General features: G+C 43.6%; 5 protein-coding genes across 7 annotated transcripts; 2 read left to right on the top strand and 3 right to left on the bottom strand.

The window, feature by feature from the left end:
• Positions 1-2,151: 2,151 nt before the first annotated feature.
• On the bottom strand, positions 2,152-19,487 carry LOC121577630 (uncharacterized protein C16orf52 homolog B). 2 transcript variants are annotated; one of them, XM_041891379.2, is made up of 3 exons: positions 18,667-19,487; positions 4,818-5,030; positions 2,152-3,771 (listed from the first exon to the last, which is right to left on the bottom strand). In XM_041891379.2, the coding sequence occupies exons 1-3, from the start codon at positions 18,779-18,781 to the stop codon at positions 3,587-3,589; spliced, it is 513 nt and encodes a 170-aa protein (XP_041747313.1). In that variant the 5' UTR covers positions 18,782-19,487; the 3' UTR covers positions 2,152-3,586. The 2 variants fall into 2 exon arrangements, with proteins under 2 accessions (XP_041747313.1, XP_041747323.1); XM_041891389.2 differs by having other exon boundaries at positions 18,676-19,487.
• Positions 19,488-28,061: 8,574 nt separating this feature from the next.
• On the top strand, positions 28,062-30,342 carry LOC121562859. Its single transcript, XM_041875023.2, has 3 exons — positions 28,062-28,580; positions 28,764-29,893; positions 30,026-30,342. Exons 1-3 carry the CDS (start codon positions 28,072-28,074, stop codon positions 30,340-30,342), a joined length of 1,956 nt encoding a protein of 651 aa, XP_041730957.2. The 5' UTR covers positions 28,062-28,071.
• Positions 30,343-35,756: 5,414 nt separating this feature from the next.
• On the bottom strand, positions 35,757-44,446 carry LOC121577491 (cytochrome b-c1 complex subunit 2, mitochondrial). 2 transcript variants are annotated; one of them, XM_041891221.2, is made up of 14 exons: positions 44,338-44,446; positions 43,553-43,633; positions 42,415-42,564; positions 42,214-42,278; positions 41,988-42,044; positions 40,136-40,260; positions 39,910-40,007; positions 39,688-39,745; positions 39,471-39,566; positions 38,944-39,143; positions 38,707-38,787; positions 38,121-38,194; positions 36,342-36,495; positions 35,757-36,115 (listed from the first exon to the last, which is right to left on the bottom strand). In XM_041891221.2, the coding sequence occupies exons 1-14, from the start codon at positions 44,368-44,370 to the stop codon at positions 36,032-36,034; spliced, it is 1,356 nt and encodes a 451-aa protein (XP_041747155.2). In that variant the 5' UTR covers positions 44,371-44,446; the 3' UTR covers positions 35,757-36,031. The 2 variants fall into 2 exon arrangements, with proteins under 2 accessions (XP_041747155.2, XP_041747153.2); XM_041891219.2 differs by lacking the exon at positions 43,553-43,633 and adding an exon at positions 43,415-43,516 and having other exon boundaries at positions 44,338-44,435.
• Positions 44,447-44,739: 293 nt separating this feature from the next.
• LOC121577647 (NHP2-like protein 1) lies at positions 44,740-47,663 on the top strand. Its single transcript, XM_041891413.2, has 3 exons — positions 44,740-44,987; positions 45,128-45,248; positions 47,184-47,663. Exons 1-3 carry the CDS (start codon positions 44,985-44,987, stop codon positions 47,444-47,446), a joined length of 387 nt encoding a protein of 128 aa, XP_041747347.1. The 5' UTR covers positions 44,740-44,984; the 3' UTR covers positions 47,447-47,663.
• Positions 47,664-51,546: 3,883 nt separating this feature from the next.
• Positions 51,547-56,881, bottom strand: LOC121577599 (ras-related C3 botulinum toxin substrate 1). The gene is made up of 6 exons (XM_041891335.2): positions 56,579-56,881; positions 55,553-55,624; positions 55,100-55,217; positions 54,297-54,359; positions 53,969-54,128; positions 51,547-53,581 (listed from the first exon to the last, which is right to left on the bottom strand). Exons 1-6 carry the CDS (start codon positions 56,611-56,613, stop codon positions 53,451-53,453), a joined length of 579 nt encoding a protein of 192 aa, XP_041747269.1. The 5' UTR covers positions 56,614-56,881; the 3' UTR covers positions 51,547-53,450.
• Positions 56,882-61,671: the final 4,790 nt, after the last annotated feature.

Genomic DNA, 61,671 nt, shown 5'->3' with positions numbered 1-61,671 from the left:
GGTAGCCAGGTGGAAAGCATGGCCAGCCGTAGCAAAATGCTTATTGAAATTCTCGATTATCGTATATTTATCGGTGGTGACAGTGTTTCCTAGCCTCAGTGCAGTGGGTAGCTGGGAGGAGGTGCTCTTATTCTCCATGGACATTTCAGTGTCCCAAAACTTTTTGGAGTTAGTGCTACAGGATGTACATTTCTGTTTGAGAAAGCTAGCCTTTGCTTTCCGAACTGATTGTGTAATAATAATTACTTTTATTTTGCAAAGTGGTTTCTTGGATCATACAATACAATGCAATTTACAGTCACCTATTTGACCCATGGTGTTACAGACCAAGTAAAAAATCATTAATTAATGTCCATGTAAAAACGTTATTAAAAGTCTCATGCAATGTAGGCCTGCAATGTAGGCTTGCAGGCTACTGTACGCTATAGCAAACAAATCAAAAGCTATTTCCATGTGAAAATGTTATGGGATTTTCTCCATTGGTTTTGTTGGTAGGCCTACATTATGCTCAAATAGCCACAATAGCCTATTGGCTACTGTCTAAAACTGTAAGGGTACTGTCGTAGTAAATATTAAAATGTTATAGCTTGGTCTGACTAAAATCTTGTGCATGACCCATTTTAATGTTAGGAGCTTGTTTTCAATCAATGCTGTTCCTATGCAAGAACAATGGACAGAGCCAATATCTTCTCAAGGACAACTCCCACGCCACAGGCCACAATCTGGTTGCTCCCCACGAGACTTTCCTTTGAGAACATACACACATTCACACACACATCTCCATGCATACGCACACTCATCCTCATGCCTCACGAGTTACGCACACACACACACTGCACTTTTTTCTACTGGTCGGGTGCCTAGGGCAGAGGACTCTGCCGTGCACAAAATGGGGCTTCTACTCTGGACAGAGCAGACCCGCCTCCTACGCCTCCGGAACCAATCAAGGGACTAGAAGAAGGACCCCTTCCTTTGTGTTGCATTGTATAAAGTAATGCTGAAAACTCTTGTTTTTGGTCCCTTCTCAACTGTCTCCATAAGAGGCAACTGAAATGGGTCCATGCATTGGGCCCATGCATGTAGCTTGAGCAGTACCAGCTATCTCTGTGTTTAATAAACTGCCTTTTGCTTAAACATATTCCTCTCCGTCTAGCGTCGTTGGTTCTGTACTTCCTCTCCTGTATGGTTTCACCAACAGTACAGCCTCAGTGTTCACTGTAAACGCGTGCCCGAAGTTGCACACAATTTCCCCTCACAAGACCTACAATTTGCTCATTGCCCCCAAATAATTAGAAGGAACATTTGTCGTAACCGACTTCAGTGGGCAAACGCTCACCTTCGACGCCACTGGGACTTAGGAGAAGTGTGCTCTTCACAGATGAATCCCATATTCATCTGTACCGGGCAGGTGGCAGACAGCGTCGTGTGGGCAAGCGGTTTGCTACTGTCAACGTTGTGAACAGAGTGCCCCATGGTGGCGGTGGGGTTATGATATGGGCAGGCATAAGCTACGGACAACGACCACAATTGCATTTTATCGATGGCAATTTGAATGCACAGAGATAACATGACGAGATCCTGAGGCCCATTGTCGTGCCATTCATCTGCTGCCATCACCTCATGTTTCAGCATGGTAATGCACGGTCCCATGTCGCAAGGATCTGTACACAATTCCTGGAAGCTGAAAATGTCCCAGTTGTTCCATGGCCTGCATACTCAACAGACGTCACCCATTCAGCATACCGACGTGTACGACAGGATGTTCCAGTTCCGCCAATATCCAGTAACTTCACACAGCCATTGAAGAGTGGGCCAACATTCAACAGGCCACAATCAACAGCCTGATCAACTCTATGCAAAGGAGATGTGACGCACTGCATGAGGCAAATTGTGGTCAAACCAGATACTGACTGGTTTTCTGATCCACGCCCCTACCTTTTAAAAAAAGGTATCTGTAACCAACAGATGCATATCTGTATTCCCAGTCGTGAAATCCATAGATTAGGGCCTAATCAATTGACTGATTTCCTTACATGAACTGTAACATCTTTGAAATGTTTGCATGTTTTGCATTTATATTTTTGTTCAGTGTGCATTGCTTATATGATATAATGTTCTCCCCATTCTTCAGTATACAACAAATAGATTAGATAATTTGTCATGTTGTGTAACTTTTAATGAGATGATGTATATCACAGTGCTTCCTCAATCAACGACAGCCATTGTCTATGTAGCCTACATGAGCAAGTCAGCCAGTCATCCGAACAAATTGACAGATGTAAAAAACTAAGAAAACAGACATGTAGGAATTCCATGATACAGTGCATTGACCATTAAAAAAAAGGACTATAAATGCTCCATCTTGGGAAGATAATGCATTCTCATGAAAACAAATGAATCATTTTACTCTTCCACAAATTACTTTTAAATTGTATAGAATGAGTTCTAATTGCTTTCCATCATCATGTGATCCAACAGATTCCCTGCTTTTGATAGTTTCACCATGAATCTAGATTCACTCATAGAACCCAAGACAACAGCTCTGAGGTCTAACTCAACTTCCAACTATACACGCATCATCTACACAATTATGGCTTAATCTTTCCTATTTCCAGCTCCAGCCTTTCTACCACTGTGCTTCTTATGGTGCGGAGTGACTTGACATCCTGTTGTCATGGCCATGTGTGAGTCTTCCCTGTCCTGATGATGTCGGTTTCAGGCTCTAGCCACTCCCCCTCCTGGGTCGATCCATGAAGCCTTTTATGTCCTGGTATCATTGTGTGCACATTTTGATAAAACACTCAATTTAACAATTGGATCAAATAAATCTACACTCTAACTAAACATTAAAAAAATCCAATAGTAGTGTGTTTTACATTAAAATCAAGGTTGTTTTCTCAGAACATCCCAATTTTGGCATGTCCCACGTCATGTTTATCCGACTTGAAGATTTTAACCCACTTAACTGTCAAATTTCCCCAAGTTTTCACCATCATTGTAATATAATTTGTTGCTTTGACAAAGTCATTTCTTAAGATTATTATTTATCTCATGTGATTAGTGATTCATTTACATTTGTCCCTCAGGTCAACCCCTTTTACGTGAACTGAACTCTCATTTTAATATGGTAAAACTATTCCTTTTTAAATATGTTTTTTCCACAAGGAGATGGAGATGGGAAAACATGTTTGTTATGAAGTTGAACATGTGCTCTTTGACAGAATGTTCAAATTTGGTGAAATAAAAAAGTTACACTACCCCGAAAAGGCACTCCATTTGTGGAAGGAAACTCCTGTGTTCACTGATCTGTGAGGGGCTGGATAGGTGTCCATTCCTCCCAGATCTATGAACACAGACAGGCTAGTGCCTACTACCTGTCCTATAGACCAGGGCTAGGGGCCGTAGAGTCCTGTCATCCAAAGGTACATCAGAGAGTTCTTCCACAAACGCACGGAAAGAGTGTTTCTCACAGTTCCTCTTCTTTCCTTCCAGGTGACCATTTTCAAATGTCAGGCCTAGCAAATGCCTCTCCGAAGGCATTTCTCTAAGCACAAAAATGTTTACAAAAAACAAAGTGCCTGATAGGTCACCCAGGCAAGCAGACCTTCCCTGCAAACAGTAGTCCCACTATAGTGAAAAATATAGATAGAACAAAGAGTACATATGAGGACCCCACCACTGTGTTGTTTGGTAGTTTATAAGGCTGTCCCCCGACCTCATCGATGTAAAATCCTATAGGAAATATAAGAGCTGCCATACAGAGCAGGATCACTGTGGAGGAGAGAGGAAACAACGTTTAGAAACACACTCTTCTTAAAAACACTATTCACAGTACATCAGTTTTAGGGAGCAATATCTCTTACAACTTTTAAAGAGTAGGCAGCAACATGATCTCAGGCTAAATTCTATATTGCGTTTTCATTGTCGTGGAAACCTGACCTAAGTGACAGAGCTGAAAAAAATCAATTTACATTGTCATATTAACATTTAAGTCATTTAGCAGACGCTCTTATCCAGAGCGACTTACAAATTACATTGTCATTACTTGGTTATTATTATACCTCAAGAGGTAATTTTAGCCCAATAATGATTTGTCTAAAATAACCTCTTGAAGTATAATAATAATAATAATAATAACAAAGGAATGTTATTCCGTCATATCCCTTGGACCACTAAAAATCCCTCCTACTGGTTTTAGCGCCGCTCATAGCAACCCCATTTACTGTAGCGTGTTCAAGGAGCCACTCAGCTCAGTTCCATTTTAACATTTAGGCCATTTAGCAGACACTCTTATCCAGAGCGACTTACAGGAGCAATTAGGGTTAAGTGCCTTGCTCAAGGGCACGTCAACAGATTTTTCACCTATTCGGCTTGGGGATTCGAAACGAGCGACCTTTCGGTTACTGGCCCAATGCTCTTAACCGCTAAGCTACCTGCTGCCCACACAGTTACCACACAAAAGCTTTTACTAAAATTAAACCCAAGTGACATTAATCTCGGCTTACTCAAATCAATTTGCTAACATCCATTAGTGACATAACAAGAATCTCAAGGTGTTTCAAAGCTGTAACTAATGGCTTTGCCTCAAATGACACCCTATTCCCTGGTCTAGTGTGCTACTTTAACCAGAGCCCACATAGGGAATTATGGGGATTCTGTCTGGCCCCACTCATGACTTAAATGGTGACAGTGTTGGCCATGTTTCTGTATTTATTGTATTGTGGTCTTGGTCTCTTGGCCGTCACTGTAAACGAGAACTGGTTCCCCATTGACCTGTCTGGTTAAATAACCATTTAATAAGTCAAAATAAAACATACTCCCAGTGAAGGCGATCCAGCGGGCGTAACGGGTGGCCTCACGGTGCCAGTGTGACGCCACCAGCAGGCCGCAGGTCACCGTGAGGGAGATGATGCCCAGGATGATGAAGAAGAGGGTGGTGACCCACTCTGGGGGCAGCCGCGGGGGGATACAGGTCCGTTCACGACCGTGGATGGTCTGGCACTGCCGCACCAGGCCTACCGTCAGGGAACCTAGAGACAGAGAGACAGAGACAGGGAGAGAGAGACAGAGACAGAGACAGAGAGAGACAGAGAGACAGAAAGAGAGAGAGACAGAGAGACAGAGACAGACAGAGGGAGAGAGAGGGAGAGAGAGACAGAGACAGACACAGAGAGAGACAGAGAGGGAGACAGAGGGAGAGAGAGACAGAGCGAGAGGGAGAGAGAGACAGAGACGGAGAGAGACAGAGACAGAGAGAGAGAGACAGAAAGAGAGAGAGACAGAGAGAGACAGAGAGACAGAGACAGACAGAGGGAGAGAGAGGGAGAGAGAGACAGAGACAGACACAGAGAGAGACAGAGAGGGAGACAGAGGGAGAGAGAGACAGAGCGAGAGGGAGAGAGAGACAGAGAGACAGAGACAGAGACGGAGAGAGAGACAGAGACAGAGAGAGAGAGACAGAGAGATCAGTCAGGGTTAGATCCCACACAGCAGCAGTCCCACTGTCAGAGCACCTACCAAACATAAGAGGTTGGTGGCACCTTAATTGGGGAGGACGGGCTCGTGGTAATGGTTGGAGCGGAATAGGTGGAATGGTATCAAATACATCAAACACATGGTTTGATGCCATTCCATTCACTCCATTCTAGCCATTATTATGAGCCGTCCTACCCTCAGCAGCCTCCACTGCTACAGAGAGTGCTTGATTACATACACCCACGGAGGGAGAATATCTTTCATCACACACATAGCATACTCTCGCTGTTTAGGTCAACTGTGCTCTCACCCACCACAACAACAACATTTGTTACATTTCAGCAGAAGCTTTTAACTTTCTGTACACATTGTTTTATTAGAAGAAGCATAACCCATAGCAGTAGATTGCATCAGTTCTAAAATATCCCTCAACTTGTGATGGTGTCCCCATTAGATAAGCTAAGATCTGTATGAGGCATGACTGCATTACATCACGTCTGGACTAATGACCTCCCTGGTGACACCGGATTCCACTTCCACTTCCAGTGCCCTGTCACCACACAAAGTATAGCTCAAGGAAGGTTGGTATGGTAACAAGGCCGAAGAGTGGGACTCTTAGGCCCTGGACCAATGGCAGGGGTCCCTGAGGAATCAATCAATGCCGTAAGACTCGGATGGCTCAGGACCAGAGGCCGTGACACCAGAGAGAGGAAGAGAGCTAGAGGGAAGGAAGGATAAAGAAAGCAGAGGGGGACTCAGAGCCCCTGAAACCACAGAGGAGAGAGATTAGATAAAGGGAGGAGAGAGGAGAGAAGGCTTCACATCAGAAAAGAGAGACAGAGGAGAGAAGGCTTCACATCAGAAAAGAGAGACAGAGGAGAGAAGGCTTCCCATCAGAAAAGAGAGAGAGAGGAGAGAAGGTTTCCCATCAGAAAAGAGAGAGAGAGGAGAGAAGGTTTCCCATCAGAAAAGAGAGAGGGGGGAGAGAAGGCGTCACATCAGAAAGTAACTCACTGCCAAAGAGCCTCTCCTCTCCTGCCCCAAAGCCTGCTGGGTTCAATTATGTCAGCAAGCTAGGCCTGCTGAACACATAACTCTTCCAACAACAATAACAGCATATATGAACCCCACCCTCCCTAACCCAACACAGAACGTGTCAACTCAGCAACACTCAACCCCCTCGTCCATCCAGCTACAAAAGGACAATTCATCAGTATAGATTTGAATGAGAGAAATGTGAAATTAAATCCTCCGACCCCTTTCTCCCCCGTCTCTTGCTTAGTCTCTCAGGAGACAAGGAGTTATCCCTGAGCCAGCACTTTGTGTCTTCCAGAGGCTGGAGACAGAAAGGAGAGATGAACAGTGGGCAAGGATTGTGAGATATACCATTTATACCGTATACCGGGTATTTCAAAATACCGACGGTATGATTTTCAATACTGTTTTAATTTTGGGGGGTTGGGGGCACCCTCGCCTTGCGGGGGATGCGTGCGACGCCACTGCTTATATCTATAAGTTAAGTATAAGAAATGTAAGATGTGTCAAATAAATTATATCCAGCTCAGGGCTCCAGCTATGCATTTGGTTTGTGGCTACATGTCAAGATCAAGCTTCTTGGTTGCTGCAGAGACATTCAACCCCCTCCTGGATCCAGATCCCTGTTGCATTAAGTGTTTTGTGCATCCGCAGTAGTACCCTTTGTGTGCACATTCGGTAATACCGTATACCCCGGTATAGCACAGAAACGGTATGACGGTATGAAAATCTGGATACCACCCAACCCTAGGCAAGGCACAACCATATTTAGTCTATTGGATTAGAGAGATGGACGGAGACTTACAAATGCCCCATTATGGTTCTGAGACAAGAACATACATCACTGAGGGGGAGGGAAGGAGTATGGACCAATATGATGAGCCTCCCTGCTCCCTCAAAAGTTGAAGAACGTATAGTATACTGCCCATGTAAAAATTCCCAGCATGAAATAGTTCCCAATCGTTCTGATTATGATGTGATCATGTTGTAAAATTTCTCACAGCGTGAAAATATTCCCAGTTCAATAATTGTGCTTCTCTTTATGTGGATGGCTGAGCTCATGCAGATGTTTCTCTCACACCCTCCCTCGCCCTTGATTTAGCTAGCTAGCTAACTAACTAACAAATATATGCACTGTCAATCAAAAAAGTAGCGCCTAAGTCTTTGCAATTGCAAAAAATCTCTTCTCACATCAACCCTCAGCACTTTGATGCGCGAGTCCAGGTATTTATATGCTGACCTCACGCCTCAACAAGCTTCTGATTGGTCAGTGTCAATACTCCTTGCCACCATTGATTGGCAGATGTGTGAAGCATATGCGCGTACCCACAGAATAGTTTTTCGAGGTCGAGGGGGGTTGTGAGAGGGAGGCATCCACATGAGCTCAGCCATCCACATAAAGAGATGTGTGTGCAATTATTGAACTGGGAACATTTTCACGCTGGGAGAAATTTTACAGCATGACGTCACAATCAGAACGATTGGGAACTATTTCACGCTGGGAAGATTTTTACATGGCACCCTTGATGTGAGTATACTGGCAAAGATGGGGACTTTGTTCTTAGGCTTGGTACTAGCAATTGAGTGATTTGCCATTCGGTGTTCAGTATGTGAACCACAGGGGGCTGCTGAGGGGAGGACAGCTCATAATAACGTCTGGAACGGAGTGAATGGAATGGTGTCAACCACATGGAAACCATAAGTTTGATATTTTCAATAGCATTCCATTAATTCCGTTCCAGCCATTACTATGAGCCCGTCCTCCCCAACTAAGGTGCCACCAGCCGCCTTTGATGTGAAGACACATGCAGGCCTACTGTATGTGGATCTAATGCTGACCACAGCTGTTATATCATGGCTATTGACATGGCACCCTAATGTAATTACTCATTACTAAACCAAACTGCTGTGTCCTGTTTCCTAGATATACAGTAGAATAGATGTGTCAACTATGAGGTAGCATATCTATAAATGGTTGTATGAGCCTGCAACGAGAGAGCATACTACTATATGCATACTATGCTGATTACATGATCTCTCAGCCCCTCCATTTTCTACACAGGATATCCTGTTCCTTCCCTATACATTCTTTCATCTAAGGGAAGGGCACAACAGAAATAAACATCCCAACCACTTCATTTCCTTAGTGAAAAGGTATTGCCTCATAGAAGCATAGTGTCACATATTCCACTGTCAAAGAATCAAAGATACTGATTAAATGTTACAAAAGTCACATACTATATCCTATCATGACACAATATTTCCCTCTCTTAAGCAAGCTTACACACCCATTCCATAGCTTGTCATTGGTGTAAATTGTACTTTTTCTTCTAAGGGATTCTTGGAAGACATTTCTAATTCTCGGGACTGTTCAGCAGCTGTTTTAAGTGTGTAACACATCAGACATCAAGCTTGTCTGATAGCCAGGGCGTTGAGACAGAGGGAGGTGTGTGTCTGTACATGCGTGCGTGTGATTGTGGGCCAATGTCTGTTGTTAGTAAACACTTCCCCATGCAGCCCCAGTCAGTCCCCTGCTGCTTCAGACTTCACTACAGAATACCTGCGTAACAAGCAGGAAGCACGCTAGTCTCACACACACACACACACACCTCTATAAACTTGTATAAACCTTCACATCCTGGATAACTACATGGAGAGGACAGAGGTTTGCTGTAAACAAATAAACCATAATGATTCATTTCCAGGCTAAACTACAGGTGGTGAGAGAGACATTTGTGTTTATAACAACATCTGCCAATCTGATGGATTCATTGTCAACATCTGTTTATCTGTGTGCAATAAGCATCATCTGGAAAGAGCATGAGTTAGACCAGGAAGTTAACTTAATTGGCAAGAACAACTACACTCTTAGCACCTTTTTTTCTATCTAGAACCTAAAATGGTTCTTCAGTTATCCCCATAGGACAACCCTTTGAAGAACCCCTTTTGGTTCCAGGTAGAACCCTTTTGAGTTCTATGTAGAACCCTTTACATAAAGGGTCCTACCTGGAACCAAAAAGGTTATCCTATGGGGACAGCCGAATAACCCTTTTGGAAACCTTTTTTTCTAAGAGTGTAGGTCTAAGCATTTATCTATTTCACCTGGACAAAACAATATGTTTGGACCTCAGATACACAAACAGGGCCTTCCAGTCAAGGCAATTTCCTTAATTAATAATTAAGCTGCGAGTGCTTCAACTGAAAGAATTCTCCCGCCCAGCAGACCACACATTACCATTTACAAACAATACTTCTCTCCACCTGGTAATTACTATTAGGCAAATTAGGCTGGAACAAAAGGCTTTTAACCCTGCTTGATTTCATACCTTCTCTGTGTGGGATGAGAGGGGAAGTCTCACAAGGGAAGTCTGGCTAGTAATGACTGAAAACACAATATGGGTGGACCTCAAGCCTGTTTCTGTTCCTTCTTTGTATGGTATGTTCTACCTGAATACTCCTGGACTGTGCTGTAACAGTGTTATGGAGGTATGTTCTACCTGAATGCTCCTGGTCTGTGCTGTAACAGTGTTATGGAGGTATGTTCTACCTGAATGTTCCTGGACTGTGCTGTAACAGTGTTATGGAGGTATGTTCTACCTGAATACTCCTGGACTGTGCTATAACAGTGTAATGGAGGTATGTTCTACCTGAATGCTCCTGGTCTGTGCTGTAACAGTGTTATGGAGGTATGTTCTACCTGAATGCTCCTGGTCTGTGCTGTAACAGTGTTATGGAGGTATGTTCTACCTGAATGCTCCTGGACTGTGCTATAACAGTGTAATGGAGGTATGTTCTACCTGAATGCTCCTGGTCTGTGCTGTAACAGTGTTATGGAGGTATGTTCTACCTGAATGCTCCTGGACTGTGCTATAACAGTGTAATGGAGGTATGTTCTACCTGAATGCTCCTGGTCTGTGCTGTAACAGTGTAATGGAGGTATGTTCTACCTGAATACTCCTGGACTGTGCTGTAACAGTGTTATGGAGGTATGTTCTACCTGAATGCTCCTGGACTGTGCTGTAACAGTGTTATGGAGGTATGTTCTACCTGAATACTCCTGGTCTGTGCTGTAAAAGTGTAATGGAGGCTATACATTTCAGGTTCCCATAAATGCTCAAAGTGCTGATGATCCAAGATGGCGTAGCAGTGCGGTCGTGTTCTCTTTTGTGTGTCCGTGTAAATAGCCTGTTTTTTTGTATTTGACGTATATATTTCCCTATCACACTTTATCCTTCTACTAAATATACTTTACTGCAACCCGCCTCACTCAATGTGGAACGGATACTATTATTTACTCACCTTTATCTAGAATCTCCAGTTGAAACTAGCTAGCCAGCTAACTAGCTACTTGCTATTAGCCACCGTTAGTGGTTTTCACCCAGAACATCGGATTTTCTGCCGGAATAACTGAATCACTGGACATTAACACCGGATCGCAACTAGCTAGCCGCAACCGAATGGATGTTGCTGTAGGCTAATCACCACTGCCCCCAAAGCAAGCACCAGCTTGCCTCGAGCCAGGCCCATATCCCGGCTATCTACCTCTCTGTCTACCGGACGGGAGTAGCCAGCTAACTAGCTACTTGCTATTAGCCACCGTTAGCGTTTTTTCACCATTGTCCGTGGCCTGCACTACCTACCAGCCAGCTCTAACCTGGACTATTATCGGCCAGTCTGCACAGCGCGTTATCGACCCAGAACATATCGGATTTTCTGCCGGAATCACTGGATCTTTAACACCGGATCATCGCATCTAGCTAGCTGCAACCAAATGGATGTTGTTGTTGGCTAATCAGCCTTGAGCTAGCTTCGAGTCAGGCACATCTCCCGGCTATCTACCTCTCTGTCAACCGGATGGGACCTCCTAGAGTCGACATGGAGCCCCGCCGATCCATCACGACTGGTCTGCCGACGTAATCGTCTGTGGTTTCAACAGGCTTCCCGTTGCGACGACCACGAAGATCCATCTGCTAGCCCCGGCCCGCTAGCACACGCAAACAACAGCCGTGCTACCTGCTCGCTGTGCTGTAGCGCCAATTCGAACTGCTCTCGGACTCACATATTGCTGTTCACTGGACCTTATGATCACTCAGCTGCACAGCTGATGCCTGCTGGACTGTTCCTTTACACGGTACCCTGTCCTGTTTATCTGTTTAGCCTCAGCCCAAACTTTCATCGCCATTACCAGTTGTTGTCTTAGCTCTCTCTAATAACACCTGTGATTGCTTTATGCCTCTCTCCCATGTCAATATGCCTTGCCTATTGCGGTTCCAGTTAGTTCTTATTATACAACTTCACTGTAGAGCCCCAAGTCCCTCTCAAACTGCCTCAAATAGTTCCTTTGTTCCACCCCCCATACACGCGGAGACCGGCTCAATCGGTGCCTCCAGTGATGCGATCTCTTTCATTGTTACCCAACGCTTAGGTTTACCTCCACTGTACCCATATCCTTGTCTGTACATAATGCCCTGAATCTATTCTACAACGCCCGGAAATCTGCCCCCTTTATTCTCTGTACCCAACGCACTAGAAGACCAGTTCTTAAAGCCTTTAGCTGTATCCTTATCCTAGTCCTCCTCTGTTCCTCTGGTGATGTAGAGGCTAACCCAGGCCCTGCAGCCCCCAGTATCACTCCTATTCCCAGGAGCTATCATTTGTTGACTTCTGTAACCGTAAAAGCCTTGGTTTTCTGCACGTTAACATCAGAAGCCTCCTTCCTAAGTTTGAGTTATTCACTGCGTTAGCACACTCCGCCAACCCTGATGTTCTAGCAGTGTCTGAATCCTGGCTTAGGAAGGCCACCAAAAATGCAGAAATGTCCATCCCCAACTACAACATTTTCCGTCTAGATAGAACTGCCAAAGGGGGTGGAGTTGCAATCTACTGTAGAGAGCCTGCAGAGCTCTATCATACTATCCAGGTCTGTGCCTAAACTGTTTGAGCTCCTACTTCAAAAAAATCCAACTTTCCAGAAATAAGTCTCTCACTGTTGCCGCTTGCTACAGCCCCCCCTCAGCCCCCAGCTGTGCCCTGGACACCATATGTGAATTGATTGCCCCCCATCTATCCTCAGAGTTCGTACTGCTTGGTGACCTAAACTGGGATATGCTTAACACCCCGGCCATCCCACAATCCAAACTAGATGCCCTCAATCTCACACAAATTATCAAAGAACCTACCAGGTACAACCCTAAATCCGTAAACATGGGCACCCTCATAGATATCATCCTGACTAACGTACCCTCTAAATACACCTCCGCTGTCTTCAACCAGGATCTCAGCGATCACTGCCTTATTGCCTGCGTCCGTAACGGGTCCGCGGTCAAACGCTCCCTAAAACACTTTAGCGAGCAGGCCTTCCGAATTGACCTGGCCCAGGTATCCTGGATGGATATCAATCTCATTCCGTCAGTAGAGGATGCCTGGTTGTTCTTTAAAAGTGCTTTCCTCTCCATCTTTAATAAGCATGCCCCATTCAAAAAATTCAGAACTAAGAACAGATATAGCCCCTGGTTCTCCTCAGACTTGACTGCCCTTGACCAGCACAAAAACATCCTGTGGCGTACTGCATTAGCATCGAATAGCCCCCGCGATATGCAACTCTACAGGGAAGTTAGGAACCAATATACACAAGCAGTTAGGAAAGCAAAGGCTAGCTTTTTCAAACAGAAATTTGCATCCTGTAGCACTAACTCCAAAAAGTTGTGGGACACTGTAAAGTCCATGGAGAATAAGAGCACCTCCTCCCAGCTGCCCACTGCACTGAGGCTAGGAAACACTATCACCACCGATAAATCTACAATAATAGAGAATTTCAACAAGCATTTTGCTACGGCTGGCCATGCTTTCCACCTGGCTACCACTACACCGGCCACCAGCTCTGCGCCCGCCGCTGCAACTTGCAACCGCTTCTCCTTCACACAAATTCAGACAGCTGATGTTCTGAAAGAGCTGCAAAATCTGGACCCCTACAAATCATCTGGGCTAGACAATCTGGACCCTTTCATTCTAAAATTAGCCGCCGAAATTGTCGCAACCCCTATTACTAGCCTGTTCAACCTCTCTTTCGTAACATCTGAGATCCCCAGAGATTGGAAAGCTGCCGCGATTATCCCCCTCTTCAAAGGGGGTGACACTCTAGATCCAAATTGTTACAGACCTATATCCATCCTGCCCTGCCTTTCGAAAGTTTTTGAAAGCCAAGTTAAACAGATCACCGACCATTTCGAATGACACCGTACCTTCTCCGCTATGCAATCCGGTTTCCGAGCTGGTCATGGGTGCACCTCAGCCACGCTCAAGGTCCTAAACGATATTATAACCGCGATCGATAATAGACAGTACTGTGCAGCCGTCTTCATTGACCTGGCCAAGGCTTTCGACTCTGTCAACCATCGCATTCTTATTGGCAGACTAAATAGCCTTGGTTTCTCAAATGACTGCCTCGCCTGGTTCACCAACTACTTCTCAGATAGAGTTCAATGTGTCAAATCGGAGGGCCTGTTGTCTGGACCTATGGCAGTCTCTATGGGGGTGCCACAGGGTTCAATTCTTGGGCCGACTCTTTTCTCTGTGTATATCAATAATGTCGTTCTTGCTGCTGGTGACTCTCAGATCCACCTCCACACACAAAACCACATTTTGTATACATCTGGCCCTTCCCTTTGGACACTGTGTTAACAAACCTCCAAACGAGCTTCAATGCCATACGACACTCCTTCCGTAGCCTCCAACTGCTCTTAAACACTAGTAAAACTAAATGCATGCTCTTCAATCGAACACTGCTGGCACCCGCCCACCCGACTAGAATCACTACTCTCGGCATGTCTGACCTAGAGTATGTGGACAACTACAAATACCTAGGTGTCTGGTTAGACCGTAAACTCTCCTTCCAGACTCACATTAAGCATCTCCAATCCAAAGTTAAATCTAGAATCGGCTTCCTATTTCGCAACAAAGCCTTCTTCACTCATGCTGCCAAACATGCCCTTGTAAAACTGACTATCCTACCGATCCTTGACTTCGGCGATGTCATTTACAAAATAGCCTCCAACACTCTACTCAGCAAATTGGATGTAGTCTATCACAGTGCCATCCGTTTTGTCACCAAAGCCCCATATACTACCCACCACTGTGACCTGTACGCTCTTGTTGGCTGGTCCTCACTACATATTCGTCGCCAAACCCACTGGCTCCAGGCCATCTATAAATCACTGCTAGGCAAATCCCTGTCTTATCTTAGCTCATTGGTCAACATAGCAATACCCACCCGTAGTATGCGCTCCAGCAGGTATTTCTCACTGGTCATCCCCAAAGCCAACACTGAGCTGGTCACCTCCTTTGGCCGCCATTCATTCCAGTTCTCTGCTGCCAATGACTGGAACGAACTGCAAAAATCTCTGAAGCTGGAGACTTATTACATTTACATTTACGTTATTTAGCAGACGCTCTTATCCAGAGCGACTTACAGTTAGTGAATACATATATATATATTTTTTTTTTTCATATTGGCCCCCCGTGGGAATCAAACCTTCTATCAACTGAGCTACATCCCTGCCGGCCATTCCCTCCCCTACCCTGGACGACGCTGGGCCAATTGTGCACCGCCCATGAGTCTCCCGGTCGCGGCCGGCTGCGACAGAGCCTGGATTCGAACCAGGATCTCTAGTGGCACAGCTAGCACTGCGATGCAGTGCCTTAGACCACTGCGCCACTCAGGAGACATTATCTTATCTCCCTCACTAACTTTAAGCATCAGTTGTTAGAGCACCTTACCGATTACTGCACCTGTACACAGCCCATCTGAAATTAGCCCGCCCAACTACCTTATCCCCATATTGTTATTTATTTTGCTAATTTGCACCCCAGTATCTCTATTTGCACATATATCATTCCAGTGTTAATACGAATTGTAATTATTTTGCACTATTTATTGCCTTATCTCCATAACTTGCTACATTTGCACACACTGTATATCTATTTTCTGTTGTATTTTTGACTTTATGTTTTGTTTTACCCCATATGTAACTCTGTGTTGTTGTTTTTAATCGCACTGCTTTGCTTTATCTTGGCCAGGTCGCAGTTGTAAATGAGAACTTGTTCTCAACTGGCTTACCTGGTTAAATAAAGGTGAAATATATATATTTTTTTTGAAGGTCACCTTAGATGTATTATGTGATGTTGGTGGCCAGGGGTTATTGTGTGATGTTGGGGGCCAGGGGTTAGTGTGTGATGTTGGTGGCCAGGGGTTAGTGTGTAATGTTGGTGGCCAGGGGTTAGTGTGTGATGTTGGTGGCCAGGGGTTAGTGTGTGCTGTTGGTGGCCAGGGGTTAGCCTGTGATGTTGGTGGCCAGGGGTTAGTGTGTGATGTTGGTGGCCAGGGGTTAGTGTGTGATGTTGGTGGCCAGGGGTTAGTGTGTAATGTTGGTGGCCAGGGGTTAGTGTGTGATGTTGGTGGCCAGGGGTTAGTGTGTGCTGTTGGTGGCCAGGGGTTAGCCTGTGATGTTGGTGGCCAGGGGTTAGTGTGTGATGTTGGTGGCCAGGGGTTAGTGTGTGCTGTTGGTGGCAAGGGGTTAGCCTGTGATGTTGGTGGCAAGGGGTTAGTCGGAAAGTATTCAGACCCCTTCACTTCTTCCACATTGTTACATTACAGCCTTATTCTAAAATGGATTAAATAAATATGTTTCCTCCCCAATCTACACACAATACCCCATAATGACTAAGCAAAAACAGGTTTAGACATTTTTGCAAATGTATAAAAAAAAATAAAAAAATAAAAAATACCATATTTACATAAGTATTCAGACCCTTTGCTATGAGACTTGAAATTGAGCTCAGGTACATCCCGTTTCCATTGATCATCCTTGAGATGTTTCTACAACTTGATTGGAGTCCACCTGTGGTAAATTCAATTGATTGGACTTGATTTGGAAAGGCCCACACCTGTATATATAAGGTCCCACAGTTGACAGTGCATGTCAGAGCAAAAACCAAGCCATGAGGTCGAAGGAATTGTCCGTAGAGTTCCGAGACATCATTGTGTCGAGGCACAGATGTGGGGAAGGACACCTAAACATTTCTGCAGCATTGAAGGTCCCCAAGAAAACAGTGGCCTCTGTCATTCTTAAATGGAAGACATTTGGAACCACCAAGACTCTTCCTAAAGCTGGCCGACCGGCCAAACTGAGCAATCGGGGGAGAAGGGCCCGATGGTCACTCTGATTGAGCTCCAGAGTTCCTCTGTGGAGATGGGAGAACCTTCCAGAAGGACAACCTTCTGTGCAGCACTCCACCAATCAGGCCTTTATGCTAGAGTGGCCTGACGGAAGCCACTCCTCAGTAAAAGGCACATGACAGCCCACTTGGAGTTTGCCAAAAGCACCTAAAGACTCTCAGACCATGAGAAACAAGATTCTCTGGTCTGATGAAACCAAGATTGAACTCTTTGGCCTGAATGCCAAGCGTCACGTCAACCATCCCTACGGTGAAGCATGGAGGTGGCAGCATCATGCGGTGGGGATGTTTTTCAGCGGCAGGGACTGGGAGACTAGTCAGGATTGAGGGAAAGATGAACGGAGCAAAGTACAGAGAGATCCATGATGAAAACCTGCTCCACAGCACTCAGGACCTCAGACTGGGGCGAAGGTTCACCTTCCAACAGGACAACGACCATAAGCACACAGCCAAGACAACGCAGGAGTGGCTTCGGGACAAGTCTCAATGTCCTTGAGTGGCCCAGCCAGAGCCCGGACTTGAACCCGATCTAACATCTCTGGAGAGACCTGAAAATAGCTGTGCAGCGATCCTCCCATCCAACCTGACAGAGCTTGAGAGGATCTGCAGAGAAGAATGAGAGAAACTCCCCAAATACAGGTGTGCCAAGCTTGTAGCGTCATACCCAAGAAGACTCGAGGCTGTCATCACTGCCAAAGGTGCTTCAACAAAGTACTGAGTAAAAGGTCTGAATACTTATGTAAATGTGTATTTCAGATTTGTTTTTGCTTTGTCATTATGGGGTATTCTGTGTAGATTGATGAGGGAAAAAACAATTTAATCCATTTTAGAATGAGGCTGTAACGTAACAAAATGTGGAAAAAGTCAGGGGGTCTGAATATTTTCCGAATGCACTAAATAACATACAAAGTGAGTGGAGAGCTGAACAGACCTCCATGGGCATAGCTGGATAAGTAGCACTCACTTCACAACTCTGACACACTATTTGTCAACTGTCACCCTGCTCTGGGAGGTGAGTTGGTAGCTGGTACAGGGTAGCTTATATGCCTTGAAGGAAAATTAGGTATCAGGGAGGTGAGTTGGTAGCTGGTACAGGGTAGCTTATATGCCTTGAAGGGACATGGGGTATCAGGAAGGTGAGTTGGTAGCTGGTACAGGGTAGCTTATATGCCTTGAAGGGACATGGGGTATCAGGGAGGTGAGGTGGTAGCTGGTACAGGGTAGCTTATTTGCCTTGAAGGGACAAGGGGTATCAGGGAGGTGAGTTGGTAGCTGGTACAGGGTAGCTTATATGCCTTGAAGGGACATGGGGTATCAGGGCATGTTGGGGTGAAACAATAGAAGGTACTTAATTTATCAGCAGCTGTGGAGGATGATGATTGGTGGTTTGAGGACAAGCCCTGAGAGGACAAGAGCGAGAGAGAGAAAGAAAAAGCATAATGCCAAAGTATTTTGGAGAGGGATGGGGTGTATGTGGTGAGAAAGAGGTCAGGACTGCTTGTATAAGTGTAACAGAAAATGTAGAAGGTATTAGATGATGCCACATTATTACATTCTGAAGCTCAAGAGAAAGGTCACCAGAATGCCAAAGTGTTATATTTGGAAGAGGGTGGTGGTGTAGCGTGGCTGATGCAGTAGAGTGGAAAGAGAATGATTCAAAAAGTTTGGGTTACATGCAGTGAATTCCTATAAGAATAGTGTGTCAAAGGGGTTAATGCACATTATTGATAATTGTCAACAAAGCCCCCTTAGGGGCCACACAGGGTGACAGATACAGCCCGATGGTAGATACAGCCAGCTGTAGCAGCCTACAGCCCGATGGTAGATACAGCCAGCTGTAGCAACCTACAGCCCGATGGTAGATACTAGAAAGATAATGTGTGCCTGGGCTGTCAAGGAAATATATGAATGAAGTTAATTCACCTAACTTACCAGTTGCATCTCCTGTGTTGATCCAGTCTGGATTGGCAATACTGGCGATGGCAAAGATATCTGCCGCTAGAAAGAGGCATCCTGATATGACGGTGAGTTTATCCATTTCTCAGACGTGGATGCACTCTTCTCCTTTACATTGAGTCAAGAAGGAAAGGCTCCTTTATCTCGCCCTCCAAAGGCAAATAGGATGGAAGAGACTCAGGCATGGATTTCAACGTCCCATATCAATGTTTTGGTCTTGCCCAGTGGAAGCGTTGTCGTGGTCCTCTTGGGGGAGAAGGGCAAAGCCTCTCATCTTTATGGCGCATACGCAGCAACCCTGGTGTAGGAGTTATGCAAAGCCGTTTCCGTTATGTGAAAAGTTGCCTTTGCAAACTGCCTTCCCATTGACTTATAAATATCGACCATGGCCCTGGCTATGAACGCCCGCTGTTTCACCCATTCGGCCAGTATTGCCACCTGGTAGCTTATGGTGTCTGGGAAAAAATATTTTTGAAAGATGAAGGGAAGGAAAATTCAAACGTTGTGCGACCATTTCGCCGTTATTAGGACATTAAAGAGATGGTTGTGAGCGTGCACACTATATCGCTTATTTCCTGTGTTTCTTTCTCTTCTCCATCCGAGATTTTTTCGTTGCAAACAAATTCCATAAAATACATATCTTGAGCGCAATGGTCTGATTTCATATAATCTGCCAATATTCCCTTCAATAGAAATACCGTTATTTGTCCGTCTTGAAATGCCCGTCAGATGTCTGCATTCGAGGTAGGAATCAGCCGTTAAAAAAATAATATCGTTGTTCTCTCAAGTATTTTTAGCGGACGTCAGCTCTCGCGAGATTCTGTCCAACTCTGTCACGCAGAGAGCCAAATGATTGGGCGCGTTTGAGTAGTAAGGCTAAAGCAACTGACCGTAGACGAAAGTCGAGGAGTGAAGACGGGGGAGGTGCATCTGCGACAGCAGAAAGTCGTACTCTACTGTGGTTTTCCAACAGCAAGGCTCATATCAACATGGCAGTGTTGCCATTGTTTATTAAAGGTTTTCTTTATAATGTTGAGAAAAAAAACATGTCTCCAACACCTACTCACGAACTGAAATTATATCTGTGTACAACAGTGGATGCTGCTGAGGGGAGAACGGCTCATAATAGTGGCCAGAACGGAGCAAATGGAATGGCATCGAACACCTGGAAACCATGTGTTTGATGTATTTGATACCATTCCACTGATTCCAGTCATTACCACGAGCCCGTTCTCCCCAATTAAGGTGCCACCAACCTCCTGTGGTGTACAATCTACAATCAATTAGTGAGAGAGAGCCTCAATCACATTTATTTATTCACTGTAGGCTACACATGAGTTGTGGTAAAGTTGATTCCTGTTTCAGTCATGTCTTTGGGCCAAACAAAAACACCCTAATGATTGGTTTACAATAGAGCCTCCCACAATGCAGGTGATGGCTGCAGGATAAAGTTGTTAAAGAGCAATTGCAGAAACTTGCAGTCGGAAATGTTTATTTAATGCAATTTGACAAAAGTGATCTGCTCCAACGCACCCTATGTCTCTGCCTCATATTTCTGCAATACTAACCAGGTTTCCTTCCAACCTTTTTATGCAAGGAAAGTAGCCTACATGTCGGATAGAACATGTCATGACAGGCCTGATGGAAATAGAACATCTTTCGGTAAACTTTCCAAATGTCTACTAAACAAAATACGCTAGACAAGGTGGGATCTTTTTGTGTCGGTAAAATGAATTATGCGAGAAATGTCGGTGCACGTTTATGCGCACATATTGATATAATAACCATCATATACAGGTACATTTGGAGTCACCCGATGACATGTTATGTAGTCAGCCCCTACAACTCATCGGGAAAGCATGCAGTTTATTAGGCTACAGATGAAATAAATTATGATGAGCTTCACAGTGTGGTGAAAGTGCAAGGTGATGAGCTTGATGCTCCTTTCCAATAAATATCGAGGGTCTTATTCTGGTGGCTGCCCTTTGACAAATAAAAATAATCTCGCTCTTTTGTCCATAATAATGTCATCATGTAGGCTGGCCTACCCGCACTGTATTAGCGAGCTGTTTGCTAGAGCACACGTGCCAATACCAGAGTAGTGTTGATGATCACAAGTTTACTGGAGAACGGAGACCAAGTAGAGACTTTCGGACAAGGTGGATAATTGTATAATATAAGGCAGTTTATTCAGAGGTAAAGATATCTGTAAATAGCGTGCACGGACCCGTTCGTCAATCTCGTAGGGAGATATCTGAGCGAGAGCCCCTAAACATTGTGTGCTGACATTTTATACAATAAAATAAAGTAGGTTGATTCTAGTAGTTCTGATCTTCTGATTGGTCCTGATGAGTTGGGCGAGGTCACCTCCAGGCTAGTGTCACTGTTGCATTGGCTCTGAGTCGGGTTCTCTGTCTTCAGATGTTCAGCCTAAGAGAAGGGGGTTTTTGTGTGTGTGTGTGTTTGTGTGTGTTTAACAGTGGTGTGTGTGTGTGTGTGTGTGTTTTTCAGTGGTGTGTGTGTGTGTGTGTGTGTGTGTGTGTGTGTGTGTGTGTGTGTGTGTGTGTGTGTGTGTGTGTTTATCAGTGATGATGTGTGTGTGTGTGTGTGTGTGGGTGTGTGTGTGTGTGTCCTCAGAGCAAGAACTCGTGAGTTGGAAGAACTGAGAGACCTATGGCGTGGGTGTTGTCCATAGCCACCTGCTGATAAGGCTGACAAGATAGAAGTCTCTTGTGCATTGTATTAAATACAAAGGCCCAACACAAGATGGGTCATGCACAAGATTTTAGTCAGACCAAGCTATAACATTATATATTTACTACGACAGTAGGCACATTCGCTATGTAAAGCAATATTGTTTTTGTGCGCAAACCATCAGTAGAGTTGAAAATGTGATGGAAACCCATTTAACTTGTATTTTTTATTCGGTCCATGGGTATTTAACCACAAAATGTATTTTATGTAAACTGTCATCGCACAGTCTTTCATCTGCTACAATTCAATTTGATAGAAACATCTCTGGTGGGAAAATGCGCATATTGTTTTAATGAGGCTTTTTTAATATTCGCATGAAAACCTGTCACCAATTGGATGGAAACCTAGCTACTGACAACAAAGGACATGTCGACAATGTATTTTTGTAAAACATGTCATTAGCTGCATGTAGCCTACTCCCAGTGGCGGCTCCTGAAAAAATTCTCAGGGGGGGCAATTTTTCTGATGATTTAGGTGACCTACACACATTTTAAAAAAGATATGTCCAGCAACAACATGAAGACAGGGGCAGCATATAAGTCAATGCCAGAAGCATTTATTGACTGATCTCAAAAGTGTTGGCTTACAAAAGCAAAATAAGTTATCACAGTAAAAATAATCAAGGGTGTTCTTTCACATTCCTCAACACTGCATACACAATATGCATTTCCATAAACAAATGAAATATCAGCTGAAAATACAGCATCTTGGTATTTGTTCAGATTGCAGGATCAACAAGAGCTTTTACCACATTTTTTGCCTCATGGTTGAATTGGAAATATGTGCACCTGAGCATAATTCACAACAAGCAAGCAGGAGCTTTTGATAGAGGCTACTGAAAACATTGATGCAAGTTATTGGTAATAAGAAATTTTTATAGACTTCCATATTCTGCCCTCTTGTATAGATTTGTGAAAATGAACAGTGATAGACATTTTGCCTGAAAACAGAATTTGAAAATAATTTCTAGAAAAGGTAAACACAGCTATCTGTATGGCTTTGTAAAAATGAACAACCATATTCTGGCCAATTGTATAGATTTGTAAATATGAACAACCATATTCTGGCCAATTGTATAGATTTGTAAAAATGAACATGAACAGATTATTATTTTTTTTTACTTTTTTTAAATGAAAAATAACTATTTTAAACAACATCAACTGTGAACTGATTTGGGCGTGTGTGTGTTAAAGAGACAGACAGGGAGGGACAAAGAGAGAGAGAGGCTACATTACTTGTACTGAAACTGTTCTCTTCTCTCTTTCAATGCAGCAAAGCGGTCAATTACTTTCTCATTGAAATCAGGCATGCTGAGGACTAGTTCACTCTCCATGGAAAGCATGGCCAGTGCATTCAGACGTTCCTGGCCCATTGAATTTCGTGAGAATGTCTTAACTCGTGTCAAAGTTGAGAAACATCTCTCAGCTTCAGCTGTTGTCATGGGAGTAGTTATGAGGATGTTCAACAGAGTCACAGTCTCAGAGAACGTCTCCTGGAGGTTGTAGCTCATGAGAACCTGGTACAGTGCCAGTGCACCACAGTTTGACTTTCTCGTCGTCGGCAAAAAGACCGTTCAGTCTCTCCAAAAGCACACTGGTGATTGAGACTGAGGTTGATTCCGAGATGGGAAGGAACTCAAAAAAGCGCTCCTGCACTTTGTGGTTGCTATCTATGTACCTCAGCACAAGCACCAGCTGTATCTGTGTAGAAACGTCCGTGGTCTCGTCAGCTTGGATAGCTACGAAGTTCGCCGACTTCACCTCCTCCACAATATGTTCCCTCATGACCGCTAGCATACACTCCAGTTACAGTAGCTCGTTTTGAATGGTCTTTGATGTGAACTTCTTTCAAAGAGACAATCGAGTTGCACTGAAGGCTAGCCATCTTGATAGTAGTACGTTAATTGATTGACGCTGCTACCCGCTCTTTTCTTAGTTACGTTCATGGTTATGTTACATATGACGAAAGCGCGTAAGTGCAAGCCCTCAGAAACCCATAGAGATTGTATTGAAAGCTCTGATATTTGAAAAAAAAAGATTTTACATGACAGGCTATGAGAGACTTCTGGGCGATTTTCAACCTGACTGAAATCGCCCCAAAGGGGGCGGGGCCATTTGAAGCACGACTTTAGCCTGATTGGACATTTAGTGGCAGATCAGACGTCTAGATTAGAACACTGATAACTACTGTTGCTGTGATATAATTGATTAGAAAAAAAATCCCTTCCTTTTCCCGTTTGGCAGTGTGTCGCCCATATCGCCCTAATGAACACACCGCCCCTGGTGAGGGAGATAAGTGTCTCCAGCTTCAGAGATTTTTGACTTTCATCCAGTCATTTGCAGCAGAGAACTGGAAGGAATGGCGGCCAAAGGAGGTGTTGACATGTTGAAAGCACCGAGCTGTCTGTTTAAACGACTAGCACACAGCTCAGACACCCATGCATACCCCACAAGACATACCCCACCAGTGTCTCTTCACAGTCCCCATGTCCAGAAAAGACTATGGGAGGCGCACAGTACTACATAGAGCCATGATTACATGGAACTCTATTCCACATCAGGTAACTGATGCAAGCAGTAGAATCAGATTTTTAAAAAACAGATAAAAATACACCGTATGGAACAGCAGGGACTGTGAAGCAACACAAACATAGGCAGAGACACATGCATACACACATGATAACATGGATTTTGTGTTGTAAATATATGGTAGTGGAGTAGGGGCCTGAGGGCACACACTTAGTGTGTTGTGAAATCTGTTATGAATGTATTGTAATTGTATAACTGCCTTGGCAGCAGCTAATGGGGATCCATAATAAATACAAATAAGTTAACCACAGGGATCGAAGCAGGTAAACATACTACAAGAAGTGTTAGAGGGAAGAACGGATAACAACAAAATAGATGGATTAGCTGACAACGTCACGAAAACGATGCGCACGCTTCAATGGGGCAGAAGTCAGTATGTTGTTGTGATTCTGGATGGCCAGATAACTAGCAACAATGACAAGAAGCTGCCATGTAGGGAATCGTAGCTGGCTCGTTTCAACTAGTTTTATCTTGTTCTTGATACCATGTCTTGTTTTGAGGTGTTTTGACTGATGTCACCTCTATGCTAATATTGCTCAAATTCACTAGCTAGCTAACCAACAACTTTAACAATATATTTGAGAGACAACAAGTGCTCATTGTGCAAATGTATTTATGTTTTCAATAAACATTGGAGGCGAAATATTGTTTACATGTCAACAATGTAAGCCAACCTTGTCTGTTTTGCCCCATAGTTGCGCACGTGTCGGTTTTGTTGCTCAACAACCAACCCTTCTATAAACAAAAATAACATGGGTGACCGAAACAAAACATACTGTTGCATTGGCCGGGAATCGAACCCGGGCCTGCCCCCGCGGGCCCCCCGAGGTTTTACGCAAGAGGTGGCGAAGATAATAGCCGAATTACAACGAACCACAACAAACACCCGGGAACAACTCATCTGAGCCTTATTTACTTTTTCTGATTCGTGAATTTCTTTTACATTTCAGCATTTGATCCGAGCATTTTACGTTTTGTTACATTAGCGGTTTTAGCTACGTCAGACACACAACAGCTTCTAATTCGTAAGGACTGCCAAAGGTAAGTCGTGTTTTTACATACAAAATATGAGTTCTTTATCATCGATTGTCTTTTTTTTATTTGTCTTCGGATCTTTTAATAATGCAATAATAGTAAATACAGCGGATATTCAGAGTAATTTTGTTAGAACGTAATCTGAATGAAACGTGGACTTGTGGAAACTATACGTTTCTCATATATATTTGTAAGTATTATAGTATTATAGCGCGATCTAAATAAACAAGTATTCTATGTTTTCACGAATTATACAATGTGAATGCGTTCATAATAAGTCACTTAAATGATGTAGCTATTTCTGTATAGATATTACAGAATAGTCTGAAAGCTATAGTTCATAATAAAGTTAATTACAAGATTGTTAATTGTTAATTACTATTGCAAGTGTTGTCCAGTGTATATGTGGGGAGGGGTATTGGTTTGTCCAGATGAGGTTGTGTATATTTGGGGATTGGTTATAGATCTGTATAGTTGAAGGTTGTGTGTGTATATTATACATTGTACTGTATAATTAGTACATTAGCCTGAAAGGTATCATTAAAAATAATTAAATAATTAATTTTGTTTACTCTTTGCTTCATCATTTAGATTAACATGTCACACAGGCCTTCTGTGTTTTTCCCTGGCAAGGTCCAAGTTACCTTTCGGAGAGGCGCGTTAGGTTACCTTCTACAAGTCCCCTCTGATGCCGCCAAGAAGATCAAAGACAACCCTTCTATGCAGGACAAGTCTGCTCCTCTGAAGGAAGAGGTTGTCAGGAAGAATGCCATCAGCGTTGTCTTACAAAGAGGGGGGGATGTGTCAGATAAAGCTGAGGTGTTGGGGGAGTACATACTACAGTTTGGGAAGTACAGAGGCAAGTCCTTCAGGTGGCTGCTGGAAAATGATGTTGGATACACTATGTACCTCATCAAAAATTTGGAAAAGAAAAAGAGGCAGGCCATTTCAGTACAGAGGGGAGCAGCAAAATCAGTTTGCAGTCCTTTTTGGAATATGCCATGAGCTTCAAAGATATTGAGGAGCTTTCAAAGTTTGAGTCTCACAAAACGAATTCTCCTGCTGTGACCTCAGATTGTGACACTCTGGTTGGCTTTGGTAATCGGGCCAAAAGTACATGGGGAGAAATATGGGAGAGCAGAGCTGCTGGGTACGCTTTCTTCATTATGTCAAGGAAATGTGGTACAGGTTCAAAAATGCACAAACTGCAGCAGTACCTGCTAATGAAAAAAGAGTCATTGCCATCAACCGTTACATCACCAGCCTCTACTGCAACTCCTTACTCCCAAGGTATGTCAAAAGTAAACACAAATCATCTGAAAAATATTGCTTGTGGCATCATATATCTTTTTTGGTTTTCATTATGTTTTATTGCATAGCAATGGATGAATGAAGTTTTCCTGGAGAAAGCTATACTGAGTATTTCACCTTCCAAAATCCAGACCATGCTCTGAGTTAAACATGTTTTCTATGTATTTTTAAACACATAACCATTTTACTGAGTTTCCATTTGAGTTAGGAATGTAAGGATTATTCAACAAATAGTTGTGCTACATTTGTGAGGAATTATTGTCACTTATTTTCTAGCTATTTTGACAACTACATTAACTATTGTGTATCGTTGCTACTTTAGGCAAATTACTTCAAATCTACTCATTGTAAACTGTAATGTAACTGCTTGCAACCAAGATCATGTGTGTGTATGTTAAACTTTATTTCAGATTCACCAGCATCAGCAGCTGTAGGAGCACCATCTGTGTCTACTGGCAGAGGTTTTTCTCCATCAGTTTGGCAGGACTATTCACTGAATTATTCTGCCTAACAATATACCTTGGTTATTATTTTGGCCTTGTTCTGGCTTTGTTCTGGCTATGTTCTGGCCATGTTCCTAATTGTTATTTTGCTTGTGTTCTACTAACAAAATCAAAAGGACATGTTCATGACAACATGTCCATCAAAACCTCCGTCTCCATGAGGGTAAGTGTTCATTTGAGTTCCCTTTTTGCATGTCCTCTGAATTTCTGTGCATGTGCATGTATGATATATTTAGTCTACAAGGTCATTCAATTGTGTATTTGTGAAATAAGTGTACTATAAGTAAGTAATCACTGTAGTCTACATGTTGATTTTTTACCTTTTGGTATTTGTGATTCCAGCACCAACACACCCTGCACGTCAGCCTGGGCCGCCAGCACCAACACGCCCTGCATCTCAGCCTGTGCCACCAGCATCAACACGCCCTGCATCTCAGCCTGTGCCACCAGCATCAACACGCCCTGCATCTCAGCCTGTGCCACCAGCATCAACACGCCCTGCATCTCAGCCTGTGCCACCAGCATCAACACGCCCTGCATCTCAGCCTGTGCCGCCAGCATCAACACGCCCTGCATCTCAGCCTGTGCCGCCAGCATCAACACGCCCTGGATTTCCACCCTCACTTCCACTGCCCAGATATGACCAAGAAATGATTCACTGGAACTGCTCTCAACAGCAAAAGGTATGGATGAAGATGGAGCTGGAAGCCATGGGACTGTGGCCGGGAAGTCCACCTGTGAGGCACCTTACTAACTCTGTCTCTTTGTGGCGTCTACCACCTCAGCCTGAGCTCATTGAGACTGCCTGTGGGCTTCCATCCCCCAAATATTTCCAGCTACATCCATTCTTCATCTGGAAACCAGAGAATGACAGCATCATGGGAAGGCTGAGAAACAATTATGTTCTCCCATGTCTTCACAGTTGTTCTCGACCACAGATAACTTCATCAGGTGTAGGAAGGCCTCGAGTGGTTGTTGGCATTGTCAATCAATATTACTTGTTTGCATCTCGGCTTTGCTGCAAAGCATGCAAAAGGAATTGGTTTGCTGACAATCCTCTGTGGCTGGCAAAGCTCCCTAAAAGGTATACCAACATGTTGCCAGCCCTCCTTACCTACAAGAAAGCGATCTGTAAATCTGTGGTAGATTAATTAAGACGCACTGCAAAATCCCCAAATGACATGGCCAATCAGCTGATGGAGATGATGCACCTAAAGTATGAAAGAGCAAACCTGGCCTACCTGCTAAGTGTGCAGAACATCAAGGATGCTGAGGCAGGGTTGTATGGTCAGAGCACCATCAGCAAATACCTGAGGAGGGACAGTACACCTGCTGCATTTGGGGGGTATGAAGACACAGACGGCTGGTGTGGAATGTCTGTGTCGTCATATTACCTTACAGACTGTCTTCTGCAGGAGTTTCAGAGGCAGGAGCCATCAATCACGCAGCTCTTACAGGGCACATTTGGACAGGTGTTGAGATCCGACCACACCCGGAAGATTGCCAGGAAAGTCACTCTTACATCAGGCACAATGTCATCTTATGCTGTGATGAACGAGAACTGGATGATCATCTCTTGGGTGATGGTGCAGTCCGAGAGTGAAAGGTCTTTGGAGCCCATGTATGAAGGTCTGGCCACACGCTACACTGCTGCTGGAATTGAAAAGGCCAATTACCATTGGGTGGACAGGTATTTATTATATAATTTGTTTAACAATTGTATAAGCCTTTTCAGCTTACATATGTTATTTAATGATATTAATAATTTCATTTAAATCTCAAATAGGGAAGAAAATTCATTATATATTTAATCATGTAACTTTTTTTTAATCCTCTTCTATTTCTGGACATTGTTATGTTTCTTTGTACATAGGGACTGCTGTGCAGCCTTCAGGGTCCAGAATTCTCATCCAGCTGAGCACCTTTTGAGGGAAGCCTGGAGGACTACAGAGGCTACTGTTGCAGAGGTGACATCCGGGGACTTGACCAACATCTGTGCTTCGAGGTCAAAGTTTAATGAGTTCATCTCTGTAAAGCTGGACTTGTTCCACTGTATGAGACGATTCTGCCGGGAGTGTGTCTCAGAGCATCATTCCTTATACAGCTCTTTCTGTCAGTTCCTCTCGGCTGCCTTCACAATTGTGGATCAGCAGGATCTGAAGAGACTGAAGGAGGCCTATGTCTTCTGTGGGATCGTGCCAGCAAATCCAACAAAGCAGCATATCCGGGAGCACTGCAGGACAAAGATCCCTCAGCCACGAGAGCTTGTGAAGAGAGTGGAAGAAGTTCTCCTTCACTTCCACCTGTTAAAAGATGTAAATGACATCCCTCTCTTCAAACCGTCCATGCTGAAAGCCTGGAGGATCCAGCGAGTCCACATGCTGAGGGGCTGTCTCAGTGACCCAGAACGGGAGGATGGGATTCTGTACAGATACGGTGGCACGCTGCAACTCAACCATGTCCAGGGTGAAGGGGCATCTGTGCCCGTGTGGATTCCAATCAGAGGCACTTCACAGCAAGAGGGCTACCACTTCCACCAGGCTCAGTGGGTGACTGGGAACAAAGTCTCCCCAGAGTTATTTCAGGCCCAGGGTATGACTGGTGTGGCACGCTGGAATTTCCAGAGATTGGTGGATCTCAAACAGCCGGGTGTGGTTTTGCCTGCAGTGTTTGACCCACTACTGATCACAGACTTGAACATGGCCTCTGTGAATGTGACGGGGAGCGCCAAATATCCAGCACTACAAGTCTCCAACAGGGACACGGGAGAGAGGTTTGGACTCGAGTACGTTGAGCAAGGGTGCCGTGCTGTTCCTCTCGACTGGGAAAAGCACAGATCTCAGAAGAGGACAGACATGTCCGTATTCCTGACCCCTCTCCCTGTTGAGAAATGTCAACCCTCAGCAACACAGCTGCCGCCGACTGTCAGATTTCCTGATTCTGCAGCTCCTGCTACTGAGGCTTTAAAGAGAGAAAGCACTGAGGAGCCCCAGATGGACATAGGTAATTCAGAATAATACCACAAACATAGGCATATCTCTCTCACACTAACTCAGTCACACGCACCTAAATATGCTTGCAGACACATGCATTCTGCATAATTACTTTCACTGAAGAACTGTTCCTCTCTTTCAGATCTGCCCTGCACACCTCCACTGCCTATGACCGCCTCACCAAGAAGTGCACGCACGGGGCCTATCAAGACTGGTGGCCGGGTCTTTGTGTTGGACCACAATCGGTGGCCTGGCCCAATGAGGGTGGCTATTGATGGTCTGCTTGCCAGGCATCATGGACAGAAGGACATGCTGAAACTGGTGGACTTTGTCTATGCTTCCATGGTGCAAAGTTCATGTGCAGACCCCAACAGCCTGCTTCACCCAACCACCAAACACCACATTGGAAGGTATATTAAACACCTGGCCAAATTAAAAAACACCAGTTCCTCCCTTTAACACCAGTCCTGAAAAGCTCTTGGAGACCCAACAACTGTGGCAGCACTTAACCATGGGTAGTGACACAACCTGTGTCCCTGTAACAGCACTCCCACCTGCAGTTGTGAACCCACCCGCACTGCCCACACAAAATGCTCCTCTTACTGAAGCTGCCATAGAGAAAATTGTTTTGGGACTGATGGAAAAGCAGCAACAGTCAGAGCAACAACAGCAGCAAAAGAAAAAAATGACAAAAACCTGCCTTTCATGTGGCCAACCCAAGTCCCGTTACATGAATGATGGCTCCTCAATTCATTATTTTTATCAGAGTGGGCATGTTAGGTACTTCTACTGCTCCACAAAAGTATTTAAAACATATGGAGCAGAGGGCCTCACAAACCCCAAAATGTATTTTGAGGATTTCATGTCAACACCCTTCTTTCAACAAGAACTTGAATCCATAAAACAGAAAGTGGAACAACAGAAGGACAAACAAAAGAGGAAGTCAGCAGATGTGGTACCCTCTGGCCGTTTGTGCAGGTTCTGCCATTTGGAACTAAAACAGGGCCCTAATAGTCCTCACATTCACACAGGGTTCCCCGGAGTGGCAGGGAAATATATTTATTGTCCTGCCAAGCTGTTCTCCCTCTACCAGGCCAAGGGTATGGAGAAAGAAATGACCTGGAAGGAGTTCCAGGCATCTGCTTTTTATCATGATGAAAAGAAAAGATGGATGGATGAAAAGAGGAAATGTTGATTTACACACACACACACGCATCCACACACACACACACACAAACAAACAAAATGGCCATAATCTTTTAATAAAACAATTTTGAAGTTCAATACAATTCTCTTGCCTTTAATTCATGTTTACATATTGAACATACTGTACATGAAGTCAGACAGGGTTGCTTATAATTACATTGTGGCACAAGGTACATGAAAAATCAACTGACAGAAAAGTTTGGTTTGTGTAACCCTAAATCTAAGTTAAGATTGGCAAGGAGGTCAAAGGCTGGTCTGTGCATTCAAGTCGACTGCAGGGCTGAAGAAGGTTTTTACCAGGTCATCGGATGAAGTACTTTTGTTTCCTCAACAGGTAGGGCTGATAAGTAAGAATAATCCACTGCAATCTTTAACTGAAGAGGAAAATCTTATGGTAGAATATGTGCAGTACATAAATGTGTTAATTATTTTGAAAGGTGTTATCTTTAAATTAATTTCACATCAGCATAAATGAATGAAGTAATTTGGTCTTTAAAATAACACTTTCACAAAAGCAGAAAATCCCATTACAAAATACTATTATTTTAATACACTGGATATAAACTAGTACACCTGAAATAAGATGGGGAATGTATAATATTTTGAATACATTTGGAGTATATTATCAATGTTCTGAAATATTATTCATCAATCATATGTTATCAGTATACAAAAATAGCAAGTAAAAGTGGGTCTATATTAAAACACTGAATTATACTTATACTAAATAGTATAGTAAATATAACTATTTAGTGTACAAAGGTACAATATAAACGTTCCAAGTAATACACTTCAAGTACACTGTGTTTTGGGCTTGGGAAAATACACTGCATGATCAAATAAAACCAATAGTGACAAAATCTAATTATAATCTATCATTCAATTCCCCAATACATGGGGAAAAAATATCAGAATACAGTTTCCTTGTTTAGAATTGAACCCCCAATAAAAGCGTTTCAAGAAAAAGGCAGCCTGAAAAAAATAAAAAGAGCCCTAAAGCGTTTCCCATTCATTCTCTATGGTAGTCCTAAACCACTACGGATGTAATATATTTTCGGCCACACACTGATTCAGTGGCGCTGTTTCGACAAAACGGCTGTTACAGCTATACGCGACTGGCCCCCGCCCCCGCGTGGCAGGCGAGAATTCTACCACTGAACCACCAATGCTTATCTCTACATAAAAACATAGGTCTATAAATCGTTTCATACAACAGTCATTTATGCATGACAGCATACATGTAATACGGCACTCATCATTTGCATCTCAATTGGACAGCTGTAAACGTCATGAGAAAGATTAGAATTCAATAAATACAAAAATATATCAATAGTATAACCAACAGGTGGCACTCTAGCACGGAGAAATAGCCTAAACTTGGGAGGCCAAAATAACTTCTCCACAAAACTGTTGCCACCGCATCCATGACCTGCAGACTACGCTGGAGAGAATAATATAGCTTTCTAATCATGCAATTTCTACAAAACTTTAATCATAAAATGCTCAGTCCAAACAAAATAACAGATGGATACAAAGTGACTGGAGCAAATCGCAAGTGTATCTATTCAGTGTCACTGTCAAAAGCGATTGTTGATTTTAACAATGGTGAGGCCAAGTTGTTTCCTCACACGCCACACAATGACTGATGTTTTAGTCTCGATAAGATTACTAATGTTTTAGTCTCGAGTACTCCCCTCCTGAAAAAAAGAAGACGAAATCGCGTTTATACTTATTGATGCAATAGTTCGAACAGTTTTGTGTACAACATGAAGTTTGTAGGCTACGCCAGTGACCAGACAAAGGCGATCAAGGAGGGAGGAGTGGCAGCCGAGCACTCAGTACAGCAAGTGCAGTTAGTACTCAGCTACTTTAAACGTGCAGAATAATCCATATTTTTATCCTGGGCAAATTGGGATACAGAAACTGAAAAAAAAAAAAAGGTTATTTCAGGTCCTCCCGAATGGCGCAGCGGTCTAAGGCAAATACAGGCGTCACTACAGACCCGGGTTTGATCCCAAGCTGTGTCACAGCCGGCCGTGACCAGGAGACCCATGAGTCGGCGCACAATTGGCCCAGCGTCATCCGGGTTAGGGGAGGGTTTGGCCAGCTGGGATGACCTTATCCCATCGTGCTCGGCTGGACGCCTGCATGCTGATTTCGGTCGCCAGTTGTACAGCGTTTCCTCCGACACATTGGTGTGGCTTGCTTTTGGGTCAAGAAGCAGTGAGGCTTGGCAGGGTCGTGTTTCGGAGGACACATGGCTCTCTCCTGAGTCCGTACGGGAGTTGCAGCGATGGGACAAGACTGTAACTACCAACTGGATATCATGTAAAAGTACACAACAAAAATGTTAATTCATGAATATTATGGGTGTCTTTAATAAAAATAACTTGAGCTTTTGCTGCAGAAGACACATTCATGCTTAGTACAACATACAATAATTTGCCAACATTAAAAATATGTACATATGGCCCGTTTATTATGTACAGCCATTGAAGCATTATAGAATGGGCAAAATTATTGACCTAAGCGACTTTGAGCATGGTATGATTTTATCTCAGAAACCTCCGGCCTCCTGGGCTTTTCACGAACAACGGTGTCTAGGGTTTACCGAGAATGGTGCGATAAACAAAAAACATTCAGTCTGCGGCAGTCCTGTGGGCGAAAACAGCTCGTTGATGAGAGGTCGAAGAATCGTGCAAGCGCAGTACAACAGTGGTGTGCAGAATGGCATCTCGGAACGCACAACTCAACTGTCTTTGACACCGATCAGCTAAAAACAAGAATCGGCTCCAGTGGGCACGCGATCACCAACACTGGACAATTGAGGAGTGGAAAAACATTGCCTGGTTCGACGAATCCCGGTTCCTGTTGTGTCATGCTGATGGCAGTCAGGATTTGGCATAAGCAGCATGAGTCCATGGCCCCATCCTTCCTGGTGTCAACGGTATAGGCTGGTGGCAGTGGTGTACTGGTGTGGGGAATGTTTTCCTGGCACACGTTAGGTCCCTTGATACCAATTAAGCAAGGTTTCCATGCCTGAAGAATTCAGGCTGTTCTGGAGGCAGAGGGGGGTCCGACCCAGTACTAGATAGGTGTACCTAATAAACTGAGTGTATGAAACAGGCCACAGATCTGCGGCCGCATGGCCTCACCCATTCCCTCCAAAACATTTTCCAGACATGCCACTATGCAAATCGTATGCCATTAGTAACTCTTACATGTCATCCATATTGCTTTAAAAAAACAAAAAACATTTTGAGTGAAAAGTATGTGAAAAAGTGTGTTTTATTTTCAGTCACTATTGTGACCGATGGGAACAACCATTGCTCTGCCTGTAATACAATTAACAAGAAATCCCCAGCCCCAGTATGTACACTAAATATACAAAAGTATGTGGACACTCCTTCAAATTAGTGGATTTGGCTATTTCAGCCACACCCACAGCAATGCAATCTCCATAGACACATATTGGCAGTAGAATGGCCTTACTGACGAGCTTAGTGACTTTCAACGTGGCACCGTCATAGGATTCCACCTTTCCAACAAGTCAGTTCGTCAACTTTCTGCCGTGCTAGAGCTGCCCCGGTTAACTGTAAGTGCTGTTATTGAGAAGTGGAAATGTCAAGGAGCAACAACGGCTCAGCTGCAAAGTGGTAGGCCACACAAGCTCACAGAACGGGACCGCCGAGTGCTGAAGCGCATAAAAATAGTCTGTCCTCGGTTGCAACACTCACTATCGAGTTCCAAACTGCCTCTGGAAGCAACGTCAGCACAAGAACTGTTCGTCGGGAGCTTCATGAAATGGCTTTCCATGGCCGAGCAGCCGCACACAAGCCTAAGATCACCATACAGCAATGCCAAGCATCAGCTGGAGTGGTGTAAAGCTCGCCGCCATTGGACTCTGAAGCAGTGGAAACGCATTCTCTGGAGTGATGAATCACGCTTCACCATCTGGCAGTCTGACAGACTAATCTGGGTTTGGCGGATGCCAGGAGAACGCTACCTGCCCCTATGTATAGTGCCAGCTGTAAAGTTTGGTGGAGGAGGAATAATGGTTCGGGCTAGGCCCCTTAGTTCCAGTGAAGGGAAATCTTAATGCTAAAGCATATAGTTACATTCTAGACAATTCTGTGCTTCCAATTGGAATACCGACTACGAGCAAGGCCTAATCGCCCAACGTCACTAATTATCTTGTGGCTGAATGGAAGCAAATTCCCGCAGCAATGTTCCAACATCTAGTGGAAAGCCTTCCCAGAAGAGTGGAGGCTGTTATAGCAGCAAAGTGGGGACCAACTCCATATTAAATGGCCATGATTTTGGAATGACATGTTCGACAAGCAGGTGTCCACATACTTTTGTTCATGTAGTGTAGCTTTTCTCATTGGAAAATACGCCGAATTAGCCGCCTGGCTACGAGTCACTTGTATTTCCGGGAACAAATAACAAATTAACCATGTTATTTTGTTCAACGTGGTCGGACGTAATCAAACACTTTTTCATGAAAGCAACATGTAGACATTTTTGGTCCGAACAGACTAGAATAAATATAATTTCACACTATTGGGCAATGTATCAAAACTTTTTCATGGATCATACGTTTTCATTTATTATCACCTGGTAAGACATTAGGTCTACTACAAGTGGAAAAAACGACTTATTCCACCTTTAAGGTAGATATTCTTTATTCATTAATTTACATCAGCTATACAGTTCAAGATGTGGATCTTATTTCCTTATGCACCATCGAGATCCACATAAAAATATCAACAACTATAAATATTGGCTGTTGGTGTGATTACAACATTATCATAACTTCCTCAAAAGAACAATGAGGCAATGGGGATAATGACCATGTTTCAGTTTCAATTTGTTTGTTTTGAACGGACAGAGGGCTTTGTTGTGATTTTTAAAATCACAAGTGAAATAAAGTTGGAAGGCTTTAGATCTCGTCAACGAAGGGCGTCTTGACGAGGTTTCCACTGGAAGCCATTGACTTCTTGCCCGACACAAACTTATTTGCAGCCTGAGAGAACAAGGAAAACACATCTAAGCACAAAAACAAACAACCTAGGAAAATACTCCTAATATACTGTACAAGTTGAGAGTGAGCTGCAGCAAAGACAGTAATATAGAAATATATTAACTTCCACTTGAATTTTCACTTAGTCTCCAATTGACATCAATGCATGACTAAGTGAAAATTCAACTTAAGCGGAAGTTAATATTCCCCCCAAAGTGAATGAACTTACGTTAGCGACATCAGTTGCGGAGACAGAGTCGATCTTCTGTGCGATGGCCTCGGGGGAGTGGTAGACCCCTCCGGCCAGAGCCTGTGAACCCATGGCATCTAACAAACCCTCTGAGCTCTCCAACGACATCAGGTACTCAGCCTTCAGCTGGGTCCTACAAAAACAGATACACCTTAAGTCAACGTCTTCAAAGTCCCTTCCATTGCAATACTTTTCTCGATTTTATCTACTCAAATTCTACAGTGCATTCGGAAAGTATTCAGACCCCTTGGCTTTTCTCACATTTTATTACATTAGTCTTATTCTAAAATGGATTAAAATAGTTTTCCCCCCTCAATCTACACACAATACCCCATAATGACAAAGCAAAAACAGGTTTTTAGAAATGTTTGCAAAACTATAAAAAATAAAAAACGGAAATACCACATTTACATAAGTATTCAGACCCTTTACTCAGTACTTTGTTGAAGCACCTTTGGCAGCGATTACAGCCTCGAGTCTTCTTGGGTATGACGCTACAAGCTTGGCACACCTGTCTTTGGGGGAGTTTCTCCCATTCTTCTCTGCAGATCCTCTCAAGCTCTGTCAGGATGGAGGGGGAGCGTCACTGCACAGCTATTTTCAGGTCTCTCCAGAGATGTTCGATCGGGTTCAAGTCCGGGCTCTGGCTGGGCCACTCAAGGACATTCAGAGACTTGTCCCGAAGCCACTCCGGCGTTATCTTGGCTGTGTGCTTAGGGTCAATGTCCTGTTGAAGGTGAACCTTTGCCCCAGTCTGAGGCCTGAGCGCTCTGGAGCAGGTTTTCATCAAGGATCTCTGTACTTTGCTCCGTTCATCTTTCCCTCGATCCTGACTAGTCTCCCAGTCCCTGCCACTTAAACACATCCCCACAGCATGATGCTGCCACCACCATGCTTCACCGTAGGCATGGTGCCAGGTTTCCCCCAGACGTGACGCTTGGCATTCAGGCCAAAGATTTCAATCTTGGTTTCATCAGACCAGAGAATCTTGTTTCTCATGGACTGTGAGTCCTTTAGGTGCCTTTTGGCAAACTCCAAGCGGGCTGTCATGTGCCTTTTACTGAGGAGTGGCTTCCATCTGGCCATTCTACCATAAAGGCCTGATTGGTGGAGTGCTGCAGAGATGGTTGTCCTTCTGGAAGGTTCTCCCATCTCCACAGAGCAACTCTAGAGCTCTGTCAGAGTGGCCATCGGGTTCTTGGTCACCTCCCTGACCAATGCCCTTCTCCCCCGATTGCTCAGTTTGGCCAGGCGGCCAGCTCTAGGAAGAGTCTTGGTGGTTCCAAACTTCTTCCATTTAAGAATGATGAAGCCACTGTTTTCTTGGGGACCTTCAATGCTGCAGAATTTTTTGGTACCCTTCCCCAGATCTGTGCCTCGACACAATCCTGTGTCGGCGCTCTACGGACAATTTCTTTGACCTCATGGCTTGGTTTTTGCTCTGACATACACTGTCAACTGTGGGACCTTGTATATACCTGAGCTCAATTTCGAGTCTCATAGCAAAGGGTCTTAATACTTACGTAAATAAGGTATTTCTGTTTTTTATTTTTTATAAATTTGCTAAAAAATTCTAAAAATCTGTTTTCACTTTGTCATTATGGGGTATTGTGTGTAGCCCAATGAGGATTTTATTTTATTTTATCCATTCTAGAATAAGGCTGTAACGTAAATTTGTTTGGGAAAAAGGGAAGATGACTGAATACTTTCCGAATGCACTGTATATTCAAGTTTCTAAGTCTGTGTGTGTTAGCTTACTTGGCGCGGGTCAGGTCAGCTTCTGAGACTCCTCCTGTAACAGCCTTCACCTGGCCAATAGCTGCCTTGATCACCTGGAGAGGAGGACAGGGATAGGTCAATCAATTAATCAATGGGAGGTCAAAGTTCATCTTCATTATGATCTTTCCTTATCCTAAATGAATGATCTTACATTCCATTCTATGTAAAAGCAACTATCCCTCACAGGGTTCATAGGACTAGTTAGCAACGGCTTCAAAAAGCTGTTGTGAAGAGGTTCAATTAATCTTTATCAATTCTTATAAAATGTACATTATCAGTAGAAATCGACCGGGAGACCCATGGGGCGGCGCACAATTGGCCCAGCGTCATCCAGGGTAGGGGAGGGAATGGCCAGCAGGGATGTAGCTCAGTTGGTAGAGTATGGTGTTTGCAACGCCAGGGTTGTGGGTTCGATTCCCATGGGGGGCCAGTATGATTTTTTATTTTTTTAAATAAAAATAATGTATGCACTCACTAACTGTAAGTCGCTCTGGATAAGAGCGTCTGCTAAATGACTAAAATGTAAAAAAATGTAAAAATGAAATGTCAGAGACATCATACTCACGTCACCAGCTGCTGCAGACTGGGAGATGGTGTAGACTCCAAACAGGCCAGAGTCAGAGTAGTTGGCATTGAAAGCAGAGGCCTAAAAGGAGGGGACACCAGAGGAGAATGACTGCATGAAAGGAATCTATTCTGCACAAAACTCTTCTATCCAAAGATTCCTCCACATACCGCATTTCCCTCCTGTAGAAAGCCCAGCTATAAAAACACAATCTGATCTGGTGATTATGTCACTCACATCGAAGGGGTCTGCGGTAGCCTTAGCGACGCCCTGGATGAGTTTGGAGGTGGAGTTGGAGCCTCTCTTGATGTGTGGCCCCGCCCCCAGGACATGCTGTAGTACAGAGAAGGCCATAGCCTCATCTGTCCCCACCGCCGCCCCCTCAGACACCACTGCAGAGTGCACTAGGCTGGACCCGTTCTGCACCCGCACCTCGCCTAGAGAGAGAGCGAGAGAGAGATAGGGATAGAGGGACAGGGTTAGAAAGAGAGAGACAGGGATAGAGAGAGAGAGACAGGGATAGAGAGAGAGGGATAGAGAGAGAGGGACAGGGATAGAGAGAGAGACAGGGATAGAAAGAGAGGGACAGGGATAGAGAGAGAGAGAGGGAGAGACAGGGAGAGAGAGAGAGAGGGAGGGAGAGACAGGGATAGAGAGAGATAGAGAGACAGGGATAGAGAGAGAGAGAAACCTTATTAGAATTCAACCCTCTTCAAGATTCAGATACAGTGGCCATTGCAGCCCCTCTGGAATAAGGATCTTACCACCGCGGTACTGAGACTTTGTCCCAGCGGTGCCCATCCCACTGCGGATGTTGAGGAACTGCTCTCCCACCTGCTTCAGAACATTGTGGTCCACACCTGAACACATAGAATGTATGTGAGAAAAACAATATATTTTTCAACATTCCCTTAACACACATGGCTATCAAGTAATTTGATTTAAAATATTTTGTATTAGATATACACGTTTAACACTTACCAAGGCCAACCAGAGCCATTCTTGCACTTGTGAAATTGTTTTGGATAAAATTGTGCATCTGGAGAGGAAGATGAACATCAGAGGGTTAATGAAAAACTCAACCGTCGTGCTGTACTTCCTGGAGTAGTACACCTGGAGAGGCAGATGAACACCCATAGCATTAGCCCAAACTAATGAATAGTACAGTAGAACATGCTGGGACCAGGATGTTGAGTGTCTTACATGGTCAGCGTCGACCTGGCCAACCATGTAGTCTGGGCAGTAGAGGGAGTTGGACAGGGCGTTCTTGTAAGCCGCTCCATGTAGATCTTCAATCACACCTGAGGAAAAGAACCGCAAGGCGCTTCAGCCGCAGTGTGATGACACTTTGCATTATGCTATTATCCAGAGCCGTTAACAGTAATAACAAAACTGAAACAACCACATAACTGTGTGTGTGTGTTCTCACCCATCTGGGGGGTCTGTGCGGCTAGGGCCTTGTCCATCTTGACCCTGGGAGTGAGGTCAGACACCTCCCACGGCCTGAACTCTGGGGCTGTGGTCACATTGATCAGGTACTCCATCACCGTGTCACTGCATTAGACAACACAGAAATGAGAATGACAGCGATTTATTCACCATATTTCAGATCTATGTTTGTATATACATAGTAGGGCTGTGATGATACCAGTATCACAAAAAAAATTCCATGGCAAAAATGAAAACATGAAGCAGACAAAACTCTTTGGTCTTTTAAAAAACCTGCTGTATATAAAATATTGTGTGATATACACTACCGGTCAAAAGTTTTAGAACACCAACTCATTCAAGGGTTTTTCTTTATTTTTACTATTTTCTACATTGTAGAATAATAGTGAACACATCAAAACTATGAAATAACACATATGGAATCATGTGGTAACCAAAAAAGTGTTAAACAAATCATTCTTCAAATAGCCACCCTTTGCCTTGATGACAGCTTTGCACACTCTTGGCATTCTCTCAACCAGCTTCATGAGGTAGTCACCTGGAATGCATTTCAATTAACAGGTGTGCCTTCTTAAAAGTTAATTTGTGGAATTTCTTTCCTTCTTAATGTGTTTGAGCCAATCAGTGGTGTTGTAACAAGGTAGGGGGGGTATACAGAAGATAGCCCTATTTGGTAAAAGACCAAGTCCATATTATGGCAAGAACAGCTCAAATAAGCAAAGAGAAACGACAGTCCATCAATACTTTAAGACATGAAGGTTAGTCAATACGGAAAATCTCAAGAACTTTGAAAGTATCTTCAAGTGCAGTCGCAAAAACCATCAAGTGATATGAGGAAACTGGCTCTCATGAGGACCGCCACAGGAATGGAAGACCCAGAGTTAGGATAAGTTCATTAGAGTTACCAGTCTCAGAAATTGCAGCCCAAATAAATGCTTCACAGAGATCAAGTAACAGACACATCTCAACATCAACTGTTCAGAGCAGACTATGTGAATCAGCCCTTACACACCTCCAGGCTGTGTAAGGGCTATTTTACCAAAAAAGAGAGTGATGGAGTGCTGCATCAGATGACCTGGCCTCCACAATCCCCCGAGCTCAACCAAATTGAGATGGTTTGGGATGAGTCGGACCGCAGAGTGAAGGAAAAGCAGCCAACAAGTGCTCATCATTTGTGGGAACTCATTCAAGACTGTTGGAAAAGCATTCCAGGTGAAGCTGGTTGAGAGAATGCCAAGAGTGTGCAAAGCTGTCATCAAGGCAAAGTGTGGCTATTTGAAGAACCTAAAATATAAAATATATTTTGACACTTTTTTGGTTACTACATGATTCCATATGTGTAATTTCATAGTTTTGATGTCTTCACTATTATTCTACAATGTAGAAAATAGTTTTTTAAAAACTTGAATGAGTAGGTGTTCTAAAACTTTTGACCGGTAGTGTAGCTTGGAAAATAAATAAATGTTACTCTGGACGACAACATAAAGTTAAATCCGCTTCGTGTTTTGTTTCCTTGCCACGTCACGAAGGAGTAAAGCAAACATTTTTATTTTACCTTTATTTAACTAGGCAAATCAGTTAAGAACAAATTCTTATTAACAATGACGGCCTACACCGGCCAAACCCGGACGACGCTGGGCCAATTGTACGCCGCCCTATGGGACTCCCAATCACGGCCGGTTGTGATACAGCCTGGAATCGAACCAGGGGGTCTGTAGTGACGCCTCAAGCACTGAGATGCAGTGCCTTAGACCGCTGCGCCACTCGGGAGACCAATACTGGTATGGTCCCAGCCATAACACATAGGTATGCTTTAAGCAAGCATCACTTACATGTGGTCTCTGAGACAGTCAACCGAGTAGATCATGTTCTCTCTGGATGACGTCACGCTGTATAGAAAACACACACAGATAAAAAGTATGTCATCCATGACAGTGGTACAGTCAGTCAGAAAATATGTTAAGTATCCCAAACAATAGAAATCAAAGATACGTCCAGTTGTCTTTCTGGTCTTGTGAGGATGTATACACTCATTCACAGGCTCTGAAGACTACTGACCCTAGACTGCCTCCCACTGCCTCCACACCACGACAGATCCTGAAGGCTGAAGCACCTTTGGTAGTCTAGAAAAGAGCAGCAGAGGTTGGGATTAACCACATCACTAGTTCCTACGCAGTATTGAGTACATTGAATAATCACTCAAGCTCCTGGCTACATCATGTTGATGGAGGAGGGGTGATGAACCAGAGCCAGGAGTACCAGGTTGGCAGCCAGACGGAGCAGGTGGGTGACTCCCTGGTTCTCCGGGGACTCATAGCGACAGCCAGCCTTCACAAACACACCGATCCTGGATGCCGGGGAGTAGTTTTCCAATGAGGCTATCATCAGACCACTGGGCAGTTTGGTCACCTGCAAGAGAAATATCAGTTAGCATCACACCTTGGTGTGTTTTATGCAGTTAAGATGTCAGAAAATTTTAACAGAGCAGTGTAGTATAACATATCTTAGCTCTAACTTCTGTTATAAACTGGGTGGGTCGAGCCCTGAATGATGATTGGCTGACAGCCGTGGTATATCAGACCATATACCACGGGTATGACAAAACATTTATTTTTACTGCTCTAATGACGTTGGTAACCAGTTTATAATAGCAATAAGGCACCTCGGGTGTTTGTGATATATCCTGGTCCTCTGTAGCTCAGCTGGTAGAGCACGGCGCTTGTAACGCCAAGGTAGTGGGTTCGATCCCCGGGACCACCCATACACAAAAAATGTATGCACGCATGACTGTAAGTCGCTTTGGATAAAAGCGTCTGCTAAATGGCATATTATTATTATTATTATTATTATTATATATGGCCAATATATCACGGCTAAGGGCTGTGTCCAGGCACTCCGCGTTGTGTCGTACTTAAGAGCAGCCCTTAGCCGTGGTATATTGCCCATACACCACACCTCCTCAGGCCTTATTGCTTAATTATAGCATGTCCACATAAAAGGCAACAAATGGATGGGCAGCAAAGCATCAAATCCCAAATCTGAAATACCTTTTTACCTAGTTTTACTTCAACTATTACAAATGTAATCAGCATGACATTTCACCTGGGAGTTTGTAACAGTACACAGAGATATTATATGTGGAATAATAAAAGCAGACTTATATCTCAAAGGAACAAAGAACCATGTAAACCACAGGAGTTAGAGCAGGACAGAGGACACAATCTCCATCCCTAAATCACTCCCTCAGACCACCACATACATGGACGTCCTGGTATGAATGGGAAGCCCCTGTGGAGACCTTGAGGCCCGACAGAGGCTGAGTCAAGGGCTGCTCTGTTCGGGTGGCCGCATAGAAGCGTCTCTGTGAGGAGAGAGAGACATGTCAACACCCACTGACCTGCACCTCCTGCGGCTGAAACTTTACGTGCTCTGCGGAGACATCCAATTTACGGGCAGCCTGGGCTGCGTAAAGCCTTGTCTGTAATGTAGAAAAGAGACAAGGTGACTTCATATCCTACTAGGGTGTTATGGTGGGTCTGGACTCTGGATAGAGAGAACCAATGAGATTATTAAGAATCATAGACAGAGAATGATGGTTGAATACTGGATGGAACGTTATGTCCTAATGAATTGACCCAAGACAGTGTTTGCCAGCTATTTGCATTATAGTGCACGGTCGAGGGCACATGACCACCTTCTATGAACTACATTTGACTTTCGATGGAGAATCAAAAGGCTTGTTGTCACATCAACGGCTGTTAAACAGGTAGTGAGACAGAGCACCAACTGAACCGTTATCCTCTGCATGATCATGATCTGATCTTTTAATTGGTCAGACCGAGGGACGAATTTGACAACACTTTGACAATAGGGAAAGAGTAGATGTCTTCTACGTGTCAGATACAATTCTTGGAATATAGAACCACCATTTTTAACCCACTGCCAAACGTTTAGGCTGGGTTTATCAGCAGGCCATGCCATGTATCTAAATGGTCGTGCTAATGTTAGCTGGCATCTTCGCTAGTATGCTAGCTAGTGACATCATCATCACAGCTTGTCGCGCGAGCACTTTTCTCGCCAACCAATCAATACAATACAATCTACTTGTACTATCGGATACCAAAAACCGTCTCCTGAATAATCAACTATTCAGACTTATTACAATGTCAAAGGAGTTCTTACCGACAGCTGACTTATTCCCCGAATCCCCTTCATCTCCCCTCTATCCTTCAACCAAGACGATTAAACAATATGGCTGACCTTAAGAGTGTCCTACCCAGAGTTCACAGCGCGCCACATTTTTCCTCGATTTTATTTTTACGTGCACTAACGAATGTTTTTGATGCACGTCGCCACCTACTGTCCAATGGTACACCTTTTAAAATGTACAAAACAGCTCTTTATCTATCCTGCAGGGTTCTACATATATATTCCACATTTCGTGAAAATGCACAACATGCATCGTTAATTCAATGGAAAATAACTGTGGCTACTGGCTGTGGAAACAAAACCAAAGCAAAAAGGAGAACATGGGCGGGACAGGGACAATTTTGGCTCAAACAACGCACTTCCTGTCCAGTTTAGCGAGCAAAGCCCTCATATACGCATGCGTTCCATACTCAATATAACACGTGTTGTTTGTTACCACTGAGCTATAATTGTTACAAAGTAGTGGCATGTAGAAGTTCCTCGAGCTTTTGAGAACACAAACTGTTGTAGCTACAGAAATATTTATTTTTTGAATTTCCCAAAACCTCAATCGCAGGCGGCGTAGTCCTCCGTGAAGCATTCGCCGAGAGGAGAAATATCAGAAATACACGGAAGTAATCATGGTAAGTGTTTGAATAAACGGCTTCAGTTAGCATTGCTAGCTAATACCGGTAGTATCGTAGTTAGCTAATTGATAAGGATAGCGTTGTTTCGTTCTCTGCTAGTCAGTTTCTACATCTAACTGTTTTGTGTTTCTTCTCAGACTGAAGCCGAAGTGAATCCGAAGGCCTACCCCCTGGCCGACGCCACACTGTCCAAAACCATCCTGGACCTCGTGCAGCAAGCCTCAAACTACAAACAGTTGAGGAAAGGGGCCAATGAGGGTGAGGGAATCTGTAATAATGATTAATACCCAATTGGTAATATATCGATCATAAATGGGAAATGTACTCTATCCTTTCTGCGAGAAGCGTTATACCAGCTTCCAAGACATCTGGCCCTATGGCACAGCACAGGCAAGCTGGTCTCATAGACTAAACGTAACAGTACACGAAAATTAGTATGTCATGTTACGTTTGGTATGGTTACATAAGACAGGTTACTTAAGGCAAAAATGAAAGGAGGGTGGATGAGTGGGCATAACGTGAAAGTCTAGCTTGTTCTACCTTATGTCATTTTTAGTATTACATTGTTATTGATGACTGTATTGTTGAGTTTAGAGCTTGCATGAAAGGCATGTCACTGTACTTGTGCATGTGACATTGTAACTTGAAACAACCCAAAGGTTGTGCGTTTGAATGTCATGACTGACAACTTTAGCATTGTAGCTATTTAGCAACTACTTACTACTTTTTAACTACTTTGCAACTAGTTAGCATGATGGCTAACCCTAACCTAGCCCTTGAGCATGACTCTAGAGGGGAGTTTTGTTAAGAGCTAGGTCTGAACATTAACACGCATCGCTTGCGGGACGGTTTTGGAAGCATAAGGACCTTAGCTTTCATATCGGCTAAAAAATAAAGGTTAAATTGATGCACACCTTTTTATAGGGTTAGGATTCCTACTATGCCATATTTCCATGTTGCTGCGTTAGTTTACGGAAAACAGACGGCACCTAGTCGACTACCTGTGCTAATTAGCTATCTGCATCTCCGAACACCTGTGTAAATGGAGGCTGGATGACACAAATGTGTTGTCACTGAAAGATACTGTCGGCTGCAACTGTGTTAAAACAGTGTACAGTAAGTATGTATTTAGCGTTTGTGAAATTATTTTGATGTGATATGAAAGGGGGACTTATATTTCTAGAACCATACTGTAATTTAGAATCGATTCACGTTTAGATTGAGGTTCTGGCTTCCAGAGCCAATTCGCCCTTTAAGCTGAACATGTAAGGTCCTTGAACTAAAGGCTTCCGCATGCTTCGGTTCGGCTGGCACCTAGCCGAACTCAGCTACGTGAACCGAACGAGTGTGCTCGCGTACCTTTAACCTTCGCTTGAATAGACCTTCGCTTGAAAACTGAGTGGCAATGTACTGTTTGTCCATCTTGAGATGCCTTAGCCAGTATACACTTCCTCAATGGAATTAATCTAAACTCAAATCTGTCATTCATTGAATTTTTTTGCAGAGGAGATCTTTGTCATGCAATTGTACATCTAACTAGGATGTTTGCAGTATTTCTCAAGTTAGACTAGTTTTCATGCAAATGTTCTATTGTTGAATGACAACACTTCATTGAAGAATCCCTACTGTTGACCAATCACCGACGGGGCATAGACTTCGGTACTTCTTGCTGGAAGGCAAAACATTCAAATTTCACTAAATGTTGTCATAATATATGCACAAACTGTTCTGAACTGTTTCAGATGGGAAGCATGCGGACGCCTTAAGGAGTAACGTGCGCTCCATTAGTCCAATATTGGGTTAACCCTAACCTAACTGCTAGCTTTAACATAACATTTACCCCCTAGCCTGGCTAATGTTAGGCACAACAAATTGGAATTTGTAACATACGCATTGCAAATTCGTAACATATCGTATGAAATGGATGGACATCCACAAATTAATACATACCATACCAACGTAACATACTAATTTGAGTGTCCCGGATTTTCATTTACTATGTTACTTCTACCCCGGAGTCCAGATTGGCGCAGGAGGTTGTGTGCTTGATCTCTGACCACTGACTAGCTGGTTCAAATCCCACTCAGAATACCACCTTAATCACTACAAAAGTTATCTATGGAGTTCTCATTCTACACTATAATCTATCAAAGACATGTCACTAACCCTTGAATCTTGTTTATCCTCTTCCAGCCACCAAGACATTGAACCGTGGTATCTCCGAGTTCATTGTGATGGCTGCTGATGCTGAGCCACTGGAGATCATCCTCCACCTGCCGCTGCTCTGCGAGGACAAGAACGTCCCCTACGTGTTTGTGCGCTCCAAGCAGGCCCTGGGGCGTGCCTGTGGGGTCTCCCGCCCGGTCATCGCCACCTCCGTCACCATCAAGGAGGGTTCTCAGCTGAAGCCCCAGATCCAGTCTACCCAGATGGCCATTGAGAGACTGCTGGTCTGATCTGGTTACTTCTCTGCTCTCTGTTTGTATTGGATAGTCTGAGAGACTATCAGGGAGTTGAATGATGTCTATTTGATAGTCAAATTGTTTTTGGGAGAGACATGTTGTGTACATGTATCTATTTTACTTTCGTCAGGGACATACAAAGAATGTATAAATGTCCATGTGTTATGTCATTCACTCTTGTGTTTTGTGATAAAACATGAGTTTATTTTTGCTCATTGTGTTGGTCTGTATTTGTATTCTTCCATTGTAAGTGCCAGAAGACTATTACAGTATAACAATACTGTATGCAAGAGAAATTGGTTGAGAACCTGAGATGGAGGGATGAACCAACTAAACCAGAGGATGATAGAATATTTTAGGGGACCCTCATAAGTTGACTCGGCAGAATCAAAATGTGCCCATTGAAGTTCTGTGGAGCATTTTTAAAGAACATGTTCACACAACCATTTGGTGTCTTGAACGCAGCCTCGGCGCAGCAATCATTTTAGGTAATAGTGAGATTACATTTGTAAACTTTTGTACTCACATCGGTGATCATAAACTGTCTGCACGCTTGAGTTTAGCAAAGGTTTTGGCCACTGTGGCTGAGTCACCCGTTATTATACGGCATGATGAGGTTGAAGGATTGTGATCTTGATTTGATCTTGCTTGTTGAAGTAGCAGGGGAAGTTTTCCAAATGGGACAGTGCAGAAGTGATCCAGCCTGTTTATAGTACGGTCCCGTTTATTCATTCAATCCCGATCCTCGTTGGTCGGGTAATTTAGTAATACTGTTCCAAAAATGGTCCGGACAGATTCCTGGGGTTGGTGCATGAAGACCTCCTGTGCACTAAGGTGGTGTTTCTACAACCGGGAGAATGGGTCAACTCTGCCATCAACTCAAGCCACAGTGTTGCTGTTTGATTCTGAGTATGGCTACGACCATTGAACAGTGGCCATTAGATGTTATTTGTCACAATCAGACAAAAGCCGTCAAAGGATTTAACAGCACACAGCTGGTTATAAGAGGTCTCAATGTGGTTGACATTTGCTGGTCATGGATGGGGATGTCATCACAGCCAAAGGTTTCTGCTATTTCTGACAAAGGCCCTCCATGTAGCCGCAGAGGGCGTGCATACACTCTTCATTGGAATGATTCCTCACTACCTGGCAACTTTTTGTTCTAACTGGAATGTTTGGAACCGTCCAGCTGTTGATGCCAGCCCAGTCAGAGGTGTTGACCATACTGGGAGCTGGACATCAGGCCCTCAGCCACTACGTCTTCACAGAAACCTTCTCCATTAAAGAGGTACCAGAGTGATTCAGTGTTTCTGAATGGGTTATTAGAGAGGCCCACTGGTATTGTAGCTACGTACAATATGAAAGGCCATAGAGAGATCACATTGGATTTGTGCCTCTCCTACAGGTCTGTGTGGAACAGGAGGATAGAGTCGGTGGAGAGTTTTAGCCGGTCCTGTTACACTGTGAGGCAGACGCCACTGTGACTGGGGCCAGTGAACCATTGCTCTTTGGCCAGTGGGTCAAGCCTGGTGCCCATGTGGCAGGTGAGGAGGCTCCTGACTGAAGACGATAGTGCCATGCCTTGACTTAAGATGTGTGAAGATATATACACTGAACAAAAATATAAACGCAACATGTCAAGATGTTTCATGAGCTGAAATAGAAGATCCCAGAAATTACACACAATAACCCATAATGTCAATGCAAAAACAGGTTGCTAAGTTATTAAAAATAAAAAAGAGAAATATCACATTTACAAAAGTATTCAGACCCTTTACTCAGTACTTTGTTGAAGCACCTTTGTGATGACAGCCTCAAGTCTTTTTGGGTATGACGCTACAAGCTTGGCACACCTATATTTGGGGAGTTTTTCCCCATTCTTCTCTGCAGTTCCTCTCAAACTCTGTCAAGTTGGATGGGGAGCGTTGCTGCACAGCTATTTTCAGGTCTCTCCAGAGATGTTCAATCGGGTTCAAGTCCGGGCTCTGGCTGGGCCACTCAAGGACGTTCAGAGACTTGTCCCGAAGCCACACATGCGTTGTCTTGGTTGTGTGCTTAGGGTCGTTGTCCTGTTGGAAGGTGGATCTTCGCCCCCAGTCTGAGGTCCTGAGCGCTCTGGAGCAGGTTTTCATCAAGGATCTCTCTGTACTTTGCTCTGTTAATCTTTCCCTCGATCCTGACTAGTCTCCCAGTCCCTGCCGCTGAAGAACATCCCCACAGCATGATGCAGCCACCACCATGCTTCACCGTAGGGATGGTGCCAGGTTTCCTCCAGATGTGACGCTTGGCATTCAGGCCAAAGAGTTCAATATTGGTTTCATCAAATCACATTTTATTTGCCACATACGCCGAATACAACAGGTGTAGACCTTACAGTGAAATGCTTACTTACAATCCCTTAACCAACAATGCAGTTTTTAAGAAAAATGTAAAATGGGTTAAGTAAAAAATAGCAAATAATTAAAGAGCAGCAATAAAATAAAATAACAGTAGTAGCAGCAGCGTAAAAGAGGGGGTGGGGGTGCAATGCAAATAGTCTGGGTAGCCATGATTAGCTGGTCATGAGTCTTATGGCTTGGGGGTAGAAGCTGTTAAGAAGCCTTTTGGACCTAGACTTGGCGCTCCGGTACCGCTTGCCGTGCGGTAGCAGAGAGAACAGTCTATGACTAGGGTGGCTGGAGTCTTTGGCAATTTTTAGGGCCTTCCTCTGACACCGTCTGGTATAGAGGTCCTGGATGGCAGGAAGCTTGGCCCCAGTGATGCACTGGGCCGTACGCACTACCCTCTGTAGTGCCTTGCGGTCGGAGGCCGAGCAGTTGCCATACCAGGCGGTGATGCAACCAGTCAGGATGCTCTCAATGGTGCAGCTGTATAACTTTTTGAGGATCTGAGGACCCATGCCAAATCTTTTCAGTCTCCTGAGGGGAAATAGGTTTTGTCGTGCCCTCTTCACGACTGTCATGGTGTGTTTGGACCATGATAGTTTGTTGGTGATGTGGACACCAAGAAACTTGAAGCTCTCAACCTCTCAGACCAGAGAATCTTGTTTCTCATGGTCTGAGAGTCCTTTAGGTGCCGTTTGGCAAACTCCAAGCGGGCTGTCATATACCTTTTACTGAGGAGTGGCTTCCATCTGGCCATTCTACCATAAAGGCCTGATTGGTGGATTGCTGCAGAGATGGTTGTCCTTCTGGAAGGTTCTCCCATCGCCACAGAGGAACTCTGGAGCTCTGTCAGAGGGACCATCGTGTTCTTGGTCACCTCCCTGACCAAGGCCCTTCTCCCCCGATTGCACAGTTTGGCCGGGCGGTCAGCTCTAGGAAGAGTCTTGGTGGTTCCAAACTTCTTCCATTTAAGAATGATGGAGGCCACTGTGTTCTTGGGGACCTTCAATGCTGCAGAATTTTTACCAATCCCCAGATCTGTGCCTCAACACAATCCTGTCTCGGCGCTCTACAAACAAATCCTTCAACATCATGGCTTGGTTTTTGCTTTGACATGCACTGTTAACTGTGGGACCTTGTATAGAGAGGTGTGTGCCTTTTCAAATCATGTCCAATCAATTGAATTGGGTCTGAATACCTGTGTAAATATTTTTTAGATTTTTTTATACATTTTCACAAAAAATTAAAAACCTGTTTTCACTGTGTCATTATGGGGTATTGTGTGTTTATGAGGTGAAAAAATAATTGTATCCATTTTAGAATAAGGCTGTAACATAACAAAATGTGGGAAAGGGGAAGGGGTCTGAATACTTTCCAAATATACTGTACATTCCCACCTGGTGGGTATACTACAAAGCAGGATCAATTAGTTAGCCATCTAACTTTGATAAACAACCAGAAAAAAACTTTATTTTCTAGTTCATAAAGAAAGCTACATTTAGATATGTGTTTTTGGTTGTGGAGTTAAGTAGACCATGCCCATTTCAAGCTCATAAAAAAAAGTGATTTCTGAATATTTAGGTAAGTTAGCTAGCAAACTACTTGATCTTGCATTGTAGTATACCCCTGTTTTGTTTTAAGGGAGTGGGTGGAAAGAGGTTTAAACATTCCTACAGCCACACAGCAGAATTTAAAAAGCTGACAACAGGCAAAGATTTTAAAAGATTTTATTTGTTTTTTTTTTTTTTTTTTCAGCAGATTAACCACTATTATCATTTCCAAATAAAACCAGAAGAAAAATCAAGTATCCTTTCTCTCATTGTGCCATTCATTAGTACACTGGTAATACCTCAGAGCAACAGCCTCTCACTCAGTCAAAAATAAAGAGTACTTTGAAAATAGTCACTGTTACTGAACTGAATATCACTGAACTACTGTACAGGTAGCTTAGTGGTTAAGAGTGTTGTGCCAGTAACCGAAAGGTCGCTGGTTCTAATCCCCGAGCCGACTAGGTGACAAATCTGTCGATGTGCCCTTGAGCAAGGCACTTAACCCTAATTGCTCCTGTAAGTCACTCTGGAGCGTCTGCTAAATGACTAAAATGTTAAATGTAAGTACAGCCATTAGAAGCTACTGTAAAATACATAGTCTTCTTCTGAACACTATTAAATTGCTCATAGTTTAGTGATACAGTAATAGGTAGCTGTGATGAAAAAAATCCCACAGTAACGTTTACATAGCATCATGTTAATGACAAAGCTTGATGTTAAAACAAGTCAGCAACAACTACCTTTCGAGTAGCAAACTCCAGATTCTTCACACTTGAACTAGACGTTAAAAAGGTCTAGATAGATGGCAACTGCTGACAGAATCCGTTAAAAGGGAATGACATTGAATACAGGCCTAGATTCTACCATACAACAAACAAGGCCTATAACGAGAAGGTCATGGCGCGTGCAGGTGTCTGGAGTGTAAAGCTGGTGGACTACGCAGTACAGTTTCATTACTGACAATACTCGTACAAATGGATGTATTTACGTACAGTAACACTCACGGTTTGAAACTGTTGTTTAATCCAACAAGAGGGATCCATCTAAATAAAAGTCTGATAAAAAAAAACATTCTCCATCCTTTTTCTAGCAGGTTCTCCTATACACCTGGGTCAGGTTCTCCTACACTCCTGGGTCAGGTTCTCCTGTACACCTGGGTCAGGTTCTCCTATACACCTGGGTCAGGCTCTAGTCTAGACACCTGTAGAATGTAAAATACTGGATATTTTCTCAGACCAAGGGGGAGCACCAAGTACAACAAGTGGAGATTTAGATTGATCTAATAAGCATTTAATCCACCTAGGTATAAAGTGATAGCTATTAATCATGACTGACTTCAGTTGTTTTGACAATGTATTCGAAGGTGGATAAATTTCACCTGAGGGGAAATGATTGATCTAAACTCACTTGATCTACATTGACTATGATTATAGAACTTAACAGCTATTACAACGATTATGATAAAAAAAAAAGTTTATTTAGATTTCTCTTGAGCTATAAACCGTTCTGTCAAGATTTAGCAAATTACGGTCGCACACATTGTACAGGAGAAAAAACAAGAAATCATTCCATGTAGTGTCCACGGAGCCCCTAGAAAGTGATGACCGTTATATGCAGTAGGAATTTTGGCAACACCTCAATTCTACACAATTCATTGAAGTCTGTAAACAAACAATATGGACTCTTGAGAAGAGTGGAAAGAGACCGAAATTGAAAAGAGCAATTAGTATTATCTTCCAGGAACACTTTCCCAAAAAATAAAAAGCTACATTTTTGAAGGCAGCAGGAATTTCTTAGTGTAGGGGAAACATGTAGGGCGTGTCCAACCCCCTTCTTCCTAGAGCTGAATAGTTTATTCTAATATTCATTTAATAATATCAATCATATTTAAGTAGTATTTACTAATTACAATACGAGAGAGAAAAAAATAACATCTGGATACATATGCTTTTTGTAGAATCCTCCCCCTTCCTCCTAAGACACTCCCCCACCCTATTCTTAATTCCCCCAACCAATAGGTGCGCTAAGACTGCAGCGTGACTTCCTTCTTCCTGTCTGCGGCATTTAGAGTAGTGAGCACTTCCTCTTCCTCTTCTTGACGGGTGGGGGGCACAGGACTGCCCGGATGGCTTCGTCAAACACTGTCTTAAGGCCGCGCTGTGTCAAGGCTGAGCATTCCAGGTACTTTACTGCTCCTGTAGAGGAATAAGACAGGCTGGCAGTCAACATCACAGCAAATAGGGATTTCATTCATTAAAATCCTAAATGGACTAATAGCTATGACTACACTGAGCAGATCCAGGTTAAGCTATGGAGAAACTCCATTGACATTGCTGTGTAGAGTCCAGTAATAGGCTTACTCTATGTCCGGGAAACAGGCCCCTAAAGTACTACTAAGACCTAAGTAAGTAAGCCTTGAGCCCATAGGCTCCTGTCCGATCTCCTGTTTCTGTAGCGTGAGGCAGCTTGATGTACAGTACACCCCCTGGACAGGACACTAGTCTATCTCCTGTTTTTGTAGTGAGGCAGCTTGATGTACAGTACACCCCCTGGACAGGACTAAGTACCATTAGTAAACTAACCAATCTCTTTGGCCATGGCCAGGCCCTGGGGGTAGGTGATGGGGGTGAGTTTCTTCTCCTTCAGCTTCTCGATGGTGTCCTTGTCGTCTCTCAGATCCAGCTTGGTGCCCACCAGGATGATGGGGGTGTTGGGGCAGTGGTGTCTCACCTCTGGGTACCACTACAGAGGACAGGGACAAGACAGTCAGGATAGGATCAGTATGTTACTGTAGACTAGAGGCCTACCTATCAAGTCTATACATCAGTTGTTTTGAGTATGTGGATAAAATCCACCCTTTCAAGCAATGACCCTGTTGATAACTTAATGCTTTAATACAAAACGTCTCACCTTGGCACGGACGTTTTCAAAGGAGGCAGGACTCACAAGGGAGAAGCAAATCAAGAACACATCCTGTTGAGAGGAAACAAACAGCATAATTTATACAAGATAAAAAACTGACAGTTACAATTCATGGAGACTAATGTTTTGTAGCTATGAATGGTACAAACTAACCACACAGACAAGAGTTTATGAACCAGTCCTCAATTCACTGCTATTATCTAGGAGGACAAAGTTTCCCTGAACACTGACCACTGTCAATTGGTGGGAGGAGTCACAGAGCCCAGAATGAGGGCAGACAAAGGGGCAGACAGAGCACTCTTTCACTTCCTTAATGCCTGCTCCAGACATTGTTTTGGTACTATGGGCAGAGGGCTGTACTCTCCTCCCCATACAGACTCTGAGCCATAATAAATGCTCAATGTTGGCAACACAATGCAATATGCCTTTCCCTAACACCCTGAATTACTTGCGTTATATTGTTCACAATGTTGTCAAAACCGGGCCGCAAGCGATTTCTTTCGGGGGGGGAATTCAGCTAAAAATTAGTTTAATTTAGGAAATCTGTTCCCAGGTATTCCCACTAATAAAATAGACAGGTATGATATTATTGTTATTTTGAAATACAATCTCTTTTTGGGCTTAGTTGTGGTCAATTTTCTGTGTAGAAATTATTATAGTTGTGTTCCGGCCCTCCCGACCATCCGCTGCGACAAAAATCAGCCCACGGCTGAATCTAGTTGCCTACCCCTGTTGTAGGGATTTATGCTTTATGCAGAGCTGAATACAGTAGATTTCTCCTGTTGTTTTACCGTCTGTGGATAGGACAGTGGTCTGAGCCTGTCGTAGTCTTCCTGTCCTGCTGTATCCCATAGACCCAGATTCACTGGTTTCCCATCGACCATCACATTGGCAGAGTAGTTGTCAAAGCTGCAGGGAGAGATACATGTTACGCCACAATGACATCATCAGGGAAGTGATTAGCACACAACCAGGAAATAATGGCAACCAGTAAATTTCAATGATTCTACAGGCTAAATATAGTCATCAGGAAAAAGTTGAACAACCACACCTCTGATTATAAAATGTTAACATAGAATGCTAACATGAACATTCAGCACTATGTTTCTAGTGTAGGGGAGAAGGGTTAAAGCATTATCAGTTAGACCCTGGCATAGCATTTATTTTTGCTGACAAGACTCTCCATGTCATTCGTAAGACACCTGCTGCGATGGGAGAGTGGGAGAGAGAGTGTGTGTGCTTACACTGTGGGGATGTATTCCCCGGGAAACGCGTTGGTGGTGTAGCTGATGAGCAGGCATGTTTTCCCCACAGCTCTGGAGGAGAGAAGGAGAGAGAGATGGAGGGATGAGGAGGAGGAGAAATAAACCGCTTTAGTTTTGTTTATGTCCATTTCAAAACTGAAAGGAGAACTTGGACGGGTGTAACTGGCCAACTTGAGACAATGAGTTAAACTATGAATGAATGTCTGCATTATCCAGTAGTGTTCCAATGTTGGGGTTTCTCTCGGCAATATGGACATGTTACCAGCATAGAGAGAGAATGGAACAATGTCCTAAATAAGGTTGATGTTGGAGTTTATTATCAACAGGCAGCAGACAGTTAAACTACTATTTCCCAGAAATATTTAGATTAAAGTTCTAAGTAGTGAAGCTTTCTAAAGACAAACTAAAAGAGATTGAGTTAAATATCTGATAGAGAGCAGGTCATCTCAAGTCTTTATAATACGTTCTCAATTATGCAAAGGGTAGTAAATAATCTAAAACCCAATCCTGTAGCAAATAATGTCACTTATCATCATACAAGGCAGTAACAAGGAGTGATCTCTGTTCTGAGTCAGATGATAGGACGGACACTAAAGGATTGCTGGGAATGGATCATTTATAATAACTAACGTTACACAGAACCGTGCATACAGCGGCAGTCTCACTCGCTAGCCACTATTTATTTTAACCTAACAAGAAACTTGGTCCTAACAGCAAACGAGAATGTATTACAGTTACCATCAAGTAACAATTAGTTAGGCTAAATTATCATGCCACAACAAGTTTACAGACTAATGTTAGCAAGCTAACTTAGCTAACGCTAATTAGCTAGTTGGAAACAGTGACAACAGTTGTCACCAATTAGCTAGTAAGCTAACAAGCAATCTGTGGGCTAATAGAAACAATTAACTTTGACATAATTTATATTCCAGATCATAACTTATATTGTAAGACGTCATTTTATAAACATACCTAACTAGCTAAACAAATGTAGGTTTAACTTACCCGTCCCCCACTACAACACACTTGATGGCCTGCATCGACGCCTTTCTCAGCTAGCAAGCTACAGTAGCTAGCTCAAATTGTAGCTTGTCGGTTAGCTGGTAAATCACTATTTTGTTGAGTGAACTTGTTTTCCCAACGGGGAAAAACAAGGTTTGAAGCCTAGATTGGGGGGCCCAAGTTGCGATAGTTTGTAAATTAGGAGAATTCCTTCAAATCAGTGTCCTCAAATAACTTGGTGGAACTCCAAACCTGTAAACCAAGCAGCCACCACCCCAAAAATCTCTGGTGCTAAGCTTGAAAAAACGCCCTAAGACAACGGAAGCTGTAGCTCCCATTCCATGCAAGTCATTTCCGTTTACCGTAGATTGGATAAAGGAATTTTCAAAGGGCTGTCAAGCGACGCCACCTAGCGGTAAATACAACATTTCTACAGCCACTTTTAGTTTCTGAACGTTAGAGGGCAGTATTCCCTCATCAGTTGAATATTGTAAAGGCCCTCCTAAATTGTGCACCATTTCAGGGAGGCAGGCATCATGAGACAAGACAGTCAGTCAATACTTTGGGTGTTATGATTTCATTAATCTGGAACTTTATCATGGTTGTCCTGTGTTTTATCCTTAGAAAAAGTATGTGTTTATCCACATTACAAATTGCCGCATCTTATCTAAGTTGGAATTTTACAGATGCTCTTATCCAGAGCAACTTAGGGTTAAGTGCCTTGCTCAATAGTACACAGAAAGATGTTTCACCTATTCGGCTCTGGGATTCGAACCAGTGACCTTTTGGTTACTGGCCCAGCACGTCCCCATTCTCATTGACAGGGCTGTAGTGGAACAGGTTGAGAGCTTCAAGTTCCTTGGTGTCCACATCACCAACAAACTAACATGGTCCAAGCACACCAAGACAGTCGTGAAGAGGGCACGACAAAGCCTATTCCCCCTAAGGAGACTGAAAAGATTTGGCATGGGTCCTCAGATCCTCAAAAGGTTCTACAGCTGCACCATCGAGAGCATCCTGACTGGTTGCATCCCTGCCTAGTATGGCAACTGCTCAGCCTCCGACCGCAAGGCACTACAGAGGGTAGTGCGTATTGCCCAGTACATCACTGGGGCCAAGCTTCCTGCCATCCAGGACATCTTTACCAGGTGGTGTCAGAGGAAGGCCCTAAAAATTGTCAAAGACTCCAGCCACCCTAGTCTCTCTGCTACCGCACGGCAAGCGGTACCGGAGTGCCAAGTCTAGGTCCAAGAGGCATCTAAACAGCTTCTACCCCCAAGCCATAAGACTCCTGAACAGCTAATCATGGCTACCCGGACTATTTGCATTGCCCCCCCCACCCCACCCCCACCCCCTATTTTACGCTGCTACTACTCTGTTTATTATCTATGCATAGTCACTTTAATAACTCTACCTACATGTACATATTACCTCAATTACCTCGACTAACCGGTGCCCCCGCACATTGACTCAGTACCGGTACCCCCTGTATATAGCCTCCCTACTGTTATTTTACTGCTGCTCTTTAATTATTTGTTACCTTTATTTCTTCTTTTTTTTAGGTATTCTTTCTTAAAACTGCATTGTTGGTTAAGGGCTTGTAAGTAAGCATTTCACTGCAAGGTCTACACCTGTTGTATTCGGCGCGTGTGACAAATACAATTTGATTTGATTTGATTTGTCTTTCTTCCAACATCCTCCTCACCTCCCCCTCCCCCACCCCCTTCTCATTTCATCAGCAAAACCATTAAAGTGTCTTCATCGTTAATTAATCAGTGTCTCCATGGTAACTCAAACCCTGATCCCTATGTATTTATACCCCTCATCCTGGAATAGAGCAAGAAGGATTATGCTATTGGGGGATTTTGAAGGGAATGACACATTCATAGGATAAACAACAACATTAAGTAGTGGATAAAAGCAGAGGAAAGGGATTAATGCAGGATAAACATGCTCCTCACAGAGACTAGGGGCCAGCACTAGCACTAACACACATGTGTCCAAATGGAAAATGTGGAGCCTTGGAGACATGGAAGATGCTCAAAGTGTCATTGTGTGGACATGTGGAGTTTCCGGTGAATCAGTGGGTGTTAGTCACTTTTTTTTTAGAAAGACCTGTTAGATGCACTACGTCACAGAGCCTCCCTACCTCTTATTTATACTGTACATTGTATGTTCCTCACTGCAAACTCCCTAATACTCTACAGTTATATGTCGACTTATCTATTTTGTATATTATGTATGTAACCTTTGTGTAAATTCCTCTGTCTATTTCTGCGTCTATATGTTGTATTGGTAGCAGCACTATATCACCAAGTAACATTCTGGGTATGTGTAAATGTACTTGGCGAATAAAGGTGATTCTGATTCGAATGTATTGATAAAGCTATGGAAAGCTACTGAATAGAGGGCATGCGTATCAGCGAGAAGAGAGAGAGGTAGAGCATGAATGAGATCACATAACCTACAGCAGGGGTAGGCAACCCTGGTGCTGGAGTGCTGCAGGCACTTCATGTTTTTGATTTAACCGACCTAGAAGACCAGGTGTGTTGAATTTAGGCAATTACTGAACTGATCAATTAGCTCAGTTGGTCAGGGCTGCGTTCAGTACATAAAAACGTAATAGAACGTTCAATTGAACGTAAACGGCGCTGTACTGAATGACCAGTTGAAAAAAACGGGGAAGGGTTGGGTTGTGGGTTGAAAATGCATCGCTGCCCTTTAAATATGTCACTCGTTGCTTCAAGCCACCTCCCGGCACACCCACTGAACGGCGTAAACGTATCTCAAAGTCTGTTCAATAACATTTTGGGAAAACGTGTCGTTCAGTACAAACTGTTCTGCAACGTAGCAAACGTTCAAGCGAACTGAACACATCCCTGGTTTAGGGCCTAGTTGGAACAAAATAATGCGGTACCTGCGACACTCCAGGAACAGGGTTGCCTACCCCTGCACTAGAGTATAGCCCAGATGCTAATGTTCTGCTAGAGCTATAGGAAGTAGAGCAAGCACACAACTTATGGAGTCACCTTCTCATGGTACATAACAGCAGTGTGGAAATTATAGAAGTTAATGAATGCAAATAGCTCCGTCTTTGTCACCGGGTCATTATGTTTCCCATGATATCTCTGAATCATCTCTCATTGGACCGCCATCATAACGCAAAGGGCATTTGCATAACAGCCTGATCACCCTTCTGTGGGGAATCATAATGTAATTGACACCATGCCTGGATGACATTTTAGAATGTTGGAGGAGTCAATGGAACTATCCATCCTTCTGATGGACTTCAGAGTATGTTAAAGAGGAAGTCATGGAACATGACATTGTTTTGATATTCCGTAGGAGAACTGAACCCTCTGCCATGCTGTTATTTAGAACTAAACCCTCTGCCATGCTGTTATTTAGAACTGAACCCTCTGCCATGCTGTTATTTAGAACTGAACCCTCTGCCATGCTGATATTTAGAACTGAACTCTCTGCCATGCTATTATTTAGAACTGAACCCTCTGCCATGCTGTTATTTAGAACTGAACTCTCTGCCATGCTATTATTTAGAACTGAACACTCTGCCATGCTGTTATTAAGAACTGAACACTCTGCCATGCTGTTATTAAGAACTGAACCCTCTGCCATGCTGTTATTAAGAACTGAACCCTCTGCCATGCTGTTATTTAGAACTGAACCATCTGCCATGCTGTTATTTAGTTGATGGAGGGTCATATGGTTGCTCTCTTGCATTTCCTTTCCTCTAAGTGTTTTGAAGCAGAACTGGGTAGTAAGCTCGACTAACAGCTGAGCTCAGCTGGAGCCTTCATATAGAGCAGGACTACTCAAGTACTATTTGAGAAGGTCCGGTCAGACACATTTCCTAGGTGGAAAAGGTCTGTATGGATATCGTCATTTATCGGCATAGTAACAAACTCCCACCTCGCAACCTATGCGACCCCAAACTGTTCAAACTGTTCACACCCCTCTTCTTGGCAGAGAGAACATTTAGCAGTTTTAAAGCTAATTTCCTGCAAATCTACACATTTTGCCATGGCTTACTGTAGGTTGTGTGTTCATATGATACCAGCGGACGACTGAATGTTTAAAAAAAATATTTTTGTTGTTGTTGTCGGGAGTGTGTGTGTGTTGTTTTCTATGTGCCTTACATTGGCTCGCAGAGATCAGTACATGTGGTCACAGAGAAATATGGTGCATCTATCTATCTATACAACGAACTCACTAAGCAGTCGTGTAGGTTGTATAGGATTTCTGATGGATTTTCAAATACATTCTATGTGTATGTTTGAGTAATCTATTATACATGTACATGATTTACTGGTGTACTGTATGATTTATGACCTAACCAAAGGATATTACCTGTCAGTCCATGAGTCTGTTCAGCCAAGCCACCCACTTAGCAGAATACGTAAAGTGAGTGTGGAAGAGGTGAAAAAAGTATTGTTGTCTATCAACAATGACAAGCCACCGGGTCCTGACAACTTGGATGGAAAATTACTGAGGATAATAGCGGACGATATTGCCACTCCTATTTGCCATATTTTCAATGTAAGCCTACTAGAATGTGTTTGCCCCCAGGCTAGGAGGTAAGCAAAAGTCATTCCACTACCTAAACATAGTAAAGCCCCCTTTATTGGCTCAAATAGCTGACCAATTAGCCTATTACCAACCCTTAGTAAACTATTGGAAAAAATTGTGTTTGACCAGATACAATGCTATTTTACAGTAAACAAATTGACAACAAACTTTCAGCATGCTTATAGAGAAGGACATTAAACAAGCACAGCACTTACACAAATGACTGATGATTGGCTGAGAGAAATTGATGATAAAAAGATTGTGGGGGCTGTTTTGTTAGACTTCAGTGCGTCTTTTGACATTATCGATCATAGTCTGCTGCTGGAAATATGTATGGGTTATAGCTTTACTCCACCTGCTATTTTGTGGATACAGAGTTACCTGTCTAACAGAACACAGAGGGCGTTCTTTTATGGAAGCCTCTCCAACATCATCCAGGTATAATCGGAATTCCCCAGGGAAGCTGTCTAGGCCCATTACTTTTTTCAATCTTTACTAATGACATGCCA

The sequence above is a fragment of the Coregonus clupeaformis genome, chromosome 1 (assembly GCF_020615455.1).
Source record: "Coregonus clupeaformis isolate EN_2021a chromosome 1, ASM2061545v1, whole genome shotgun sequence".
Taxonomy (NCBI): Eukaryota; Metazoa; Chordata; class Actinopteri; order Salmoniformes; family Salmonidae; genus Coregonus; species Coregonus clupeaformis.
Note: the sequence above shows the minus strand (reverse complement) of the source record. Positions and strands in the feature narration are given on the sequence as shown.

Excerpts from the sequence above, each read along its gene's own strand:
- LOC121577630 (XM_041891379.2), bottom strand. The coding sequence starts at position 18,781 with ATGGATAAACTCACCGTCATATCAGGATGCCTCTTTCTAGCGGCAGAT. Across the intron at positions 5,031-18,666 it reads AGATGCAACTGGTAAGTTAG|GTTCCCTGACGGTAGGCCTG; the intron begins GTGAATTAACTT and ends CTCTGTCTCTAG. Across the intron at positions 3,772-4,817 it reads CTGGATCGCCTTCACTGGGA|TGATCCTGCTCTGTATGGCA; the intron begins GTATGTTTTATT and ends TCTCCTCCACAG.
- LOC121562859 (XM_041875023.2), top strand. The coding sequence starts at position 28,072 with ATGGCCAATCAGCTGATGGAGATGATGCACCTAAAGTATGAAAGAGCA. Across the intron at positions 28,581-28,763 it reads AATTACCATTGGGTGGACAG|GGACTGCTGTGCAGCCTTCA; the intron begins GTATTTATTATA and ends CTTTGTACATAG. Across the intron at positions 29,894-30,025 it reads GGAGCCCCAGATGGACATAG|ATCTGCCCTGCACACCTCCA; the intron begins GTAATTCAGAAT and ends CCTCTCTTTCAG.
- LOC121577491 (XM_041891219.2), bottom strand. The coding sequence starts at position 44,370 with ATGAAGGGGATTCGGGGAATAAGTCAGCTGTCG. Across the intron at positions 43,517-44,337 it reads GGGGAATAAGTCAGCTGTCG|AGACGCTTCTATGCGGCCAC; the intron begins GTAAGAACTCCT and ends CTCTCCTCACAG. Across the intron at positions 38,788-38,943 it reads CTACCGCAGACCCCTTCGAT|GCCTCTGCTTTCAATGCCAA; the intron begins GTGAGTGACATA and ends CCCTCCTTTTAG.
- LOC121577647 (XM_041891413.2), top strand. Across the intron at positions 45,249-47,183 it reads GAGGAAAGGGGCCAATGAGG|CCACCAAGACATTGAACCGT; the intron begins GTGAGGGAATCT and ends ATCCTCTTCCAG.
- LOC121577599 (XM_041891335.2), bottom strand. The coding sequence starts at position 56,613 with ATGCAGGCCATCAAGTGTGTTGTAGTGGGGGACGG. Across the intron at positions 55,625-56,578 it reads TGTGTTGTAGTGGGGGACGG|AGCTGTGGGGAAAACATGCC; the intron begins GTAAGTTAAACC and ends TCTCTCCTCCAG. Across the intron at positions 55,218-55,552 it reads GGGGAATACATCCCCACAGT|CTTTGACAACTACTCTGCCA; the intron begins GTAAGCACACAC and ends CTCTCCCTGCAG.